General features: G+C 39.5%; 5 protein-coding genes across 6 annotated transcripts in view; 2 read left to right on the forward strand and 3 right to left on the reverse strand.

Annotated features, from left to right (window-relative positions):
* Window positions 1-11,497: 11,497 nt before the first annotated feature.
* LOC144069108 (mothers against decapentaplegic homolog 6-like) lies at window positions 11,498-37,145 on the reverse strand. The gene is made up of 4 exons (XM_077594222.1): window positions 35,920-37,145; window positions 33,604-33,657; window positions 32,256-32,315; window positions 11,498-12,433 (listed from the first exon to the last, which is right to left on the reverse strand). Exons 1-4 carry the CDS (start codon window positions 36,557-36,559, stop codon window positions 11,802-11,804), a joined length of 1,386 nt encoding a protein of 461 aa, XP_077450348.1. The 5' UTR covers window positions 36,560-37,145; the 3' UTR covers window positions 11,498-11,801.
* Window positions 37,146-48,487: 11,342 nt separating this feature from the next.
* tmem208 (transmembrane protein 208) lies at window positions 48,488-51,632 on the reverse strand. 2 transcript variants are annotated; one of them, XM_077595110.1, is made up of 6 exons: window positions 51,465-51,632; window positions 50,956-51,051; window positions 50,762-50,821; window positions 50,550-50,686; window positions 50,383-50,467; window positions 48,488-48,870 (listed from the first exon to the last, which is right to left on the reverse strand). In XM_077595110.1, exons 1-6 carry the CDS (start codon window positions 51,468-51,470, stop codon window positions 48,733-48,735), a joined length of 522 nt encoding a protein of 173 aa, XP_077451236.1. In that variant the 5' UTR covers window positions 51,471-51,632; the 3' UTR covers window positions 48,488-48,732. The 2 variants fall into 2 exon arrangements, with proteins under 2 accessions (XP_077451236.1, XP_077451237.1); XM_077595111.1 differs by lacking the exon at window positions 51,465-51,632 and adding an exon at window positions 51,264-51,406.
* A 980-nt stretch (window positions 51,633-52,612) lies between these two features.
* slc39a1 (solute carrier family 39 member 1) lies at window positions 52,613-58,471 on the forward strand. The gene is made up of 4 exons (XM_077594988.1): window positions 52,613-52,989; window positions 54,145-54,275; window positions 54,459-54,773; window positions 56,892-58,471. The coding sequence occupies exons 1-4, from the start codon at window positions 52,875-52,877 to the stop codon at window positions 57,243-57,245; spliced, it is 915 nt and encodes a 304-aa protein (XP_077451114.1). The 5' UTR covers window positions 52,613-52,874; the 3' UTR covers window positions 57,246-58,471.
* Window positions 58,472-61,795: 3,324 nt separating this feature from the next.
* LOC144066637 (retinaldehyde-binding protein 1-like) lies at window positions 61,796-67,802 on the forward strand. The gene is made up of 8 exons (XM_077589825.1): window positions 61,796-61,895; window positions 62,663-62,697; window positions 62,799-62,927; window positions 62,991-63,195; window positions 65,768-65,946; window positions 66,036-66,194; window positions 66,263-66,373; window positions 66,445-67,802. The coding sequence occupies exons 2-8, from the start codon at window positions 62,689-62,691 to the stop codon at window positions 66,589-66,591; spliced, it is 939 nt and encodes a 312-aa protein (XP_077445951.1). The 5' UTR covers window positions 61,796-61,895; window positions 62,663-62,688; the 3' UTR covers window positions 66,592-67,802.
* LOC144066621 (monoacylglycerol lipase ABHD2) overlaps window positions 67,113-72,089 on the reverse strand; it is a 14,482-nt gene continuing 9,505 nt past the window's right edge. Inside the window, exon 11 of the mRNA XM_077589824.1 lies at window positions 67,113-69,564. Coding sequence (XP_077445950.1) covers window positions 69,356-69,564 — 209 coding nt within the window. The 3' untranslated portion in view covers window positions 67,113-69,355. The remainder of the gene's footprint in view (window positions 69,565-72,089) is intronic.

Raw genomic sequence — 72,089 nt, forward strand, 5'->3', positions numbered from 1 at the left:
GAAGCCGAGTCATACACTGGGTGCCCGTGGGCTCTGTCTGTGTGACTGCTAGTATGAGTATAGCATATACAAACACATGAGTCAAACCTGCAGGTAATCCACAACGCTCCACCTCACTTGAGTTGTGACTCACGTGAAACAACAATTCTCAAAAGGGCCTCTTTTGGGTAATGTGAATTCTTATTTAAAATACAGCTTATCCGACACTGACCTTTGGGACACCACCACAACTAAATATCATGATGAATCACCAAAAAATGACTCTTGGTAATGCCGCGTGGAATTCAATTTCCTGTTGTTAGCATACCTACCTAATCTCAATGATAGCAGACCGGATATTGAGTTGAAGTCATCCCGTTGGAGAAGTAAAAGGAAGTAGCGTGGAGGTCTTTGTCTCATGTGAGACATCATTTTATATCATTTGACACATGCACATGCTCCATTGCAGCATTGACCTCCAGTAGAGGGGTGGGGGTGACGACTCATTTTGGATTTCCACATCCGATGAGCATCACGTAATCATGTGCAGATGGTGTGATCCCCGAGAAAATGCATCACAACAAACACAGGTAATATTTCCAGTCTTGCAAATCCTTGAAGCAGACTAATGAAGGCAAAATACAAAATAATTGCGAAACATATCAGGATTTCTTGCACAATCTAGAAATACAATCAGTCAAGACGTACCAACAACATTCATTAACAGAAATGTTACCGGGCAGCTTTGGTTACTAATGTTAGAGAGAAATGTATTTAGCATGTTTATTATCTAGGAGAGAATGTGCAAACTCCACACAGGAGGACCGACCTGGATTCGAACCCACCACCTGTGAGGCAGACGCACTAACCACTCATCAACCAGGCCGCCCAATTTAAGATTCACTTTTCAAATTTAGAACTACTTTTGGAAACAAATGCTAATTCAAAGCCATACCAGTTTGATACATATTTCTGATATAGCAAATTTGCTCAAGTTTCATTTCTTAATGCTATCGATATAGAATAGACACTAACCATGTACTGCAATATCTCACACAATTATTAAAGGGTACAGATTAATATCAAGATGCATCTTTGATTATCTTTAAATACAATGTTGTGCAAATGCATTGTTTTGCTGTATATTTCAATAACTACATTTAACAATTTAGAATATAAAATAATACTATCATAACACCATAATTGCAAATTACAAATACAGAAAGGCCTTGGGTTTCCAGTGAAAATAATGTGGTGTATTATCCTCTAATGTCAAAATACATCTACTCCAACTCTTATCACAATGCGTATATATGTATAGCCTGCATTGACCTACAAAATAATTAAATAAAATTTACACGTTGCATTCTGAGCAGATGAAAATGGACGTCTAAACTTGTTTCAACAACAATCCCATACATCAGATTGCTAGTTTAATAAGCAAGAACTGGTCCTTTTTGTCAAAAGAGGGCAGCAGAACTCCATCATTGGAAATATAAATATTTTTTCATTTGAGCAAGTGGTTCCCCAACATGGAAAACGTATATACTACCGGTACACATAGGACTATTTACATCAACGTTTAAGTCAATAAAATTCCTGAAAATGTTTAATGTATAAACCCATTTAAATAACTCAAAACCCAATATACAACGTTCCCAATTAAAATTATATACTAACACATAAAAATAACATAAATGAAAACATCCTGGTATGTGAAATATGAAATAAATTAAAATCTCCAACCATATCAATGTGATTTTTATTGAAAGTGTACAAAACTGATATTACACTGTAAATCAACACATTTTAAATGGAAAATTGAATGAGTTAAGGGATACTACCAACAAAATAATTCAGAGAAGCAATATACTATATATATATATATATATATATATATATATATATATATATTTATATATATATGTGTATATATGTATATGTATATATGTATATATATGTATATGTGTGTATATATATATATATATATATATATATATATATATATATATATATATATATAAAATGTCAACACATTATAATTCAATTTCATACATTGATTTCAATTATAATGTGTTGACATTTTACCACCTGAGCTCATACAGAGAAACTGTTTAAGTGACTAGCTTCATCTGGTGGTAAAATTTAGAACTGCAACAAACTGAAGCTAAGCTTCTATGCCGGCTCTATTCAATAATATTTTTGCTGTGGGCCAGTAAAAACTAGGCCTGGGGCCACTGTTGGCCCCCAGGCTGTAGTTTCAGGACTATGATTTACAGCTTTAAATTGTACTAAGTTATGTGTCTGAAAGATTTATTTTCTTAATGTGAAATGTGATTGGCTCTTGATCAGATCTAAACCAAAGACAGCAAGGCAGCAGTAGTTTTCAACATTATGGGAAAGACATAAGCTACATATTCATACACACAATAAACAATTCCAATTCAACTGGAGTATTCATTCATTTTCCATCCCACCTATCCTGACAAGGGTCACAGGGGTGCTGGAGCCTATCCCAGCCAACTATGGGCATCAGAATGGGGACACCCTGAATTTGTGGCCAGCCAATCCCAGCGCACAAGGACACGAACCCTTGATCTCACAACCGTAAGAGCGACGCATTAACCACTGTTTCACTGGGCTGCTATGTGGGATACATGTTTTCGTGGTTCTATAAATTCACATATTATGGGGCTTGTGCATCTTGAACTAGAAAATTAGAATCCATCTCGTATTCAGAACATGTTAAGCACGTTTTTCCATATGAATTCACAACCCATTTACTGTTATGGTGCCACTAGGAAAGTGTACCCACAAGTCTTTGCGTCACCTACATTAATGGGACCAATGGAACTTAACAGCCAAAGACTAAGGCTCCCCCAGAGTGGCTCTGCCAATGAAACCAACAAAATATCAATAGTATAAAAAGAAAAAGTACCCTCTTGGAAATATTAGACCCCAAAAATGCACATTTTTTGTTGTTGATAACAAAATTATCAACACAAAAAAGTTCTCATTTATGTTCCAGGCTGTGAAGGTGCTGGAGTCTATCCCAACCAAGTTTTTAGGCAGAGCAGCAGATTGGTTGCCAGCCAATCCCAGGCCACAATGAGACAAACAACCATTCACGCATACACTCCCTCATACCTAAGGACAATTTGGAATGATCAATCAACCTACCATGCCTTTTTGGGGATGTGGGAATTTCCAGAGAAAACCCACGCAGAACCTCAGAACTGGGAGGCAGACGTTCCAACCACTCGTCCACCGTGCCGATAGAAGTGATCCCATTTGGGTAAAAAATGTTGGTGATTTACATGTGTGTGGACAACGTTTCAACAACTAAAAAATGGGTGCAAGTCAGCAAAGTGAAATGCAGAGTTCATTTTTATTACAATTTAAACAGAGTTAAGTCAGTTCATTTCATCTGAAGAACCAAGCGAGGGTGGAGACTGCTAAAGTCCTTCTACCAACAGGAGGAAACCTGAGCTGGGTCGGCGCTGCGCTGGAATTTACTGCACTGGCATCTGCCGCAGCCAAAACCTCATTCAGAAAGTTTGGAACGTAGAATGGAGTGACAGCATTTCCTGCATCCATTTCGAGTTTCTCAATATGGAAAACATTTAAACTTCCCCAAGAAGAAAAATCAGCCGTCCTCTGGTTGCATTTCCTGCTGAATGCAAGGCTACAAGGGAAACTTTTTATCTTACAACAAAAACAAAGTGGGTTAGTTTTATGCTTGATTTTGTGGTTTACGCTTATTGTAAAGTGATGAACGACATTAGTTTGTTTTCTAAGAAAGTTTTGCCAATGTGTCTTACACAGATGTATTCCAGCCTTTATCATTTGGATGATCTGGTTTCAAGCATAATGCTAACTATAATTACAGTACGGCCTAGACCACATGTGTCAAAGTGGCGGCCCGGGGGCCAAATCTGTCCCGCTGCATCATTTTGTGTGGCCCGGGAAAGTAAATCATGAGTGCCGACTTTCTGTTTTAGGATCAAATTAAAATGAAGAGTATAGATGTATATTAAATTTCCTGATTTTCCCCCTTTTAAATCAATAATTGTATTTTTTTTCTGTGTTTTTAGTTCAAAAATCATTTTGTAAAATCTAAAAATATATTTTAAAAAAAGCTACAATAAACATTGTTTTAGATCTATTAAAAAATGAATATTCAGGGCTTTTAATCCAGTTCTTTTAATCCATTTATTAAAAAAATCTAATTATTATATCTAAAATGGTCCGGCCCACATGAAATCGAGTAGACCTTAACACGGCCCGCAAACTAACCCGAGTCTGACACCCCTGGCCTAGACAAACCCGTAGTTAGGTAAAGTTGTAAGAGTTTTAAAACAGCATCTGCTTTCATTTAAATAAAATAAAACATGCATGCTATTTAAAAATGGCTATTAAGCCTGGAAGTAAACATAACGACAGAACAAGGCTATCCGATTTGTATGCTTCCTCTCTCAAAGAGACCACCGTCATTATTATTATTATTTTTAAACCTAGCCCTGACTGTCTTTACATCATAGTTCTAAATTCTGTTTAAAATCTCAGAACTGGCTTTTGTGTATTATTTTTTACATGTTCCTTCTGATTCTTTCCCCTACATTTCAAAAAGTTATTCATAGGTATGAAGTTCTGTAAAGTCAGATTAAAATGAATACATTGTGGGATGGGCGGCCCGGCGGTTGAGTGGTTAGCGCGTCGGCCTCACAGCTCTGGGGTCCTGGGTTTAAATCCAGGTCGGTCCACCTGTGTGGAGTTTGCATGTTCTCCTCGGGCCTGCGTGGGTTTCCTCTGGGTACTCCGAATTCCTCCCACATTCCAAAAACATGCATGGTAGGCTGATTGGACACTCTAAATTGCCCCTATGTATGAGTGTGTGCACAAACTGTTGTTAGTCCCCTTGTGCTCTGGGATTGGATGGCCCCAAATTCAGCGTGTCCCCTGACTGGTGCCCGTAGTTGGCTTGCATAGGCTCCAGCACCCCCACGACCCTTGTGAGGAAAAGGCGGCTCAGAAAATGAATAAATGAGTGAATGACATTGTGGGAATGGGCGAAAATAATGACTGTTGTTAACAACACTGACAAATTGGAATGGATAAAAAAATAATGAGAACATGAAATAAGGCTTTAAAAACAGCTTCTCCTGTCAGTGCTAGGATTCTGTAGGTGTGGCCCTGCCATCTGTCAATCACACTCCTGTCGTTTGCTGACGTTGATGCTAATACGATAACATGTTTCCTCTATCAACACAATCCTGCATTTTTGAACCATCCGATCCAAAATACAATTCTGATGGAGAAGGCCAAGTGTTTATAAGCGTTTCTCCAAGTCTGCAGCAGAATGGTAGAGTATTTTATTATCTAAAAAATTATCAATACAAATTAGTCTCTGTTTACACATCTCGTATTTTCATCTTTAGTGTTATACATAAAATGCAGGACATTCTAGGGAAATCTTACGTCCTGACTGAAAAATGCTTTTGTGCCAGCATACATGGCGCCCCACTGAAGCAGGGGTGTGAAGTTTACATTTTTGTGTGTTGTAATTCTGCTTCACGACTCTCCGTGCTCTTCAAAAGGCCAGCAACTCCAGGCAGTATACTGGTCATGGCTGAAAGGGAAAAAGGCTGTCTCAAATAACCCCCCTTCTGTGTCTCTGTCTCCATATAATTACACTATGGCTGACAGACATCGTGCTTAAAATGACAAAACAAAGACAGGCTGGAAAATAAACAGCATCACTCATTGGCTAGACGAGCATGCAGCGGCAATGTGGCAGCCTTTGATAGTTGGAAAAGCTAAGGAGAAAATTTACAGTCCAAACCATGTCGATGACAATCATTTATCATAACCTTTTCCCCATTTCGATGCGTTCTTCGACAGCAAGCACAACAAAATGCTGTTAGCCTCCTATTTTCCAGTGAGATGTTTGGTGTGCCTTCGTTCTTCAGGGTGATTTCATGCTTTTAATTGCGTTAATAAAACTCACACTCAGGCGCACACCCCATGTGCTTTGAAATGTGAAGAAATGTTTCACTCTTTCCACTGGCTGGGAAGTCCCTTAAATTTTAAATGGCACTTTTTAATGATAAATGAATCAAATCTGTCACTTAATCGCAGAGAAACCTAAGTGCCTGCTAGGGTTTAAATGACAAAAGACGTAAGACAAAACAAAATAACTGAACCTTGCAATTCACCAGCTGCAGTTTCTCCATTCGTGGGAATATTATGGGGCAATTTGATCTTCCCTTCCAACGTGTAGACCAGGGGTAGGGAACCTATGGCTCGGGAGCCACATGTGGCTCTTTTGATGGGTGCATATGGCTCTGAGTTAAAATATGGAAACCGGTGGTGAGAGAACCGAGCCCCGAACGAACCAATAGGAACGTCATGTCGATACTGTGGCATTGATTTTTTTCATTAGTCTTCTGCATCCATTCTGTCATTGATACTCATTGAACTCAATTCATTGATTAGCAACAGTGTAACAATGTTGTCAAAAGAATTCAGACTTTTTGTACTTCGAGAGTGGTAAAATGACTAAAAAATTCTCACATTTTCATGTATTCTGACTTTTAAATTGTGAGTATGGATCTCAAGGAATAACATTTGAAAATAGGAATTGTTTATGGCTCTCGCTTTCCCGACCCCTGGTGTAGACTTTTACTGGATAAATGTTTTCTTATTTATCTTTTTTTTCAAATTATTCTAACCTGACTCACTCTGAAAAGATGTTGATATTGTTACAAGTGAAAAGCCGTCTAAATTTTACATCTGATAATTCATTTTGATAGATTAGTGTAGAAAGTCCACCGTTTTTTTAAATTACAAAATTGGTATACTTTTATCATTTTAAAAGGGTTCCAGAGATATTATTGGTGATCTTAGAATGGTTTGAAGAACTTAAATCTTATAATTATTATAATACATCTCTAGTTACAAAAACATTGTACTTAGAATTATAATAATACGTCTCTACTTACAAAAACATTCTACTTACAAAACCACTTCTGGAAGAAGTAGTGTATGTAGATTGAGATATTTTTACACAATATTTTGGACACCCCTGGTGTAATTCTACCACAGCTTTCATCTAACTGGAAGCAATATTTTTGGTACTGAGTATTGGAAATGGTAACCAGTTTGATAAATTTGCTCGGGTTTTACTAGAAATTGATATAAAGATATTGATAATGTTATTTCTTTTTTAACATAAGACTACAAAAAGATTAAAAAGTCATATGAATTTAAAAACTCAGTACTTATTTTATAAATCTCTATGAAGAATACCCAATGTCAGGGTAAATGTTCTTGTCAAGTTGGAAATCAATCATCCACCATAGCACACAACGTTTTTTTTTTTTCATTTTTGATTACAAGAAAAAAAACTAAACAATTGTATTATTATAACAAATAGACTTAGGGACAGTTATTTTCCCACAGCCATCAGGACTCTGAACTTGCATTAGCACGACACACAATCCCTTCTGTGCAATAACTTCAGGATGTGCAATAACAATGTGCAATATCTTAGATTGTGTAATATTTTAGAATTTATCTTGCCAGGATGTGACTTTTTATATTTTTATATTACTTATTTATGTTGTTACTGGGAAAACGCACTTTGTGGAGTAGCACCACCATTTTTGTTATATGCAGCTGTGTATGATGACAATAAAGGCTTTTGATTTTGATTGGATTTTGATTGATAATCAATTGTATTATTATGTTTTTGTTTCAAAAGACAAACAAAGGAAATGGTGATGAACTGGCTAGTTATGTTTGAAAAGAAAGACAGAGGTCTTTGCATATTTGGTATTTAAGGCAAAAATAAAGGTGATAAAATAAGGTGTAGCTACCCAATGATGTCGTGGTTCACTCGCCTGAATTCGGCGGTACTTGGACGTTTCGTCGAAAGACGTTTGGTCCCCGGACGTTTGGTCCCCGGAAGTTTGGTCGACTGGACGTTTGGTCGACCGGACGTTTGGTAGAACGGACGTTTGGTAGAACGGACGTTTGGCAGAACGGACGGTTGGTCGCCGGATTGTTACTGTTGAAAAGAGCTCTCAAAATTATAATCATGAGAGAGAGAGTGAGTTTAATATCTAAATTATCAAAATATCAACAGTAAACTCTCTGTCATAATTTGACAGCGAGCGAACCCGGCGAACAAACGTCTGTTCTACCAAACGTCTGTTCTACCAAACGTCCGTTCTACCAAACGTCCGGTCGACCAAACGTCCGGTCGACCAAACATCCGGGGACCAAACATCCGGGGACCAAACGTCTTTCGACGAAACGTCCGGTCACGGAATTGGGCACAGGCAAGTATGGGATCGATTCCTGCTCAGTGGTGGTGTGATTGTTTGTCTGTCTTCATCCTTGCCCTGCGACTAACTAGTGACCAATCTAGGCTGTAGTCGGCCTTTCACCCAAAAGTCAGCAGGGATAGGCTCCAGCACCCCACGATCCTGACTATAATAAGTGGTGCTGAAAGTGAATGAAAATAAGATGTAGGTGAAATATGAAATGTGTTGCAAGGCTTCTCTAAATCCATCCATTGTATCCTAACCACTAATAGTAACCCTTGAGGAGACACTTGCCTGAAATACGCATTGGAATGTTTTGAAAGACGAGTTATATTGGGGTTGTAGGCATTTGCCAAAGGTATTATTACGGTATATACTATGAGATGTAATACATGAATTAGAGTTTAAAATTACCCCCATAATCTAGTTCCTAAAGTCAAGGTTCAATCCTAGTGTAACACAAGTCTATTTTTCTGTGACTCGCTTGTGGAACCTTCCTAACTCTTCAACCAAAAGTTAATCACAGGCTTGGGCAAGAAGCCTGCCAAGAGTCAGGGTCACACAAATACTCCAGAATTATTGTTGATTTTTATTATAATGGCTTGAAATTGCTTACTTGGCTTTTTCTTTTCCTTGCGCTTTTGTTTCTTTTTCTTAGTTTAATGTAAATAATTGTATTGTTGAAAGATTCAAACAGGAAGCCGTAAACACAGAACTCTCTCCCACTAGAGTCAATTTGGGCCCGAGTGCGGTTTGTTGTGCAATCACTCAGTTATGCGCTTTATTGTCTTACCACTGGCACTCTGGCGCCGTTTTCTGATTTCCATTGCTGCGTCTTCCATTTGATGGCACGAACATAGCTTGACTTGGCTTGTGATTCATACAGTTACACTGAAGATTCACAAACGTTAGAACTTGAAATTGGGTCTCTGGATCTAATTAATTGCCTTTTTTCATAAAGCAATCCTATTTACTTGTAGCACCTTAAAAAAGTTACATTCATAAACAATGCTCATCAAGAAACGAAAAGTGGCTGACTGAAAAACACACCGGTTCAAGGTTCAATTTACAACAGGCATGATTTCCTTAAGTCTCAAATACCAAGCATTAAATTGCGTGTTTGCTTGAACAAATTACACCCGCTGTTGGTGGGCGTTCTGCGTGTGATCGACCACGATTGCAATCTTTTCAGACGCCAAATAGTGGGCGCTTATTGCACGTTCACACACACTAACAGATGGCGTACACTGCTGCCAACAATTGATAGAGATCAGACTTTAGGAGCTTCGATGGTTTGGAGAAATGTAAGACTAAAATCAAATGTGAAGTAGTGGAATTGAAAGTGATAAAGAAAGAGGCAATCAAGCATAATCTCATTCCCTAACAATGAGATCTCAACTCTCACGCATTGAGTGTATTTCTCAAGCCGTCCCATATATTTCACACACCCTAAAAAATAAATTTCACCCTTTGTTGTAATGTAAAAATAAAACTAAGTCACCTTATTTTAAAACTGTCCATACATTGGAGTGCAGCTGTCATTTTGACCTGTCACATACGGTTGGCTGGGTATTTTTTCTGTGTGGTCCGCCATATAACATTTCAAAATAAAAGCAAACTAGTATTTAGCAGAGACAGGCCAAAATAGACAACTAAAACAGCTTGAAAATTTAAAAGTTGGCATTTTCAATGGAAATTGTCTTGCCAACCTGAAAAGATGTCATCAAAGGTTATAGAAAAAAAAAACAATAAAGTAAACAATGCAAGGTCACCTTTGATTGAAATAGTTGAAGATCTTATCATCCGCGAATCCTTCTTGAAGAATATTTTTTTTATTCAATCATTAAATTCCCATACCAAGCATCCTGGTAAGGGTTGCCGGAGCCGCTCCCAGCTGACCTCGGGCGAAAGGCAGACTAGACCCAAGACTGGTCGTCAGTCAGCTTTGGGGTACACAGGGAGACAAACAGCCATTCGGAATCACAATCATACCGTCACCAGCAGGAATCAAACCCGCACCAAAAGTCAGCCGTGTGAGTCACTACACCCTAAGGTGGCAGAATGTTTTTAAAAAAAATTAAAAATTGTTGGGGTATTGTTGCATTTTTGTCTATTTGAGGACTTCTATGCAATCTACCAATTGAGCTCAGCAAAACTTCTAATACTTCCAAGGCTCAAGGGCACATTTCACCGCGAGATATAAAGAGACATCGATGTGCATGCAACATATGTTCAACCAGTGATGTGTGTGCGCGTGTCATCACGCAAACCGCTGTCTTTTCTCATGCAGATGGCGGCTCTTACAGGAAATACGTACGCTGATCAACTTTGCCAATTAACTTTAACAACCAAGAAATCATGGAAATGGTTGGATCCAAAAAGAAAATCAATATTGACCATGGATGGGCGGCCCGGTGATGCGAGTTGTTAGCGTGTCGGCCTCACAGCTCTGGGGTCCTGGGTTCAAATCCAGGTCATGTACATCTGCGTGGAGTTTGCATGTTTTCCTGCGTGGGTTTCTTGCGGGTACTCCGGTTTCCTCCCACATTCCAAAATCATGCATGGTAGGCTGAGTGGACATTCTAAATTGCCCCTTGGTATGGGTATGAGTGTCCATGGTTGTCCGTCTCCATGTGCTCTGCGATTGGCTGGGCACTGATTCAGGCTGTCCCCCGCCTCTGGCCCGGAGTCAGCTGTGATAGGCTCCAGCACCCCCCGCGACGCTAATGGGGATGAAGTGGTTCAGAAAATGATATGAGATGAGAATCATGGATCAAAATGAATCAGTATTTTTGATAACATCAATAACCACACTTAGACACGCCTGTTTCTATTGCTTTAGTAGATAAAGATATCAAAAGTGTAGAGTAACTAGTTGTATCATGTTACTGGCTCAGTTTTGATCTTTGTTGTCTGTCGCTTTGTTGTTTTTATATTGTTTTTGACTTGGAATTTTGTTAACATTTTGGTAAATTGTGTAATTATCTTTTCAGATTATCAAAGTTATTGTTTTGGGTGTCAGACAGTGGTTACAACAAAAGGCACGGAGGTCAACCGCCATTACGAAACTGATCATGTTGATCAACTTTTTTAGCCTCTCTAATGATGAGTCTCAAATGGATAAACAGTGCAGAAATTGGATGGCTGCATCAGTGCTAACGATTAGTAACTTTAAGAAGAGAAAACCATGATTTAATTTAATACAAATGCTTTATTGAAACGTGTGTAAGGCGTCCTTTGAAATGATGGAATTATGAAAAGTCAAACTCTCCTTACATTGGCAAAAATGACACTGAGAAACTCTGTACTAATGCATGTATAAAGAATGAAAAGTGCATATCCTCGTTCCATTTTCTTCTGTCCACATACACATACACTATACATAAATAGATGCATTGTAAAATGACAAAGTATTTACATGTATAATATATTTTATAAAATATATAAAATTTATATTAAATCTTAGCAGATTACAATTGGGATCCAAGCCGTGTGCTATTTATGGGTGTTAAGAAGCACCTCCAGCCAGCACGGACATGAAGTGATGAATTGTCTAGAATAGCAGGGGCCCCACCCTTTACCAAAACTAATTCGAACACTGTGGGGGTCCCAGGGCCCCTCCTGGCTTTCGGGCTTCACGCTATGCTCTGACATCCAATTGGAGCTCTCAAAGTCAAACATTTTGAGGGAGAAGCCTGGCATCACCCGCTTCACGCTCAGGCCTCGAGCGCTAAGAAGGTCCAGAGTGGGGGAGTGGACAAACACGGGGTGCTGGCAACGGTTGTACACCCACACGCCGTCCGGCTCGCGGCTCAACACGATGCCGTGGCCGATTTTACTGCGAATCTGTTGGACGCTGCCGCTGTTACCCCCGTGACTGCCGGGGTAGACAGGAAGTAAGGATGTGCAGTGGCCGCCCGGGTCACCACGACGACGATGGTTGGCGTTGTCGTGGAGCTGGCTGAGGCAGAGGCCCGTGCCCTGAGGTAGGTCATAGAAGATGTTGAGCGAGGGTTCGTAGGCCGGGTAGAGGCGTCCAACGCGCCTGCGCTGTTCCCAGTAGGCGACGCTGCACCAATGGGAGCGATTTCCACCGGACGTTGAGGAGCCGATGGAGCTACCGGTGTCTGTAGGTAGGGTAAAAATAAGCAGAGGAAATATTTATAATATCTCAGTGGGAAAAAACTAATGTTATTAACATGGCGGGAACAAAGGGCAATATTTCCAGGAATTAGGCAAAATAGCCATTGTCAGACAATTTTACATGCCAGGACTTAGCTGATCAAATGTGATATATTAAATAGTTCTGCATAGAGGTACGTGATGCTGTATTTTTGATTTTGCGCTTTTTATCAAGCTATGTTTTACCCTTTTGACGCCACTCCGATCTTTGAGCAGTATATATAATGTGAAAAATAGTGTAACCAGTAAGTGACAAATACCTACCGTATGCATGCATGTACATTTATGTGTATGTATGTTTATATGTGCTAAGCAACACGCTTATTTATTTATATATTTATTCATGTATTTATTTATTAACTTACTTATTACCTATCTATTTATGTCTAAAATGCCTTTCCTATTCCTGCATCCTCACCCTCTTGCAACTGTGACAACGAAATTTCCCGAATACGGGATGAATAAAGTTATCAAGTTATCCAATATTTTTTGTATTTAAATAAGGTTGGCTGGTACCGACCGCCTCAAGAAATGCTTTGTATATAAATATCAAATGATATTTTGTTACTATCATTAGTTTCTAAAGAGACGCCGACCCACTAAGTGGACATGTTTACCTAGTGGTTTGGCTTACATTTGCAAAATGATGGAACTGGCATGATGCAACTGAAAACACACGCAACTTCTCGATCGTATCCAATCTTGTGACCGAATCCGATACTCCAAAAATAGCCATATCGGGCGCCAATACCATTACTGAGTATCAGATAAGGACACCACTACTCCTACCTACTCGTAAAGCACTGACTACACACTGTAGTATACATGTCTTTTCGAGAAATAAGCTTTAATGGATCCAGGCACAGCGTTGCCAAATTTGGGATGTTTTTTTTCTTTTTCGTTTGGGCTGGCTTGGTCTTTCAAGGCTGGCAACCCTGTCCGGGAAGTACAGTATCACGCACAGATAAAAGAAAACGGGCTCAGCAAGTGTAATTAGTGTGAACTACTTTTTACCTGTTTTGAGTATATGAGCTTTTATGTGCTGTACGCTCACGGCTTGTTGGCATCACTTGCAACATAACAGCATTAAAACATCATTATCATAGTTCTAAGAAATTTGTGATTTGCAAATTCCGATGTTTTTTTTTACCTAAAGTTCGTTATCTACTATCTTATACTAACTAGCTCTTGTCTTGACATCAAGATATGGGATGTCTGGATTTTAATTGGCTCCTTTGGACATATGGGGAAAAGTTTTTGTCAGATCTTTCTGCAAAGATCTGTCACTATTTTCAATTTCTCTTCATTTGTAATATTATTAATGAGTGTAAATAGCTTCCCATGTCTACATGAGTGGCAACATGCCTTAAGGCTGTTTTTAGACACTTTTCTTTATGACCTCCTTTAAGCTTTGCTTTAAAGCTTTATCAGGAATGTACTATCTTAATCTAGGGGCAGACACGATCTGCTAGTCGGGCTCAAGGAATATATGTTTCAGAAGTTGAAAAAAAGAAAAGGGTCATGATGATAGATTAGTTTGGACGTGGTCATACATTACAGAGTGGTTCTCAGTTTACAATTTGAAATTTGAAGATTGCAAACATTGTGGATAGTTGGTATTTTTTGGCCTCAGAGGGGTTTAATGCAAATATGTATTGCAATTATGACTAACGCTGGAATATGTTGACATGTTCCAACGGATTTTAAATCACGTCGCTGTGCAAGAAACGTACATAACTCCACAAAAACCATAATCGTCTTATGCATTTTCATTTACTGTGTTTTACTGTTTATTTCAAACGATATAAAAGATTGATTGAGGTGTGAAGACCTCATCTTTTGTATAAAACTATTTTCTACGCTTGGCTACATCTTGCGATGCGCACTTCACTCGAGTTTGTGATTAATTTCATGTTCTGCCACCATTCTCAACCAATCAGAAGTCGGGAGGTATGTTACATTTTGGGTGCTTAATGTCCAATAACATTCTACACAAGTACAAAACTTTAATGTCCGATACCTCATGAGTCGCTTCCAGGCTTTCGAATATGGACAAATAGAAAATATCAGGGCACAGCATCCACATCTAAATATATGTACCTATATGTATATATATTTTTTCACAAAAGGAAATATAATGGAAAATGATCCCACCTCTTGTTATTATTTTACAGTAAGCACTCAATCAAAATTTGCCCTGCATCCTGAGTCCTAATTGGTTGAGAATAGTCACAGACTTGTAACTTGAAATAAATCAGTGGAGTGTGACTGTGAGTGGAGTAGTATCAAAAGCAGGGGAAACCCTCATTGTACATGTTAGGAAGGGATAGCAAGTACAGAAAATGGTTTTACACAAAAGATAACGACAAATTCATGATCTTGTTCGCTTCCAACAGGTTCTCCGTACGCAGAATTTCACATTGCGTGTATGGAAATTCTGGCATGAATCTAACGCCATAAAACCATACATTTTATTTGCTACATTTGTGTGTATTGAAAGCCTATAGTCAACCGTCCACTTCCTCCAGGGACACCTCCAACACCCCCTTTCTCATCACATCTTCACATTCTGGATTGAAGTAAAGGTGCAGGGCAGCATAGAGGAGAAGGGTTGGAAGCATTCAGCTCTGTGTCAACCTTGTGCAAGCCTGTGAACCCTTGAACCCCGCCCCCAGGCCCTCATGCTATCAGCTCACATTAACTCCCTCACAGAGTGATGCCATTATTTTTCTCCGGAGACTCTACTGACATAGAGGATTTAAACTCCCATGTGCCCATGTCCCCATTCCTGTCATAGTCCACTGGTGCTCCCCCCTCCTCTTTTACCAGAGCGGCTACCCCCTTTTTAAATTAACAAGCTGCGTATGGGATCAAGATCAGGCTAGGTGGGTTATGTTTCTGCTTTACGTTTCAATTGGGACTGACCAGGATGAAATACAAGTGTGTCTGTCTGTATGTAGCCTACACAACTTCAAGCACAAACTTAGTGATGAGATAGCGCTCACATATGCTCTCAAAAATGGGGCCTAATTCTTACAAACATAACTATTATCACACACGCATACACACAAACACAACATTGCACTTCTAATTTTGAGGCCCACGAGTGTCATTAGTGAATTCCAGGCTGGTAACTCCCGCGGTCTGGAGTTTTTACAGCTCTCTAATCACATACATACACTCACCTGTAATAAGGTAATACAAACATGTCTGCGGAAACATGGCTAGACTTTATGAGCTCACAATTTTCTTCATTAAGTAGACATGAAACAAACTTACACCATAAGAAAGGCTTAACAAATACAAGGGAGAGAACCAGGAAGAAGTTTCCAAAACCAGAAGCTAAAGATCTTCATCAAAAGCAGATGTGGCTCTTGCCGTTAGCTCCTAAGACGTTGCTTTGTTTGGAATGCCATAAGTTAGGCCGGGTCAAGTCCAGTTCTCTGACAAAGTACATTCTCTAAACCAGGGGTACCCAAACCGGTCCTTGAGGCCCGTTGTGGGTGCAGGCTTTTGTTCCAACCGATCCAGCACAGAGAGTTTAACCAATGAGATTTCTGCAGAAAACAAAAAGCACCTGACTGCAAATCCACTGATTGCACTTGTAGGACACCAGATTGGTGAAAAGGTGTCCTCTTTCTGGGTTGGAATGAAAACCCGCATCCACTGCGGCCCTTTGTCCAATAGTTTGGAGACCACTGCTCTAAACCAATGTGCTGGGGCACAATGGTGTGCCATTGTCATGTTCTGTAGTCTACATTGACTCTTTCTTTTCAGCAGTTAATTAAGCCAGCGCGTTGGGGCGTTGCAACAAACTTGGTCCACCCGGTATTTAAGAACACCTGCAACAATCAGCAGATTGTCGGTGTATTGCTTGTTTTGCCCTGGTTTGCCGCTGTGTTTACCCAAAACTCCGCTGAGACCTCCTACAAGTTTGGCATTTGTATTTTGTGTTATTTTGTACTTTGCATCCTTAGTTGTACTCGCCGACTCCTTCGTGCTGTTTTGTTATACTTTTGATTTTTACGTTTATTCGCTGACTCGGTCGTGCTGTTTTGTTTATACTTTTGATTCTTAGGTTTATTTGCCGACTCGGTCGTGCTTTTTATTTCTTTTGATAGTCGTGATTTTTGGCGTGCTCCCTTTGTTAATAAACACTAGTTTCGTAAATCTCGATTCCTTTTCCTGAGTTGTGAGTGGATCCATCTTTCAACAGCTTGCAATACACAACAGCCGTGCGCGATAGTCAGGTGGGCTTATTTTTCTGTAACAGGAACCGGAAGTTGTTAGGTTTCACAGGATTCAACTTTTGTTGACATTAAGTCTGTGCGAGCACAATACTGCTCTTCGTCTAATGTTAGGTGATTGAAGTAATATTGAGAGTAGAAAAGTCATAATTTTACAAGATTTTAGTAGTTTTCTTGTTTTTACGTTACATGAACATGAAATTGTTTGGTTTCAAGGGCATGAACTTTTGGCTATGTAAAGTCTATGTGGGAACAACATTGCTTTTTGCTTAATATTAGAATATTTATTTAAGATTGGAAGAAAAAGGCATACAATAATCGCAATAAAAAAGTTACATTACTTATTTTTACATCACTCAGACCACAGACGTCAACTTTTGGTGATTTTAGGTTGGTGTGAAAATTTTGATTTCGGAATCATTTTTTGGAAAACGGGGTTACTTGATTCCTGTTGATAAAACGTTGATGATAATGACTTTCTCTGCATTGTTAATAAAGGCGACATTGTTTTAAATTAGAAAGTCTTCAGCTTGTGCCATGACATTTTTTTCAATGAAAAAAGTGTGCCGCAGCTTTAAAAAAGCTTGGGAAACATACATTATTGCGTACCTAAGGTTTACATTGGCTTGACTTTGTTGCTGATAGTCTCAATAATGCCTTCCATTGATTTCAACCACACAATCACCTGCACCTATATGACATTATGGTCCATAATTCTTTGTCAGATTTTATTGAAATACCTAAAAATGGTCATTTGTGAAAGTACAGGACAAGTATAGGCATGCTGGAGTTCGCTCCAGCCAAAACAACAAATTCCGGACTACACTGCTTAGGATGTTAGTAAAGAGAGGATTAGATTACTGTGGCAATCAGCCAAGATGTATTACTCAAAATTTGAAAACATATATAGGTTGAAAAAAAGGCCTAGGATAAGAACCCAAAAGACAAACAGTTGATGTAGTGACATTGCCAAACACTGGCCTGGCATGCGAGGTACATCAGTTTTTACACCAAGTGTATGTTTTCCATAAAGCAGTGGTTCTCAAAAAATGGTACGAGTACCCCCAGTTTATTATTCAATTAGACTTTACTTATATTCAACTCAAACTACAAAAGAGTCAAATGCTAAGCTTTGGAACGGTTACTTTTCGAAACATTAGCAACAACTTCTAGATGCAATAAAATTTAACTCAATGCTTAAGCATATTACGATTTATTTATTTTCCTAAAATCTAAGCGCAGAGTTGATAGTGAAGCAGTGGCTTTAAAAACAAACAAAAAACACTGTCTTTTTTTCCTGAACATCTTTAATATTAGCTAGGATGGTAGTAATTTCTGACTACTTTTATTGACAGACTGATCAGGTTTTTGTTATTCTCCTGTCTTATAACATGTAATCATATCCACAAACACTTACAAATGTGCCATTGTAGAATCAAGTCAAGACGAGGAATGTTTAGAAACAACACATGCGCAATTATGTTTCAAATTAACCAATGTCTCCGCTTATTTTGGTGACATCAACAGCAAATCACAAACAAGATCAATCTGACAATGTGGCGCGACATGTCGTTTTGAGTGTTTCTGGCACGGTTCTTAGGGCCGTCGCATTCAGTTTGGCCACCATCCATATCAAAGTATGAGCTCGTGTGAGAGTGCGGCAGTAGGGAGGAGCTTGCAGGAAACCAAGTTCTTCAATGGAATTTTTCAAGACGGGTCAAAATGAGAGGTTATCAGTGTGTTTATGTTCAGGCCGAGGAAATGTGCGTCTGTGAGATTGTGCGTGCCTGTGCGTACTCATCTGGATGCAGGGCTGTAACCAATTACAGCATCCTGCAAGCGTTTAAGCCAGCCAACCTTTAACTCCACTATTTACCAATTACATAAGTCACCTTTGTTGTTTCATTTCAAAATCACGGTCTCTTAGTGCCAATCTTGTTGGAAAACTTTTATATTTATTCCTCACTTGACCTGGAGCTTTTCACATATTACCTGTTACGTCGCCAATTTCATGTCAATCCGATATAATATTGATGCTTTGTGCAAATATGTAATATTTGCTGATGTTATCTGCATATTTTAGGCTTTTGACAATTTATTTCCTGAAACATTAAAGACATTTGAATAAAACACATTATTTTTAACAAAACTGCAAATTATAGATAAATATATATATATATATATATATATATATATATATATATTTTTTTTTTTTTTTTTTTTTCAGCAAGATGCTTATTTATTTATTTATTGACTTATTTATTACCTATTTATTTATTGACTTATTTATCACCTATTTATTTATGTCTAAAATGTCTTTTCCTGTGTATGTATTCTCACCCTCTTGCTACTGTGACAATGAAATTTCCCGAATACGAGATTAATAAAGTTATCTAATCTAATCTAAATCTAAAAATTGAAGTCAATCCCTGTTTTTGATTGAATGGTTGCCAATTGAGATATCAATTCAGATCAATTTATCTTTACACCCTAAGCTTGTATGTACAAGCATGGAATACAATACAAAGATGACACTATAGCTAACAATGCATTAGATGTCCTGACTTGTCCACCTTACCGGCCAATGCAGGAGGCGTTGGCAATGATGCTACTCCTTCAAGTCATTGGCCGCCAATGACTGTCATTCACATCCAACCCATTCTTACTGGGACAGTGCAAAATGAATTACTAGTTGTCTATCACCACCAATGGCAGTACAATTCAAATTCAAATGGATTAGATGTCTATTGCTGCCAATGACACTTTCAAACTGATAAGATTCAAGTTCAGGGCAATATTCCCAAACTGCTGGTGAATAGAGGGAATACAATTGCGAGAGAATGGGGAAGCCAAAGGTTGAATAAAGTGACAGAAAGAGAAAAAGGGGAAATGAAAGCGAGTGAGAGAGAACCTGCCAAGCATAACCAGCAGCATCGATGGAAAAAAGAAGAGAGAAAAACTGTGAGAAAGAGCGGGAGAGAGGCAGACCCTTTTCTTTCATCGGCTGCCAAGGATTAGATTCCCCTCCAGTTATTAGACTCTTCCACCGTGCTGAAAGAAGTGGGTGGTTTTAGTAAGGGTTGGGGACATTGCATAGGGGGAAAGCGATGAGAATTCAGCAAATGGGTATTGTCTGTCCGCTCCAGCATGCTTAGTTTTTTTCCGCAAAAATCGGTGATTAAAAGAACGTTCGAGTAAGAAGAGAAACTCTGCCTCTATTTCTGTCAATAAACGCTATTTACTTTTTGGGGACAACAACAATCAAGCAGTGACTTCAAAACAATCCCGCCAGAAATCAAGCTGGCGTCTTCATTATCTCTGCCATCAGAGGACTGTTTTATCACCAGACATTGGCTTCACAGTCGACCACATTGGGGCTGTTGCTCACGAACACGCACACGGCTCCCCTCTCAGTTTTCCGCAATGGGCTATTGTAAAAACTCTATGCTTCTTATTCATTCATTTTGCGTCACATTTATCCTCACAAGGGTTGCGGAAGTCCTGGTGTCTATGAGACGAACAACCAGTTCTCAAAACTGATGGACAATCACAGAGCACAAGGAGATGAACTACCATTCACACTCATACCAAGCGGCAATATAGAGCAGCATTTCCCAACCTTTTTTGAGCTGTGGCACACTTTTTGCATTGAAAACCCATCTGAAAATCTTTTAATTTAAAACTATGTCACCTATATTAACAATAGTCATTCTCATCAAAGTTTTATCAGCAGAAATCAAATAAACCTCCAAAATTATTCCAAAATCTAATCTTTCACACTGACCTAATGTCACCAAAAGTTAATGTCTGTGGACCCTGAACAACTTACGGTTCGAGTGATTCAAAAATAAGTACATTTGGACTTTTTTCCAAATATTTCTTAAATCTCCTAATATTCCGCCAAAAAAAAATGCGCTCACACAGACATTATGCCGCCAAAAGTTGATGCCCTAGAAACCAAACAACTTCCAATTCATGTTAGAGAAAACTAAGCAACAAAATGACTGTTCCACAATTTGAATCTTGTGATAGTATAATCTATAATTTAACGTTCATCATGTGTTGATTTTAGCCTTGTAATAGTTCACATTTAATCTCTTTATATTCATATTCATTTTCTTTCTGAATATTACATTGGATGATTTCTTGCAATTTCCCACGGCACAGTGGTTGGGAAACACTGATATAGTGTTCAACAAGCCTACCATGCATGTTTTTTGGAATGAGGGAGAAAACTGGAGTACCCAGAGAAAACCCACACAGGTAAGAACATGCAAGGAAGAAAATGCAAACTCCACAAATGAAGCTCGGAACCCTCCATTTCAGAACTGACTTGCTAATCACTCATACACCAGGCCACCACCCTGCTTTTTAGTTCACAACAAAAAAAGTATATTTCCATTCATGCAAAGCTGATCCATTTCTTAGAATCTGAGAATGCCGGCAGAATTCCACCAATGTGTTTCTTAACAAAAATTATTCCAGAGGAAAGTGACCCATTTCCTGCATTTATGCAAGTTGAGCCAAGGAATTCTTCAGGTTTTACATACTTCAGTCAGCCTCATTGACTGGACTTTCAAACATTAGACTACTCAACTAGAGGCATTGCCTTTGCCAAAGCCATATAAGCGTAATATTGGACCAAATATCTGACTCTTGCTAATGTACTCATTGAAGCACTGCAATTTGCTTACTCCAAGCCACTCAATGTATCATCTCCATCTTAAAATAATTGCCTAGATTTGTTTTTTTTCTCCATTAAAATTGTTTGAGGGGGTGGAATTTTGGCATATACGTATAAAAAAAACATTAAACAGTTTAGTGTGAAATTTTGAATATTCATCGAAGACATCAATATTTATTTGCCATATTTACCTAAGGTGTTACATGTCTACTTTCCATTTCTGAGATCAAAGGTTCAATCACAGGCTCCGGGCTTCCTGTCTGGATGTTGAATGTTCTCCCCATGCCTACGTATTTGTGGGTTTTCTCCGACAACTCCAGTTTCCTCCCACATCCCAAAAACATGTATGGGAGGCTGATTGAACACTCCAAATTGTCCCTAGGTATCAGTGTGTGCGTGAATGGTTGTTTGTTTCCTTGAACCCTGAGATTGGCTCGCAACCAATTCTTCGTGTGGGATAGGCAACCGCACAACCCTTGTGAGGATAAGCGGCACGGAAGATGAATGTATGAAGAAATCAAAGATGACATGCAATTATTGTACTTGAGCAAGAAGACCATGGGCTTTGTCTTTTTCGGATCATGTGCAGGAAACATGTTTGGAGGCAACAACACTTTGAGTGATTCAGACTTTGAAAGTTAACACAGCTACTGGCCATAAATTAGTTAATCGCTTAATCATATAAAAAAAATGACAGTTAGACTGCAATGGGTTGAAGGACGAAAATTAAGCGAGTTGACAACTAATTGGGCACCCGATGGTGTAGAGCACAGGTGTCAAAGTGGCGGCCCGGGGGCCAAATCTGGCCCGCCGCATCATTTTGTGTGGCCCGGGAAAGTAAATCATGAGTGCCGACTTTCTGTTTTAGGATCAAATTAAAATGAAGAGTATAGATGTATATTAAATTTCCTGATTTTCCCCCTTTTAAATCAATAATTTTAATGTTTTAATCAATTTTTTTCTGTGTTTTTAGTTAAAAAAATCATTTTGTAAAATCTAAAAATATATTTAAAAAGCTAAAATAAACATTGTTTCAAATCTATAAAAAACTGAATATTCAGGGCTTTAAATCCAGTTATTTTAATCCATTTATTAAAAAAAATCTAAATATTATATCTAAAATGGTTCGGCCCACATGAAATCGAGTTGACGTTAACGTGGCCGGTGAACCAACCCGAGTCTGACACCCTTGGTATAGAGGTTCACTCTCCTGATCCACAAAAATGTCACAATACCCCACAATTTTTTAAACTTTTCAAAACTTTTGTACCGCCTGATGGTATTGTGGTTCACCCGCCTGACTTCAGTGCGGGCACGTGTGGGCTCGATTCTTGCTGGTGGCACTATGAATTTGAGTGCAAATGGTTGTCTGTCTCTCCGTGTGCCATACAGCTGTCTGGCGACCAGTCTAGGTTGTAGTCTGCCTTTGCCTGAAGTCAGCTGGGATGGTCTTCAGCAACCCCACTTACGCGGCGGATACGTGGTATGGAAGATGAATGAATGAAAACTAATTCTTGTAGACCAATGTAAAAGCGAATGAGTGGACTATGTACACCCTAGACTGGGCACCAGCCAATTGTAGGGCACAAACAGAGCCAGACAACCATTCACACTTACAATCATACCGCCACCGAGTGGGAATCGAGCTCCTGCAGCCTGTACTGAAGTCAGGCCAATGAACCACCAAACAATCGGGTGTCTTATTATTTCGTAAATAATTCAGATTAAATGCATTTTTTTAGTGTTAACAAATTGTGCGCCTATGTCAGTCATTCACTATGATCTTTAAAATGTATTAAAATGACATTTGTGACAAATATTTTTGTGCCATTAAAATGCAATTAATCAACATTAAATAATTAGAAAGTTGTTAACTGATTAGATTACTTTTGAAATTGAGTCCCACCCCTAGAATGTGTCTAATTGTTTGATTCTTTCATTAGGAATACAATCAGGCAAAAAAGGGGGAGGTGGGCAGTCTGATAGTTGACAGGCCCCCCCACCCTTTTCACCACATTCCTGGTCAGGCCCTCTTCCTCAACACTTCCTCCACCGTTCAGCCAGTCACAGAGGTCACGTTGACAAGTGTCTCATTGAGCCTCACGTGGGCCGACTATATGGCCTTCACCCCTCTCAACGTAATTACACACATTAGAGATGGAACACATCCACATTCGACTATGAGGAAGACATTCCAACTAATGGGTAATTAGGGGGAATTATCTGAAATTCCTGCAGTGTACATACAGAATATACTGTATGCACAGTAATGTTGTTATGTAGATGGACTGGGTGCTTAGCATGACTGGTGAAATAGCAACTATGTCACCACTTTCTAAAAACCTTGGGCTTGGGCTATGGGTTGTCTCCAATGTAATGGTATTCCCGTCCAAATAAAAGCATGCCGTCATCCCCTGGTGGGACAAATTTGAATTTACTCAACGTTGTGTCTCTGGTGTGCCCTCCATGAAAATAGGATGAACCTGTCATCCTTAAGTAAATGTTGCTAACATACAAAAAAATCCGGCACGGCTTATGAAAAAAAAGTGTGTTGGTGCTCCAAGATAAATACATTTGAAGTCACTCCGTATTGCATCCAGTTCCAGCACTTGGTACGCTGTCCTACATTTCATCGAGTCAGTGCCTTTCAACATCTGCAAAGAATCTTTAAGTTCAGCAGCGTGGCAGGACTCCATTAAAAGCCAAATTGCAAGTTGGAAGAAACTCTGAAGGAACAAAGGAAAGCCACAGCCAGTCCTGTAATTTAAACCTTATTTTAAATTGTGAACGCCTGACAACATGGAATAAGGGATTGGAATGACGCCGAAAAAGGGCAGGACATGCGAAGCTCAATGGAATTGCGCATTTGTTCAATAAACACCAGAGACAAGAAATCAAATTTGTAAGAAGAGCTCAGAAAAAGCCTAACGAGGGGTAACAGGACATCTTGTTAGACAGGCAAAGACGAACTATCAAATGTTCAAAATCTCATCTCCAGAATTGGCAATTGACATAAGTGTAGTTGTTACCATTAAAATCACAAATGATCACACCAGCGATACATCGAAGTCAAGGAATATGCAAAACGAGACAATCTTTTCTCATTTGCAATAGAGTCCGTCCATGTGTGAACGGCCCTTTAACCGATGCCTACTCATACATTAATGAGCAAGTGGAAAGCAGGTGCAGGTGCAGCTGCAGAGACGTTAACTTTTAGCTTAACAGGACAAATCATCATTTGTCTTGAAGTCCTAGGAATGAATGTATAATATATATTGATGCACTGATGGGTCAATGTGAGATGAAATTTTAAGCACACGTAGCATACGATTGTCTATAGCTGTGGTCTCCAAACTATTCCACGTAGGGCCACAGCGGGTGCAGGATTTCATTCCAACCAAGCGACAGGACACCTTTTCATCAATTGGGTGTCTTAATAGGGTAATCATTTGATGTTTGCTGAAACATCATTCGTTAAACTGTTTGTCCTGAATCGGTTAGAACAAAAACCAAGACCCACAGCGCCCCATGGGGACTGGTCTGGAGACATCTGATCTATAGTATTGTTCGATTTAGGACTTGTTTAATGACCCCACTGCCTAAAAACTTCAAAGAACTTGTTTTTGTTAATATGACATGGTTTTATTGCGGCCTCAGGTCAATTCATTGTAAAATAAGAAAAAGCTGCAAAAGTAATGCTACTTTGACAAAACAATAGTCTCCCAAATGCTTGAATCAGTGTCCTTAGTGGCTTGTCGTGAAAAAGGGCTGTGATGGAAAATATTTGAGGAAATGGCATTCGGTTAATGGGCCGACCCTTGATGTAGAATTCCATAGCCTAATGTGTCCCAGCCAGGCATAAGAGACCGTGCTGTACACGTGCCAGCAAACAAGCTACTCAGAGGACCTGTCCAGGCTTAGGCACACACATTTGAGCTCTTCACAGCACAGTATGGATGTCTACTGATTGTACTATTTTTACATCTGCCCTATTTATATCTCAGGAATTGATTCTTCCTGGATTCTGCACTAGAATCGAATTTAATGTTCACGTTCAATATCTGATGTAGACTGGAAAACAGCAGCGAGAAGGTTGACCAAAGCTTGTCAACAGTGCCGACTTCCGTGGTACACTTGATCCCGCTAGCCCACATCAACAGCATTCTCTTAAAACCGTCTTCCAAAATTTCAAGAATGTCGGCGCCAGTGTCTGTGTCTTAACTATTAACGGTGATATGTTCAAACATGTATCAGATGTCACTCTCCAGTCAGTTAGACCCCACCGGCCCCATTTCCCGCCTCTTTTGCTAGACCCGACTCCCCCTCACCTTCCCAACATTCCTAGGCTGTGCCCCATCAGTCAAATAGCCAATTCATGGGGTTAGTACTGCAGCGAGTGTAGACAGGGCTTAGAGAAGCAGTTGTTTGCCTGATACCTTGCTCAGCCTTCAAAAAGAAACTACAAAAATATGAGCGGGTGGGGGAGTATACCTCCTCCAGAGTTGCCAAGCATCAAAAATCATATTTCGTAGTGGGTAAAGAGAAATTTCAGATTTTGTGACCCATTTTGCAAGTGGCACTTATCAGCGACACGTACAAAAATAAAGCTCAAGATTATCTAACTTTCGAATGCTTTTCAAATAGTTTTAATTTTAATTCTTATCTCATCTCATTTTCTGAACCACTTGATCCTCATTAGGGTCGCGGGGGTGCTGAAGCCTATCCCAGCTGACTCCGGGCCAGAGGCGGGGGACACCCTGAATTAGTGGCCAACCAATCGCAGGCTATAAGCAGAGAAACAACCATTCACGCTCCCACTCATACCTAGAGGCAATTTAGAGTGTCCAATCAGGCTACCATGCATGTTTTTGGAGTGGGAGGAAACCAGAGTACCCGGAGGAGACCCACGCAAACCCAGGGAGAACATGCAAACACCACACAATGGACATGACCTGGATTTGAACCCAGGACCCCAAACCTGTGAGGCCGACGCACTAACCACTCTTACACCGGGCCGCCTTCAATAGTTAATTCTTGCAAAGAAATTAAAAACAAACATCAATGCATTCCTCAAAAACAACTGATGAGAATGGACACGTACCGTTGAAAAGGATGTCTGGGCCGCCTTCAATAGTTAATTCTTGCAAATAAATTAAAAACAAACATCAATGAATTGCTCGAAAACAACTGATGAGAATGGACACGTACCGTTGAAAAGGATGTCAGCACGCTACTCAACTTTCAGAACAATTAAACATTTTGACAGTGGCCGAAATGCAAAACTCATTTAGAACATGCAGTAGCAATTTGAAATTAATCATCATGGTAAGTTAAAATGACAAGCCAAAAACAGAAACTTTTTGAAGTAGAATTTTTTTTCAAGTAAATTGCTTTTTTAAAAATGTTTTATACAAAATGGTTATTTAGTAGTTTGGTAAAGATTGGCGTAGTAAACGTGGTATTTGGCAGCTCTGCCTACCATAATGCCACATCAAAAATGCTCTGCAAACCTAATTATAGCCCCCAAACTATTATTCTTTCACTTTGTATTTGGTTTGGTTAGCATGTGTACCCCAACACATGGTCAACTAATGTCAATTTCACAATTTTTGTAGAAAATGTGTTATTTTCTATAAAGTAGCTGCATTTGTTACTTTGGTGTCCATTTTTATATTTGTTATCTGAAAGCTCATTTCAAGTGGCTTGTGCTTGTCACTGTAATAGCTTGAAGCACTTTGTGTGACCGAGGTTATAGCTTTTATTAGGCTCACTTTAACAAAGACAAAGGAAGTCGCAACAAAGGTTGTCAAAAGTAGCGTAAAGCATAAAAATTATAATACAGTACCCATAGGCCCCTGTAATTACTGAAACGCTCTTTCCGAATGACACTGTAAAACAAGACGAGTCAATTAACTATGCAAATGTTGTCAACCTAATACTTTCTTTGATTTGTATATGTAATCAGCCTTATTATTGGTATTTACCATGTGATAAATTAGCATATGCTAGGACTTTCAAGTCTGTATTTTCATTATTTTTCTTTCCCACATAGACACATACTGGAAAGGAATTTGATTGTATAAAAAAAACAAAAACAGCACGAGTACAAGCATATATATATATATATGTATATATATATATGTATATATATATATATATATGTATATATATATATATGTATATATATATATGTATATATATATATATATATGTATATATATATATGTGTGTGTATATATAGGTATATATATCAGATATTGTGCGCACAGGTAAATGTGTTATATATGCAATCAAATAATAGAATCTGCCACAGATCACCAGCAACAGTGAATGCTGTTTAAAATAAAGCTACAGCTTAAAATACTTATAATTGATTCATATGTTAGAAACTCTTTTCTATTCTTTTTTATATGTTCGATTATTTTGTTTAAGATTTGAAAGCCCTGCAAAATAGCTCTGGACATATTACCCTAAAGGACTATGTCCAGTTATTGGCGCCAGATTGACAATTCTTGATCATGTGTTCCTTAAATGATCCCCCACCATTTTTGAATTCGAAAAACGTTATCCCCAAACTTCAGAACATGCCGCTAACCGGCCACATTCTTTTACACTAGGATGTCCAGCAGTGTTAATGAGGCTTTTAAATATAAAAATAAATGTATTCAAACAAAAGTAAATGTTAAAGATTTTAAGATAAGGGGTTACTCTCAGTCTGCAGATGGTCCCCACCTTGTGGACTTCCTGTGTGTGGCTTCAGTTTCTTAACTAGCTCTACAATGTCCTTTGTGTCTTGTGTCTTTCTTGCTACTGCCACCAAGAAATTTCCCGAATACGGGATGAAATAAAGTTCTAATCTAATCTAACCTATTTTTCAATAACCCATCAATCCATACAACATTCGCTAATGTAGGAGAAAGAAGGCAGCAAACAACTTCCATTGAACTCATGCATGCATATGCGTGTGTGCATATGCGTTTGTCCTGATAGAACCCCTATTTGAACAGACTGAAACGATCTTATCACTGAGTCGTTGCAGAAATTCCTCTCTGTCTCTCCTTGTTTCACACGCAAGCACGCACACCTACACGAACGCACACACACATACACACACACGCATACCAATATGAGCTGAATGATAAAAGTTTCGGGTGTCACAGGAGGAATGAATCTACCAACGTTTTCTTTTTAAAGTGGTGCTGTGTGCTATGCTTTAAAGTGAACATTAACTGATTGAGTGATAAAAGAGGCCAGGGCAGAGGTATGTATGGGCCACACCCTGGTGCTGCATTTTTAGTTCTAAACCTCAAGTGGACCGCTACTTTTACCAAGAAGCCAGAGCACATTTGTTGTGTAGACATTAGAAAGCATCATATGCTATCAGTAAAAGGCTTACAACAGATTCAATGATGACAGATAATGTTTGCAAAGCATCTATCTTGATTGACAGCACACTAGAGTAAGATGTTCACCATCCAGTGTCACCACTTAAGCTTCAGTGTAAACAAAATCTGAAATGATAATCATGTGCAGATCTCTCCATTTCTCGTGAGGACTGCATTTGGATTCCAGTTCTGGCTCAACTCGGAGTGTTGGTGTGGAGTTTGTGGGGGGCAGGGAAGCTGAGACCACACACATGCGTGCTCTCACACAAACACGACACGCAACATGTCTGTAATAAAACTGAATTAGAGCTGCTCATGTTGCCGGGCACACAATTGGTGGTGCTTGGTGCTTCCTGTTACCGATCGCCTTGAAAACAAAGACCAAATGGCCATCAAAAAGTCGCAAATGTTTCATTGAACTTCCCTCAAAAGCACCACTTTGCATTGTGTGTTATTCAGCTCCTAATTTCTTAAATTTCACATCTTAATTCTAAAATAGTGTAGGATAAAAGTTTGGATTTGGAGTTTGAAATGTGTATGTTGGCTTTTTAGACTAATAATAGCAAGAGCAATTTTTGGTTATAGCGTCTCAGTCGCCCGGCGGTCGAGTGGATAGCGCGTCAGCCGAGTGGATAGTGCGTTGGCCTCACAGTTCTGTGGTCAAGGGATCAATGCCAGGTCGGTTTCTATTTGTGTGAAGCTAGTCTGTTGTACCCGGGCTTGCATGGGTTCTCTCCAGGTACTTTGGTTTCCTCCAACATTGCAAAAACATGCAGGATAGGCTGGTCGGACACTTTAAGTTGCCCCTAGCGTGAGCGTGAATGGTTGTTCTCAGCGACAGTAGTCATTACAGTCGACAGGGATTCAAAAGTTGACACTTAAAACACTGGTATGGCCAAGGTAGGTCAAATGACCCGCATAGAGTACAAGAGAAGTAATTTTTTTTCTGGGTGTTGGGCCATTTGACCTAGCCCCCTGCCGTAAAACTGCTATGACCTTTAACCCTTTAAAGCCAAATGGCTATTTTTGATATATATATTTTTTACTCTTAGGACCTTTAACCCTCAACAGGGCAAGTCACTAGACATTTAAAAAAACTTAAATATATGCAGTTGTTATTGTATTATTTTTACGCATTACTGAATATTGCTATATATTGTATTTTTTTATTCATTTTATATGAATATTTTTGGAAAAATAATATAATGTTAATAAAAACTAAATTAAATTGAATAAAAACAGGTGGCCCAGTGGACGAAAGGTTAGCGCAACGCTAACTTTGTGCTCCAATCCAATGTCTGTAAATGTCATGTAAAAATATTGTTTGTTAGGTTGTTTCCTGTGCAAATGTACAGTTAAAAAAAGGTTTGTAAAGTTAAAACGCTTCAGTTAAAGGGAGTTTAATGTCTCCGTCCAAAAGGCATGTTCCTTCAATGGATCAGGCCTCAAAAGGGTGCCTGCAAAATATGTGAGTGACTCGGTGGCGATTCCTGACAGACAAATGCTGAAATTAACTTCATACGGTTTGGTACATGCTAATAGTATGTGCTTCTCATTGTTTGCATAAACTAATAATAATCAAGGTAAGCCTCCTTCATAGAAAATGCTTCTGCACCACATTTTCCCTGTGATACCATTTAGTGAAAATGAATACTTCCTATTGATTACCTCCTACACTGATTCACATACCTGTCAACCTCTGCCGATAACTGCCCTTATAAATGATTATGATTCCCCTTACAAACCCCCAAAAAACCTTACAAACACCGTACGACTCGTACGGTGTTTGTAAGGTTTTTGGGGGGTTTGTAAGGGGAATCATAATCATTTATAAGGGCAGTTATCGGCAGAGGTTGACAGGTATGGATTCATGGCATTGTTAAAATTCCCCCCTTTTTTAGGATTTGCAACACAATCATCAGTAAATGCGAGTAATAATTTACCGTGGACAAAAATAACTGTTGTTATCCGTAACGCATTGGACCAAAAATATACGATAATATTATATATATATATGTATATATATATATATATATATATATATATATATATATATATATATATATATATATATATATATATATATATATATATATATATATATGCATGTTTGAGATCAAATTGCACTAAGTGTTGGCCATGGAGCAGAATGAGTTTGACACCCCTGGTGCTGAAAATATTAATCTTATGCCAACAGATTATATATTTTTGTTTTATTCGAGCTTCTGTCGCATGGCCAGATTTCTATTTGGCACGAATACATTTGGGGAAAACCATGCTTTAAACTTAAAGCATTTAGCAGATCCTATGCTTGTACTTGAGCGCGACGGATCTTGTCCAAGTCATCATAAAAGCAAAGAGTTATGCCTGGGCGGTCTCAATGACTCGATGAGCTTTCAGCGCCCAGCTACAGGCGGCCTCCCATCTTTGTGGCAACGAGGCAAGACAGTGACGAGTACATCGGCCACGTCTGGGACGCCGTGATGACGGCACACGTAGTTGGTCGCTGCCCATTCATCTTTCAGCACCTACGACGACTGTGTCCAGATAGGCGTGATCCAGCGGGTTAATGTTTTTTTTTTTTTTTAACACTACACAGACCTCCCCAGCCGACCTCAGCACTTAAACAAATAAAGCTCCAGTTTCATCACCTAGAGGGGGCTGTTTCCTGGCCAAGCGCAACCCAAAGCTGCCCTTTTCCGTATATACGCACACAAATTCTACACCTAAGACCGATTGCAACCGCCAAACTCCCCCGCCCCCCAAAATACAAGTCTCTTTCCACTGCTCAATTGCCGAAAGGAATGGAGGGATTTGAGGGAAGAAAGAGGGGGATGGGTGCTCGGAGAGGCTAAGGGGATTGGGTGTATGCGTGGGGATCTTATTGCAACTTCATCCCAGTGAAATATTTGGCTGTGGTGAAGAGAGGAAAAGAGAGATGGGGAAAGGGGGAGTGTGAGGCTACATTTGCAGCATCGAGCCAGTAAGAGACCCCAGACCCCCTCAATGTCCCCCATGCTTTGCTGACAATAGACACTTTATGCTGCAGACTTTGGGGTTAGCCTCAGAGAATTGAAAGGAAGGCGCAATAGTGCGACACTGCCATAACTTTTCACTTATTTACCCTCGATGTTCTAATCGATCGCAACCGGACTTTACTGGCTGTTTAGGAAGATGTTTTTCCTCTTGCTCCTTCATATCTACTGCGTACTACAACATGTTGGATGTACTGATTAATGATAATATGCACAGGCATGCAGTTTTTGTGTGAATGCTTTTCTCAACAAATGCTCATCAATTACCATCTAAAAATAGTAGGTTGCGCTTCAAGTAGCGGCATACTGGCCAACAATAAAATAGTACAATCCAACAATAAAATTCAGTCCGGTAAACGGCTGAAATGAACACAAAATGAACAATATTTGCATTTAAACACGGCAATTGATTTTACCTGTGTTGTCGCTTGGTGTGATGAGTGGGGGCGGAGTTTCAGTGTAAGACAGTGTAGAGTCTGTAAAAGATTGTAAAATGCAAAAGCATATTACAAAGGTGTAATACTGTTCGTCTTATTAGAATCGCTACCACCACTTGGAAAATTGAGCAATTATCGCACTGTTTGACATGCACTTGATCAAAAGTTAATTGAGAAATGGACCAAAAGATTCAATGAAGTTCTAAATCTCAAGTTACACAAATAAATGACTGTGTAAAATTCCATTGAACACAAAAGGTTAAATGTTGCAGTTGTGACATTTATCCCCCCAAAAATTAACTCGACATCGATACATAAAGATATACTTGATATTTGATACATTTTTTTATGATAGACAATTTACTAATAAAAACTGTTGTTATTTTTATTAACATGGAATATGCACAAATATCGTTGATTACAATTACTATCAAGAGTAGTCCAAAATTAAATCGGCCAGAGGACAAGAAATTTCTGGTGATTTGTGGTTGGGATTGTGGTAGAGGAAAAACAATAATACATTAACATTTCTAACAATATCTTGGCTTAATACTGTGCAATACAGTCAAATCGTAGCTGGATAGAAAAAAATAACAACAGTTCCTAATGGCTCAGTATTGACACTTTTTCCATTCAAATATTGATACATTTCATTATTGATACTTCAATACTTTAGACAATTAAAATAAGATTCAGTCCATTAACGGCAGAATGTTTTACTTACAACATTTTTTACAAGGGTTTATTGTAAACATTAACAATGACCGAATTTTCACGACTATAAGGCGCACTGCATTATAAGGTGCACCCTCAATGAATGACACATTTTAATTTTTTTCCATATATAAAGCACACTTGATTATAAGGCGCCCTGTATATTTTGGAGAAATTTTAAGAATTTTAAATGTGCCTTATTCGTGAAAATACAGTAGATGCACATTATCATCTCCATATTTTTACGCTGTACTGAATTGAATTGAATGCTTTTAAATAGCAAAGATGAACAAAACCTTGGCATTTTTTTACTGAAAGCCTATTTAAACTTCAGCGATCAATGCTTTCACCTCTAGATTTTTTATTCTGTTTTCCATCCAAATTCTAAACTATTTTTACAAGTTAGTACCTGGTTAGTAGTTTTTATAAACACTCAATGGAAATTTATGATTAAGCTTCAGATTCATCTTAGGTCCTGCTTTAGTTTTCAACCTGTAATTTAAATTCTAAGCCATGATGTCAACCACACGAGAGAATGTGTCAGGTCGTTCAAGCTGAAAGATGTCGACGCCTGTCATTTACTGCTATGTCGTGTGTCTGCTGCCAAACTCACCCAGTGGCTTGTGTTCATCCGAATGGGACGCCGAGTACGGGGGAGGAGGTGACTCTGCGACATAGCAAACAGATATGTAGAACGTTAAAACACCCGAATGACTTCTTAGTTTAGGTCTGTCCATCATACACTTAAGTGAAACAATGTGAGCAGTAATGCTGGGCACACTGCAGAACTAACTCTTGCATTTGCAAACTCGGTCCCTCCAGTGCACAGCTGGCATGGAGTGCGCGGCCCCTTTAAGAGCACAGCCAGTAATTGCCGAGTGTTCTGTCAGATACCCAGCGAGTCAGTCTGGCGCCAGCTCTATGCAAACTGTATATTATCGGCACTCCTTCACCTAAATAACAAGAAGAGGACCTCCTTGTCAGAAGGAGAGAGAATGGGGGTAGGGGGGATCACAACTGCTTTGCAATTTGAGAACGGCCTTCAATCCCATCATGTTTGCATGATTAAAAAAGGTATAAAATTGTTTTGTTTTTTAACTTGGCTGCTTGTTTGTCGTCACTTTTATGCTTGATAGTAAATTTTCCTCTTTAGGAAAGGAAAGAAACAACAGACTCCCTATGTTAAAAAAGTCTTGTTTTATTTTAATTTCAACCACGGGGTGTCCAAACAATGGGTGGAGGGCCAACTGTGGTCTTCTGCCCAGTTTTTATTGGCCTGCATAAAAAAAATATGAATGAAACTTTTGTTCATCCTACATTCTATTACACTTCTCAACTTTAACAGTAAATGGAGCTGGTCGCCTAAACAGTGCTTCTTCATTAGCTTAGTGGTCAAAACTCGAGAACTTGATGAAATCAGTGTAGGAAACTATAGAATTTCAGTCATTTGTTTTTCATAAATAAAATTGTATGAAAAAATTGAAATCATCTTGGTTGTGATTGTCTTGACTTTTTTGCTGTTGTCTCATTTTATTTTTTATTTTTTGTTCTGCAAATATTTATACATCTATATCTAAATTGACACTATTATATAAATGCATCTTTGTCTGTGTGTGTCTGTGTGTGTGTGTGTGTGTGTGTCTGTGTGTGTATCTGTTCGAGCTCTATGGACTCTGATACCAATTTTCATGAAAATTGACAGTTATACTATAGGTTACTACTATAGGTTTTGTGTCAAAACACCCCCGATAAATATCGAAAATCCATTATCAAAAAAATCGGGTTTCCGAAAAAATTGTACGATACACACTAAATTTGACACACATTTGCAAGCTAACGTCATAAGTGTTAATTCGGAGTTTCAAGATCATTGGTGTCTCAACAGCAAAGAAAATCGATAAAATATTAAAGCCAATTCGCTCCGATTGCGACCAAAACGTCTGCTCAATTTCAATGAAACTTGGCAGGGTTTAGAGACCTTATACTTTAAGGTTTGGGCTTTTCAAACAGAGCTAAAAATCGTCAGTCAATAAACCATCAAAATTTGCCCACCCCACAAAGCTTTTAGGTCAGGGGTCGGGAACCTTTTTGACGAAGAGAGCCACAAACAATTCATATGTTATTCCTTGGGAGCCATACTACGAATTTAAAAGTCAAAATACATACATGTAAACGAGTGCCTTTTCAATTTTTTTTGTAATTTCACCACTATTAAAGTGGAAAAAACTGAATATTTTTTTAAAGATTCTTATGCTGTTGCTAATCAATGAGAGGATGCATTCCATAAGAGTCTACTGCAAAAAAATGAATATTAAAGCAGTTCTAGATGTAATATCTCAGTTCTGTCACCAGCAATTTCCATATTTTAGCTCACAGGTTAGCAAAGAGCCAGATGCACCCATCAAAAGAGCCACATGTGGCTCCCGAGCAATAGGTTCCCTACCCCAGTTTTAGGTTATCGTGAAACAAATAATGTCAGTGTGCAGTGAAGCGGTGGAAACGCGGGGCTCTTCTGCTTGTATACATATATAGTCATCACAGTGCCTGATTGGTTAGCACATCCGCCTCATAGTTCTAAGCTCGGGGATTCAAACCCTGATGGGTTTTGACCTGCCTGTGTGGAGTTTGAACGTTCTTCCCGTAGCTGTGTGGGTTTTCTTCAGGTACTCCAGTGTCCTCCAACATTCATAAAACATGCACAGTAGACTGCTTTGAACACTAAATTGTCCCTAGGTATGAGTTTGAGTGTGAATGGTTGGTTGTTCGTCTCCGTGTGCCCCGCGATTGGCTGGCCACCAATTCATCGTGTCTCCTAGTTAGCTAGGATAGGCTCCAGCACCCCCCGCGACCCTTCTAAGGATAAGTGTTTCAAAAAATGAATGAATGAACGCTGACATCAGGATGGATTGTAGGATGGACGGATTCTCACCTGGCCCGCACAAGCGGCTGTAGTGGTAAGGGTTGCAGCACACTTTTCCGCCGCCCCCCTGGTCAATACTTTGGCAGTGATGCAGGACTTTGAGCGGGGCCGTGGGCGGTAGGTCGCCCCATCGGTATATTCGAGCCAGGAGGAACTGAGGCGTGACGCGGTGAGTCCCGAACCTGAGCTCCGTCGCCGGCACCATGACGCACTCGGTCAACGCACCTCCTTTGGACTCCACGGCTTTCAGCAAGGCATCTAAACTGGGCTCCGACAGTTTTTGGAGGAAAGGGTAGGCGATATTCCCGAGGTCACACTCACAGGGGCCCCTGTTGTCTTTTGGGGGGGCCACGCGTGGGCTCCGAGGTCTGAGATCCCACTCCCCGAACAAACAACACGTCACCGTCCTGTCCGTCTCCTGTCCACGGTGATGTCCAGTGGGGTCGTCCTCAGCCTGCTCGCCCTCTTGCCTCTCCACGACCTCACCTGCGGAGTCCCCCCCGGCGCGGGTCGCCCTCCCCGGTTCCTTTCTGCGCAGCCCGGAGCCACACGGACATCCTCCCTCAGCTCGGCCGCTTCCATCGCTCTGGTTGAGGGCACGACTTCTCCAAAGTCGCCGTACGAGCCCGGAGCGTCTCGGCCGGAACATACGACCAACCTAGAGCGTCCCGGATGCGTCGCGTCGGTCCCGTCCGGCTCTCGGAGGATGCCGCATGGGTTTATTGTTGTTTGTTTGTTTTTTTAAACAAGGCGCCCGAGACGTGCGGGTGGTACACGATGCCCCCAACAAGCGCAGCCGGGGCCGGCCGCGGTTCCTGGGCTCGCACGCCGCATTGAGGAGAATGGATGTTTCAATTCGACATCACAGCGTTCAAGCGCACGTCGGACGTTCGGCGACAACACTCAATTAAAACACTGCTCATTCACCTCCACGTCCCGGGGGCAGTCATCGAGCCATAGTGACGGGGGTCTACCAATTGACATGTGCAGGAGAACATCCGAGAGGCTGCCAGAATTTTGACTCCCGCTTTGGGAACCATCCATCCATGTCAAAGAAAACTTCCACTCCGAAAGAAAAATCACCTCATAATCCTGCTAAAACATGTTTTTTTTTTAAATCCAAACATGAAGCATCGCCCTGAAGCCCGACTTGTTGTAAGCTTTCGTTCTTTAAAGTAAAGTTGAAAGAAAGTTGGAATCTTTGCCGTGCAAGCGAGCCCTCCTCCGTCACAAGTACACTCCAAACACATGCAAACACTGGTGACATGCTGAGTTAACCAGACAAAGGAACGACAGTCTTGTTCCGGGTGTCCTTTCAAAATAAAACACACTCATCTATGGGCAAGTTTGAGTGTTCAACCAGCCTACCCTACATGTTTTGAGGATGCGGGACCAAACCGGAGTACCCAGAGAAAACCCACACAAGCCCAGGGAGAACATGCAAAGGCCACATAGTGATGATCGCCCTGGGATGGAACCCACAACCCCAGATCTACGAAGCCAACGCGCTAACCACTCATTCACCATGCAACCTAAGGTCTTTCCAGTAAGGGACATTCAGTTACCATGTTTACATATTTATTTCACCTTTTTTTTGTTTTCAGAAAATAATTCTGTGGGCGGCGGCCTGCCAGCTCGAGTGGTTGGCACGTCGGCCTCACAGCTCTGGGGTCCTGGGTTCAAATCCAGGTCGCTCCACCTGTGTGGCGTTTGCATGTCAAGAAAAAAGTATCAGTCAAAAGAGTATAAATAATATGCTCTGTGACCGCTAGTGAACTTACATTTATTTTGTGATGATGGATGCTGTAAATTTTAATAAACCATTGCATTGTGCAGAGGTATGTGGAAAGGTCATAATGTCGAGACCGGGGACACAGTTCATAGTGTTAAGTCATTTGTGAGCTTCCTTTTACATGATCTCCCTGTAGCTTTTATTTTGAAATATCTTGGACCAACTCTCTCTCTCTCTCTCTCTCTCTCTCTCTCTCTCTCTCTCTCGCTGTCTCTCTTGCTCTCTCTTTCTCACTTTCTTTAGCTCTCAACCTCTCTTTCTCTCTTACTCTCATTCTCTACCTTTCTCTCTCTCTCTCTCTCTCTCTCTCTCTCTCTCTCTCTCTCTCTCTCTCTCTCTCTGTCTTTCTCTCTCTCTCTTTTTCTCTCCCTCTTTCTCTCTTACTCTCTCTCTTTCTCTTATTCTCTCTCTTGCTCTCTCTTTCTGTCTTTCTCTAGCTCTCCACCTCTCTCCCTCTTTCTCATATTTTCTCTCCCTCTTTCTCATATTTTCTCTCTCCCTCTTTCTCATATTTTCTCTCTCCCTCTCTCTTTCTCTTATTCTCTCTCCCCTTTCTCTCTTATTCTCTCTCCCTCTCTGTCTTTCTGTGTTATTCTCTCTCTCTCTCTGTTGCTCTCTCTCTCTTTCTCTTTCTCTAGCTCGCCACCTTTCTCTTTCTTTCTCTCTGTCTCCCTCTTTCTCTCTGTTTCTCTTTTTCTTGCTCTCTCTTTTTTTCTCTTATTCTCTTTCTCTCGCTCTATCTTTCTGTCTTTCTCAAGCTCTCTGCCTCTCTCTCGCTCTCTTTCTCTCTTATTCTCTCTCTCCCTCTCTCTCGTTCTCTCTTATTCTCTCTCTCTTGCTCTCTTTCTCTTTTTCTCTAGCTCTCCACTTCGCTCCCTCTCTCTCTCTCTCTCTCGCTCTCTTTCTCTTTAGCTCTCCACTTCGCTCCCTCTCTCTCTCTTATTCTCTCTCTCTCTCTCTCCCTCTCTCTCTCTTTCTCTCTCTCCCTCTCTCTTCCTCTCTCTCTCCCGCTCTCTCTCTCTCTCTCTCTCTCTCTCTTTGGGTTCGTAGAGAAAGATGTGCAGCTTTGGATGAGTCCCGGCATCATGGGCCAGTCTAGACACTTTGGCGGCGTGGAGACACACTGATTGGTGGTGCAAACGGTTTCAAGTTTCTCAACTCTTAAAAAGTCTTAAGATCCTGCTTTGCTTCAATGGGAAATGGCAGGGACCCTTTCAACAGAAACTGAACAGAGAAAGTGTTACTAAAATATGGCCATATCTATTGCAATTAGGTGAGCAAAAATAAAGAAGACAGCTTACAGTATAGAAAGATGTACTAAAGCAACTCACCTACTGAAATGATGGTAGTGTTGTATGTATATTATGTTAGGTGCTTATGCATTTTTTTTTAATCTTGAATTTTTTTTCACAGTTGTTAATGGGAGTTCTTAAACTTTTTACATTGAGATGTACTTCCAAATACTTAGAAATAATTCATATTACAATTCAGCAGTGTCTTATGTATAAATGTAGAGGAAAATAATGCACAGCTACGATTTTAAGCCAAAGTATTATTCGTTATCTTTTGAAAATTAACAAAGAATCTATATACGTATATAGCTAAAAGAAAAAAATGGGATTTAATAATGACTAAAAATGAATGAAATAAAAAATGTGCTAAATTTTTACTTTTGTTTTAAATAAAAAATGATGATACAATTTACATCCTGCAGGAAATACTTATATATATTTTTTGTGGGTTTCCTGAGTATTGAAGGCTGATTTCATTAACATTTTTATCAGCAAAAAGGAAACTTGTATTTACATTTACAGTGCATGAGGCATTGTTTTGAAAGCCCTATTATTTTAAATATTGCCAGTCAAATTTAGGCATATGACCTATGCCTGGGATCATCAGTAGCATCAGGCTAGTCGTCCCTCTTGGGGTCACCATAACTGATTGATTGATGTGCCTTTAACTCATTGTTTATTTTTAGCTGAAGGAAACACTCTTAATATTACTGGTCAACAGCTTTGGCGGATCGTATAGTGGCATGCGGGCTAGTGTGAGTGGCCTGTCGCCAGCAGACTTCAACTCCGTGTGAAGACGGTGGAGTCATGTTGCACTGACTGAAAGACCGTATCATTGAAGGAGCAGGCGTGGGGAGTAGTGGGCTTTACTGGGCACCCGTCCAAAATGGGTTTCCTTCTGTAACTTAATCATACGCAGGGGTAGACAGTGGTAAAGAAGAGCTGGCTGACAGAGTACACTTCACTTTATATGTACTACTATATTGCTTTAAACTATACATTTTGTGTATTTCATTTATATTTGCATTTACACACCTATCTAGCGGGCAGGCCGTTGGTTGAGTGGTTAGCACGTCGAGCTCACAGCGGGAGACCTTTGTTCAAATCCAGGTCGGTCCACCTGGGTGGAGTTTGCATGTTCTCCTCAGGCCTGCGTGGGTTTTCTCCGGGTACTACGGTTTCCTACCACAATCCAAAGATATGCATGGTAGGCTGATTGGACACTCTAAATTGCCCCTAGGCATGAGTGGGAGCGTGAATGGTTGTTTGTCTCCTTGTAGCCTGGGATTGGCTGGCCACCAACTCAGGGTGTCCCCCGCCTCTGGCCCGAAGTCAGCCGGGATAGTCTCCAGCACCCCACCCCACCCCCGACCTTCGTGTGAAAAAATTTGTGAATGAATAACACAAAAAATAATAACAAAAATATACTGTGTCATGGCCCCAATAACCACAAACAACAAAATTTCCAAGTATTGAACACATTGCCTGGCATTGGCAATGATGGACGTCCAATTCATTAAAACTGGGAAGGATGGCTTTGAATTGTCATGTTTCAGTGCTACTGACAATTCTAAAGGTCCAGTCCATTTGGATTGGGAGAGGCAGATGGCGAATAATCAGTTGCCAATCCGCCGAGTCAAAATGGTCTGGACATTTCGCACGGCCAAATAGTAATAAAGAGTGTGAAGTACTTTTGGTAGTATATTTTACCAAGTTACTTCTCCGTATGTTGTGGCTGATTTGCGTGTTTCATGTCAACATTTGTGAAGCTTTGTCATTTCGTCGTCCAACAAAAACATTGTTGCGTGCATCGTAGTGATAAGGTGTGTTTGTGTGTTTTTTTGGGGTGTGTGGGAAGAGACGGGTGGGGTTTTTAGAAACTAGTGGGAGAGTAGACAGCGTGTCCAGCGGCAAACCGCCTCCCAAAATAAACGCCGTCCGCGCGTCTCCATGTCTGTTGGGGGGTAGACCTGAAGGCTCCCCAGCGGCAGCAGCGCAAGTGAGGAGTCTGGGGCCTCAGGAACAGCATGTCATCACCTTCATCACTCGCCTAATGGCCCTCCTTAAGACCAGAGACATGGCAGACTGCGTTGCTCCACCAAGGCGGCAGTTGACCTACACACACATGCGTACATAAACATGCTCACACAAGTACTTCAAGCCTCTTATGGCCTGACTGGAAAGACTCTAAGGCTCTCTTAGGAAAACATGTAGATAATGCTTTGCTAGTCTTCTGGACTTATGCCAGTCTGCTCTCTGCAAAGGTTTAGAACAACTAAACCTAATTAAGGTTTGCCAAAATGTGTGCATTGAAGGGGTAACATTAGACAACATCAATTATTCACTAACCCTCGAAACAGAGCCACCCAGTCCAAAGCTTAAAGGTCATCATACGTGGCTATGCGGTATGTTTACTTTCACATTATTGTTTTTTGTTTTGACTTCCACGTGGGGGAATGGTATCGGAGAAAACCAGGAAGGAAACAGGATAAAAACAAAGGAAGAGGAAGGGAACCCAGTGTGATGGAGCCAGTCCCGCTCACTGATCTCTGGGCAGGCCGCATTCACGGGGACATGGGCGCCACCGCCACGATAAATGGCCGCACTCGCTGATGGGTGACCTTTATTTTAATTTTAATTTTTGAGTAAAATGCGAACATACAAGGAGCACCAAATCATTAACAGTCAGGAGGCTGATCTGTTGTCACTGAGTTGCTATGGCAACTTAACATCAGTCACTCACACTGGCGGATGTCAGCATTCCAACATCTTGAAAAGCTCATCTATTTCGTGTGTTAGTTTGTAGTCGAAGGGTCTCAGTTTACTGAAATCATTGACCTTAGTCATGTGGTACTTTATCGTACTGTATCATCAGCGCTGGTATTTTTCATATGAATGACTTTTATTGATTTAAAATGACCTACACAAACCAATGTAGCATTAGTTGTTCATGTCTTCCTTATAAGGATATGAGCCAGATGCCCATCTTGCAAATTCAGACCCTGTGATGCTAGGCCAAGGAAATATTTTCGAGTCAGAAGCAAGATTATGACACTAAACTGAGATGTAAACTGTCATGTTGCTACACTTGTTTTTTCCTGCTTTTTAAAGAGCATTTTTATATTAAGATTTGCACTGATTATACCGCGAACAACTTTTAGGTCAGTGTGTTCCAGCGTCAAAACAAGGTTAAATGGAGTAGGCCTTGATGAACCTGAAGGAGCCAACACCCACACATTTGCCAAACATACTCTCAGCTCTGATTCTGTTTACTTAGTGGGGGCGAAATGTTGAAGGGAGAACACTCTGCGGAGCTTGTAATTGCTTGTGATTCCCTCCCCTGACTTCAAAGACCAGGATCACCGCAGTTCAAAGGTCAAAGGCTCCAGTCGTGCCCAAATGTCCCCCAATTTCCTGTTATGTCTGGTGAGCCAGGTCTAAAGGGATCTCAAATGTGAAGGTCGCTTACTTTAAAGTTCAATTTACAAGAGTTTGACTTAATTTTACTTTACACCAAACAACTAACACCAAGCAAAGCCACAAGCACAATAATGGAATATATATTTCAATTTGTTGACCTTGTCAGTCAAAAGTAAATCAAACCTCCGAAAGTCATCTAGTTTTTGTTTTCTTCCTCCTGAATCGACTAAAACACTGGAGGCCATTTTTAGGAAGTTGCATGCAAAGAATCTGCGGCAAGCCTTGTAAATGGCATGCATGCTCAACTCCCTTATTTCATCTTGTCAGGACAAACCCCTTTTTACTGCCATCCACGGCACACAAGACGCTCTTCCTTTGCTCTTCGCTCCAAATTTAAGCGGCAGCCAAGAAGGACTCTCTCATGCTGTAAATTATCCCAGGATGATGTCCAACAGCCCAAAATGGAAAGTGAGTTAAAGAGCGGAAAATTGTGTGGATGTTTTACTGAAGGTTTTACTTAAGGTAACCATTGGAAGGGTATCTGCAGAAGAGTTAAAATTAAGAGTCATAACAAATCTAAGACGTGTGCCGTATTTTCTGCACTACAAGGCGCACCGGATTATTTGTCATACCTTCAATGAATGGCCTATTTTAAAATTTGTTTACATAAAATGCTGCACTATTAGTAGTGGTGGTGGTAGTGGTAGTAGTAATAGTGGTAGTGTTGGGTTAGTGGTGGTAGTAGTAGTAGTAGTAGTAGTAGTAGTAGTAGTAATAGTAGTAGTAGTAGTAATAGTAGTAGCAGTAGTAGTAGTAGTAGTAATAGTAGTAGCAGTAGTAGTAGTAGTAGTAGTAGTAGTAATAGTAGTAGTAGTAGTAGGAGTAGTAGTAGTAGTAGTAGTAGTAATAGTAGTAGTAGTAGTAGTAGTAGTAGTAGTAGTAATAGTAGTAGTAGTAGTAGTAGCAGTGGCGGCGGTCGGTGCATTTTCTGGTAGCGCCTTCAACGTATCAATCCAACCCTCAAAAACTATTTTCTGGCTATAAAACCGCTACTGCAGCTACAGCTGCGACACAAAAAATAATCAATAAATTAATGCACAAAAATGGGGTAAAATCCACTTCCTAGCAGCATTTCATGATTAAATACAAATACTGGAGCTTTTCAGACATTAAAACCAGGCCGGGGGGTGATTTTCCCGGGAAAAGACAGCGATGAACGTCAATGGCGTACAGGCAAACTTTGCCCGAGAATAGGGTAAAATCCAGTCGGAAACAGCATTTATTGATTAAATACAAATACTGGAGCTTTTTAGAAATCAGAACCGGGCCCGGAGTATCATTTCCCTGGTAAAAAGACAGCGATGAACGTCAATACGTCCATACGTGAAATGACAAAAATGCACTAAAATTAGGTAAAATCCACTTCCTAGCATCATTTATTGATTGAATACAAATACTGGAGCTTTTGAGACATTACAACCAGGCCAGGGGGGTTATTTTTCTCGGGAAAAGACAGCGATGGACGTCAATGGCGAAACGCCAAAAATTAAACTGGGGTAAAATGGGGTAAAATCCACTTCCTAGCAGCATTTTGTGATTAAATACAAACACTGGAGCTTTTCAAATATCAGAACTGGGCCCACAATTGAAATATTATTTAGGAATAAAGCCATATTATGCTCACCAAAAATTCTTTTTAACTGTACACAATATCCATCCTCCTTTCTTCCTACTTTCCTATCGCCATCGAAGCTAATGATAAAAGTCGAGCCTGTCCTGTCATATTTCCGGCATAGTCCGTTTTGAAAATGGCTTTAAATCAACACAACAATATATTTGATGGTGCAGCTAAGTTAGCATACTGAAAGTGGCGCGCACACACCATTTTCCCGGCTGTAACAGGCTTGCTAGCTTCGGAGTTGACCGCCCTTTCTTAATGAATGATGTCCATTTTTTTCTGGAAAAGTCTGTCTGGAAAATAGCTTTGTGAGAGAAATCTGCAACAGAATCCATTTGTTTTTGCCACTGTCGGCCATTGTGGGTGGAGTTTGCGATCTCTGTCTGCGGCCCGCCTACTAGCCAATCATAGTTGCTGAAAGCAATGGCATATCCCAGCCAGCAAAATGCTAATGCGTATGAAAAAGCATTGTGGGGTTGCCAACTCGAAATCTGATTGGTTAAAAGCAACAGTCTAGTTTAATGCAGCAGAGCCCGCAGAACTGATTGTGAAGGCTTTGAGGCAGATCTGATCTGGCAACAAATAATGGCTGAAATGTGATTGGTTAAATGCTTCAATATGAAAACACATCTGGAAGCAGTGCAACCAGGGGGAAAAGCAATGAAAGGAAGCTAACAGACAATTTGGAATAATAGAACGTATTGATGGACAAAATATAATATGATTCAGATATTTCTTAGGCCAGCAAAGAAGGCCTTGAAGGCCCTGACGGCCCGCCACTGATATATATATATATATATATATATATACATACATATATATACATATATATGTATATATATATATATATATATATATATATATATATATATATATATATATATATATATATGTGTATATACACACACGCATCATTCTTTTCCATACCATACAAGGAGCCTTGTGAGGCACAGAAAATGAGTGAATTATTCTGCTAAACTCACCAATACTCCACTTTATGGTGATACTATAAACCAAGTAAGGCCTTCATTTTGGACAATCCAATGAAAGCAAAGATCTTTTAATGTGGCTTGGACATCCTGGGTTGGAATATTAAATAAGACTCAATGTTAGATATCTTCCGATGAAAACTACTGTATATGTTGATTTCAGATGCAGTTGGGGAAAATGTGTGTGAGCAGCCCCAGTGCTAAATTACCCTGAAACCTGTTCCCTCTCAAAGGCCACATGTGGAATTGGCCCTGACAAGTGGATGCCGTACTGCTCTCATTTTGGTGACTTTGTTTACGACCCTATAATAGAGACAGCATAGGGCCTCAGGGCAGGACAGAGCCGAAGCAAAAGCAGTCATTCTGGAAAGGTTTACTGATGTTTCCGGAGAAGAATAACCATAGCTAAAAGTAACCCGTTGGAGTGACTGCATGAAATGAATTAACTCCAATTGGGTTGCTTGTTGGTATTTTTATTTTCTTCCGCTGATTGACTTTGCAACCAATGGAAGAAATGCATCAGTAGGTAGTAGTTTGTCGAGTTATGCGACTTACATATGTAATTACATGAGAAATCTGTAATTATATGGCGGACGGACCGACAAGTTGCACTAGCCAACTCTCTCATTTTACATTAAGAGCACAATCATAGAGACACTTTGTTTATAAAAAGATACCTCTATTTACCTCTCATTTTACCAGTATATAGGGGGGGCGGCGGTTGAGTGGCTAGCACGTTGGCCTCACAGCTCTGGGGTTCTGGGTTCAAATCCACCTGTGTGGAGTTTCCATGTTCTCCCCAGGCCTGCATGGGTGTCATCCGGGTACTCCGGTTTCCTCCCACATTCCAAAAAACATTCATTCATGGTTGGCTGATTGGACACTTTAAATTGCCCATTGGTATGGGTGTGAGTGTGCATGGTTGTCTGTCTCCTTGTGCCCTGCGATCGATATGCTCCAGCACCCCCTGCGACCCTAATGAGGATAAGCAGTTCAGAAAATGAATGAATATACTTGTATAATGACAATAAAAGCATTCAATTTAATAACACTGAAGAAATGACACTTTGATACAATGTATTACGTTGCTTAATACGTCGATCGACGACGTACTATTTATTGGTAGGTCGCATGACAATATGATGTGATCAACAGATTGAATGATGTAGTAAAAAATGTTATGTGGAACTTGAGCTGGGAAACATCGCCATCGTGCGTCCAAGCAGGATTACTACCTGCCTAGACTATCTTGGCTCATGTTGACATCAGGTAAATCAGCATGCATAACTCCTTGAAAAGTAGATCTTTCATGAAAAAACATTTTAGCACCCACGATGTATAGTATTTACTGTAGAGCTTGGATAATAACAGAAATGTATTGCACTTGCAAAATAACTGAAAACATAGAAATGAATGTGTCAAATCTTGCATTCAACAAAAGTACACTCCAAGTGAAAATCTGAAAATTCCTACCTCCCTGTGTAATGTAACCAGTTAGTGTAACTAATTAAGTGTTGTGTTAGTCATTAGGGCAAAACATCTCCACTTTAGTGTCATCAAAGCACAGGAAATGTCTCCATCAAATCGGAACTTTCAACTAAACACAGAATAAAGAACGAAACAACAACAAACTGCTGTAATTTTGCAGTTTTTAAAAGAGCGTGATGCCATCAGCAAGTCATTTGATCCAATTTCATTCATTTTTTTTAACTGTGATGTCATCAGTAAGATAAAGAAAGTCTTTAGTGTTTATCAAAGGCATCATCTTTTGACATATGACACTTTATGTCCTCATCCCTATAAAAACTCAGTTTTTTTTTCCATACGTTTATTATTTATTCAACAAATGCCAAGGAAATAGACCACTTTTACTCAGTGTGCATAGAGTTAAGCAGGTAAGGAACTTTTTTTATTCAACTACAATATAGTGGTGTTGTGTATTTGTATATAAGTTTGCTGTCCTTTGTTTTACACATGAAATGAAAAAAATAAATTCTGAAATCTTGTTCTTTTTTTTCATTTGATAGTACTTTAAACATTGGTGACTGATGACTTTTACACTTGCAATAATGCAAAATACACATTTAATGTCATTGTTCTTGTGCTATCCATTATTCCTGTTTTGTACACATTGACATTTTTTTAAATGCTAATGTTAAGCCTATGCTTTTATTTGCTGGTGTATGAATTACTCATTGATTTACTCCTTTAATAAGGCAAAATTTACCGTTACTGGGCTCAGTGTACTCTTGTTTATTCTGGCCAGGATTTACACGACAACGATGCGCCGCCTCCTTTGGCCTTTTGTCCTCCTGGGAGTGCTTTGCAGCATTTCTCCAGCATGTCCACTGAAAATCAGCATGGGAAGGAGCCCTTACTACGCCGCCAGGGGGTCCGTTGCCCATCTGACCTGTACATTCTCTGGCACCGTGAAATCTCAGCAGGCCTACGAGGTCTTGTGGACGATCGTGTCTGGGGACGGAGAAGAGCAGCCCATCATTTGGCTCACTGACGGCCAATTGTATACTGATATGTACAAGCCGTTGGAGAGGAGGGTCCGCTTCACATCGGCAGAACCCCAAAAGGGCGACGCATCCATCAACATCAAAGATGTTCGTCTCTCGGATACATATATTTATCACTGTTTTGTGAAGATTTTACCAGAAATGGGCCAAGACAACGTCAACCTGGTGGTGATTGAGCCACCCAGTAATCCTCTGTGCAGTGTGTACGAAGAAGACCGTGACATGAGGCTCGAGTGTAGATCGCCACAGCCCAGCATTGAAGGTTTGAAATACATCTGGAGCAAGACCAACGAAAAGCAGGTCTTGTCTAATCAAGGCATTGTGGGCCCAACTGGGAGCACCTTACACTTGACCAACGTCACCCTCGAGGAGTGTGGAAGCTATCGCTGCACGGTCGAAAGCATAGTGGCTACCAAACACTGTGTCCTCGCCCTCAGCTGTCCATTGCTCCAAGATCCGAATTGTCCTAATCCACAGATGCTGACAACCAGTGCAATGGTCACTATCACAACCACTGTTACCACCATGGTCGTTGTCCCAATTGTCGTCGCTGTAGTCATCTACTGCCGACGAAAATTGAAATCTCAGGACATTGCTAATTCGTTACATAATTTTGCGTGAGACAACAGACAAATTGCGATTATCTCACGTCGACAATGTTCATTTTGTCTTGAACTACGTTATATATTTTTTATTTACTCCTGTTTCATCTAATAAACGTAAGAGCCCGACATTAAAAACACTATCTCACTGTTTCACCATGAAATCGTAGGAAAAATCACATAAAACTATGATTTTTATAAACTCTTTGTAACTCACAAACAATCAACATTGTTGAGCAGTATGACATGATTAAAAGAAAAAAACTATAGACCAAAACATCCCATGACTTGCAGCATTTAATTAAAATTCACAAGAGACCGACAATTTTACACGAGTTCAAAGCAATTGTCATTTAGGACGCGAACTTGGATTAAGTGCAGGAAGAAAAACAAACATGGAAATAACAGCAAATCTAGTCAGATTTGCATTGAATTGACAAACAAAACGCATTCTAGGTAATAATTTAGGATGATATCATTGATCCTGTGCGTATAAAAAAAACGGCTTCGTTTGCTCTGCAGAATCAGAATCTCTTCATCTGTCGACGCTCTTGTCGCCTCTGCTTTTTCTCGTTCACTTCCTCTGGTGCTGAAGGGCTCTCTGCGCAAAACCAGGGGCCGAGAATGTTCACCCACAGCAGGTGAGCGGCACGTGCTGGCGCCTGGGAATAGATACATACATTTTATATCAAAGGAGCCTTCGGGACACTTGAGAACACTTTACAACCGAATTTACAGATATAAAATAACAGTCAACAAAGCACAGATTAAAAGCAAAAGCAAGATAAAAAGGAGAAGCAATACAAAAAAAACAAGAGAGGATCATGTTCGATATGATCATTGAATCGGATATGTTTGGAGTCTGGATTTAAAAAGAGAAAAAGCAGTTACAGTCACCTCGATATACGAGTGCCCCGACATACGAGCAATTTGAGATACGAGTAAATGTTTGGGCAAATAGTTATCTTGAGATACGAGACAAATTTTGATATACGAGCATCCAGCGGATGCGAGAGGCTGCTCATAAGAACATCATGGGCACTGTCTTTCTGGTCGCAACTCCCTCATGTAATGTCTCTACGAGCACTGGGCAGAGCCTTGCATTTTTTCTGTGTTTTTTTTCCCGTTAGTCAGTGTGACTGGCGGAGCGATCGCTAATACAAGGAGTATATACTACTTCTGGTTGGCAAGTGGTCGTGCGTTATCCTATTGTGAGGACATTTGTGTGCATCATTTTGGGAATATTTTGAAGGGAAGACAAATGCAAACAACCCTCAATAGGTTGCATCTGAAAGTCAGGGTGGAGGCGGGGAAAATAGAGCAAACCCGGCAGAAGAAAGGTATCAAAATTTAAAACAAGAGTAGAATTAAGTTTAGTGTAAAGTTAGATTAAACTTATTTGTGAGTGTCTGCATCATAATCCAAGTTCATTGAAATTTGTTTATGTTATGTTACGAGCGTGTTGCCGTGCAAAAATAATAAAAATGTTTTTCCAATCCAATATCCTGTTTTTGGTGTTTTTTTCAGGTCTAATTTTAGTACTATTAAACACATTTCAGTACTATTAAACCACTAGTTATTTGTTACTTTGTTAATAGATGGCAAATTAGAACAAATAATGTTTTTCCAATCCAATATCCTGTTTTTGGTGTTTTTTTCAGATGGTTGGAACGAATTAATTTGTTTTTAGCTCATTCCTATGGGAAACGTTCATTTGAGTTACGAGTAAATCCATATACGAGCTCAGTCCCGGAACGAACTAAGCTCGTATCTCGAGGTACCACTGTATACTGTAAAGACTGTAAAATGGGAGCAGGTCGTGAATAGCTACTACCGTATGTGTTCGAGTATAACATGCACCCGTGTATAACGCGCACCCATAATTTGTGACTAAAAATTGGGGTAATTTTTTCTCTCTCCAGTTTTTCTCAGCTGACACCAAAATATTGCACCGGCAAGAGACAAAGCGATCGGTAACCGGATTTAATGAATAGTGAGCGGCGAAATAGATAAGAGGTGAAACGGGTGGGCAATAACAATGGAAAAATGATTTTGTGAGCGATTGAGGACTCCTGCAAGGTCGACAAAAACTAGGATGACACTAAAGCGGAATCAGAAACTATAAGGAGGTTAAGCAAATTATTGATAAATACATTTTAGTATTCATCGCTTACCAGCAACCAGAGATACCAAAAATATGAGGAGATGCAGCTGAGCACTTGCACAAACACTGTGAGTAGGATGATGTCCTTAAGGTGTCTGGAGGCAAAAAAAATATTTTGAAAAGTCATACTACAGTAGTCAAATAAAACCTGATTATTAATGTTGTATGATGACTCACTCTGCCATTCCCTGCTCCATGTTTAAGTCTATTCCTCCATCAAGGAGACTACCATCGTCAGCAAACACTGGTTTGGCCATTGTGGACATGGAGCGGTAACTCCCAACATACACAGCTAGCGCAAATGCAAACAACAGCTAAAAAGGGACGAGAAAACAAAATTTTGAGAGAATAGTTTGCCCACAAAAGCAGATTATGACTGCAATACTCACCCATGTCCAAAATGAAGATGAATTGTAAAAGATCAAAAAGTTTACAGCAACATAGATGGCCTGCGCAAAATCAGTGACAAAAGTTAGCAATTGACGTTACGCAAAGGCTGAATATTGTCTTGCCATTTAAATCCGGGTGACATTTTTGTGAAAATAGCTTTTCGGGGAAAAACTAATGCAGGATTTGTGCTTACATTGGCTCCCAGAATGACTCTTGTGTAGAACTTGAGGGTTGCCTCATTCTCCTCCAAAATCTGCTTTTTGCCCTTTGTACCAACTTTTCCTTTGGGCTGCAAAAAAAAGAGGGGGAAATTAGCCAAAGCTGTTATAATTACAATTTCCTGTGAATGAATGATTTAAAATCAAATACTTTTGATTCTTCATTTATTGCAAATTTGTTTTGAAAGTATTTACGACTTTACAATGTTGTATACAACACACTATCATATCTTTAAGTTTATCCGTAAAAAACATTTGCTTCCCATAAAAATAAGAAAGACACCTGAATGATTATGCAATAGTATTGTAGAATTGTGGAATATTATTTAGGGGCAAAAAAAGAAAAAAAAAGAGAAGGTGCTCCATGTAAACGGAGCGACATTTCACTCTCTGGTCTCAAACGTGGCCAACCGACGCTACAATACGTACTAGAGTCAGTGCAAAAAATATATATATTTATATATATACACGTGTGAAACCTTACCGCCATGAGAAATACTTGTGGTCGCTTCCACTATTTTTTTTACACGGCGTCCAGTAACCCCCCCTTTTATTACCTTTACGCTACTGCATTGAAAACTTAAGACAAAATTGTTACAGTAAGAAATCTTGTAACACATCAGCGCTCTACACATGGATATGACATAAAATGTTAGATATCAATACATGGTGTCGGCGGCGAAGGCGATTGGCAGCCATTTTGGATCAGAAAACAGCTCCAGATGGCTTTAAAATGCCACGTTTAATTTTACTGACCCTTGAGTGTATGACAAAACAATCATTTTGAAAAAGGTTTAAAATAGATTATATAACTTTCAAAGTTGACTAGCGTATATGTTTATGGATTTGCTCCGAAGCAAAATGGCAGTTAGGCAACCACGGCCGTCCATGTTGGGTTACAGAAAGCAAGACTCTAGTCTTTTAAAGGTGATGTCTACCGTCTGATGCGCCTGGGAGCAGCATGTCCGGTGCGTGAATTAAACGTCATCACTGTCACATGACTCATGCAAAGCCTGTAAAAAATGAAATATAGTGGAAGTTTACTCTCTAGTCTAGTGGATTCTTATTTTACACCCATTATAAATTGTGCAAAAAAATATCATTTAACACAAACCATGATTGTCCATGTTATTGTGTATTGCATTATTTTTATGTATTTATTTTTAATTATTGTATATTATGTATTGCTTTGCACTCGTGTAATTTTACATATACAAAACAAGTTTTCAAATTCATTCTTTTTTTAGTTACCCCATCCAAAACTATGCACCAGGGAAAGCCCACTTGTTTTATGGAAGTTTTATTTCCGGCAATTCTGTATGGAAGCATATTGCATTCATTTAGGGGGGAAATTAAAAGCCCTGACCATTTTTGAATTTCTTTTTTTTTTTAGTTTTGAGGGATTTTTTTAAAACTCTGTTTTTCCAAAATAATTTATTTTCTGGGGTTGTTTTTAGATATTTTTTTTCAACCTCCGTTTTTCATATTAATTTATTTTGAATGTTTTTTAATTAATCCTGAGTGTGACATCATTTTTATAATTAATTACTCAGTATATTTATGTAAAACATCATACTGACATTCCACTCCCTTTTCTACATTTATAGATGTACTAGTTTAAAATGGCTCTGAAGGAAGTTTGCAACGGAAGCCACATCCAAGATGGCGGAGGTGTGAACGCATACTAGCACAAAAGCCAACCCCTCACGAGGCGTCCACGGCCTGTTTACATGGTCACCAGCATTGTTTCTTCTACCGTAGAAGGAGGGGCGATTGATTCTCCGACACGACACTATGGTTTATCATCTGTTTGTTTTGCCAAATTAGTTTTATGTAGCCTCCCAAGTAACTTCATACGTGGTCGGTTAGGCAGCAAGCCTTCCTCTGACACACGATGGATTATTTGCTTCAAGTGAAAATAGGCGCTCTGGTCGGTTTGTTGCTACTAACGCTTCTTTTCGGATTTATTCCCGCAAGAGTCAAATGGTTCCGAGATACAAACGGGACAGGTGAGTGGAATGATTTATTTCTATTAAATCTCACCTTTACTTTAGTATGAACATGTATACGCATAGCGGAAAGAAATAACGTTTTTCTCGTTAAGTTTTCCAAGTGAAGAGTCACGTGGTTAGAGTAATGGCCAGTGATTTTATCAATTTTGAAAATGAAAACGTGAGTATTTCGATGGGATTACTATGACTTAATTGTCGATAAGCAGTTTATGGAAACATATAGTACATATTTATTATTTCTTCATAATATAAACCGAAGGTGGTTTTCATCGTGACCATGTCCAAAAAGTCGATCTAGTCTATTGTGGAAGTGAAAGTATTACTTCTCTAGAACTTTTGATGGGGTCAACAAGAATCAGTTCTCCAGACCTTGTATTTATTGATGAAGTAAATATTTGCTGGTGTTGCACCGATACCAATACTAGTACTGGTAGGGTGTTCTGTTGGGTTTAAGTCCTCGTTACATTTTGCCGAGCATGCGCATGACCCCAACAAGTCTAATGTCTTTAGGAATTGTATTTTATTGTTTTATTTATTTATTAATTTTATTTAATTTAAAAAATGTATGTCATAACAAAGTATTATGTCTGTTTTGAGTGTGCCCAGTTTTTTAATTAATATTCTTTTTAAAACACTGATATGAACTTCCATTTTTGACTCCAACGTCATTGCTGTAAGTGTGTAAAATTTTGAAAGTGTAGTTATTTTATAGAGCCTTCACAATCTATTATCTATGCACAAAAACAGCAAATAGGAATATTATTAATATTGCAAGATAAGGGCTGGGCTCCAGTTTTGCTGCTGTCAACAGTGGGGAGCTTAGTACTTTGACAGGGAGCCCAAATCGACAGAACAGTGGCACTAAAATGACGTGATTAATATTAGCGCTGTGACATATATATAGGTATATCATTCATATCTGCATATATATATACACACACATATACATACACAACATGCTATCGGAATCACCATTGGGGATGCCAAATAACGGTATCGATGCAACCCTAATATATTTACTTATTAACTATTTTTATGTGAGAATGGAATATGATTAGTTTTTGTTAGATTTCTTTCATCAAATTGGATGAACAAATAAGCTTGTGTGATACATTTCAGTTTGCAAATGACATTTCTGTCTTGCATTTTCAGAGACCCATCGCACAGTTCTGAGTCTGATCAGCTGCTTCGCCGGTGGAGTTTTTTTGGCAGCATGTTTGCTCGATATCATTCCAGATTATCTGGAAGACATCAATGCTGTGCTGGAATCCAACATGATAGAGGTGAACTTTAACATACTCTGTTCCCGCATCCAGTAGCATTACAATCATTTAAATATAATTTCTTTTTTAATGAGGAGGTTTCATAGCCATTAACTGCAATAATAATACGTCGGTGATACCAAGAATTGTGCCTCAACAAAACATTGTGACCAACTAATGTTATTGTTTGTGTCACATATGTAGACCAGTTTCCCCCTCCCTGAGTTCATCATGGCTGCAGGCTTCTTCACTGTCCTCATCTTGGAGAGGATTGTCCTCAACTGTCGTGAGAGGGATGGGACTCTGGGCGAGCGGGAACCCCTTGTCCAGGAAAACAGGAATGGCCACGGCCACACGCACGTTACCTCCTTGACTTCAGATCTAGAAAGCAGCGGCCACCACGTCCACGTTGACTTTCAGGCCCACTCGCCTTTTCGCTCCTTGATGCTCTTTCTCTCGCTGTCGCTGCACTCGGTTTTTGAGGGGCTCGCTATTGGCCTGCAGAGCACTGACTCAAAGGTAAGAAAACAGAATCGACCTATGCTGGTCGCTGGTGCTGTCCATTAATCAAAAAATAATCGAAAAATCGGCGACTCTTGATAATCTATCAGTTCTTTAAAACATTGTCTAATGTTTGCATTGTGAAGATCTTCAAAAGTAATTAATTTTTTACAGTTTTTTTAACAATTAAAGAAATGTGAGATTGGAGGTAAAAAATGATCCTGTAACAAAGATTAAAAAAAATATTGACGAGCGCAACCTTTGAGCTGCCGATCGAGCTACGTTTATTGTTGCAATCCAAGCAAACAAGACAGAGGCTAACAAATGACACACTAGCGTTAGCAATGTTGTCATAAACATGGAGTATGTGTTGTTTCCAACCTATGCGTATTGCAAAAGTGATACGAGGAAAAGGCACACTCTTTAAATGTGAGACTTTTGAATTGCCCTGCAATTCAGATGGTGCACAAATAATTATTTTCAGGGAGGTAGGAAGAATATAACTGTGTTCTGTGCCCTAGTTTTGTTTTTACTGCCATGACCGGAGGGAAGGAGGAGTACTTTCTGAACAATTTTTCCCAACATTTAAACACACTTGCAAATATCTCATTTAGTAATCCATTGTCGGTATCAACATACAAAGGTGATTTTATTCCCTCATCCATTTTAATCTCAATTACTGACGACATATGTAGGCCTATAATGACCAATTTTTGCCTATGTCAATCAACCTCCATTCTAAACAACGCGGTACGAGCAGGCAAACTTTGTTTCTTAGTCCAAATTTAAATTTACCGTGCATGAAAGTAATACAGGAAAACTCAAAAGCATAACAATAGTTGAGGATAAATTGTGCAACTTTGACGTCTGTCACAATCTAAAGTTTTACGGGCTTGAGTTTTAAAATGGCTTAACTGTTGAGAACCGTCTTAATGAAAAATATATCAAATTATTGATAGAATAATCAATTCTACAAACTGCTGATAGTTACAGCCCAATATAGATTCTATTTTTTTTTACCGCATTCTGTTTTTTTTGCTTTTTCATACATTCGTTGGTGTAGTGTTTATACAATATGCTATATGCGACAAACCACAAAAAATGCTAACTGGTAAAAAGAGACGACTTTTATCTCCATGTCAGAAAAGTATTAGATATACATTTTAAAAGGACTTTCCAGTTTCTGCTCAAGTGCAAGACAAGAAAGGAATCTTGTGGTCATGAGACTTAGGTATGGCCATCACAAGACCCTCAGGACCTCTTGGCTATATATTATCCTTCATTCCGGGCTCATAAGCAAGAGTAAATGTTTATAGAAGGGTTCTCACAATGTTATAGTAACAGTGGTAATATTGTTGCAAGTAGTGTAGCAACAGGGATCACAGTTTGTCCACAATTCGGTCTGCGTTTTAGTCACCATTAGTGCATTCATGTCAATCATTGCAGTATGACATCGATTATTATACTTACTTTATCACGCTGTCTTTGTGTGATGTTGTAATTATGGTAAATCCCACTTGTCAAGTTGAAACTTGCCAGTGAACGCCTCAAGTCATATTTTCTTCTGGAGAACTGGGAATTTATTATGATACCCGAGTTTCCGAGATGAGACAACCTTTTACCTTTCAAATTGGAAAAGGTGTGGTTTAGAGTGCGTGAAATGCGGTAATAGCCCTTAAACTGATTTCCCCCGTCAACAAACCAAAATGAAATCTGTTTTTTATTATTATTTTTGCGGCATCTACGAAAGCACACGGACAGGACGTGATTTGTAAATAGCAATTAGCTAGTGCCTAGTAGTAAGGATAATTTTTCCCAGAGCACGTTGTAACACGCGTTGAGTGTCCGATCCCATATGACTAGGTGCACCAATATTGCCACATGTGTGGGTTCAATGCCTGCAATTTGACTGCCAGGAAAAATGTTGAGGAATGGATAAACAGAGGCTATATTCCTTTCAGACCTGAAGGACATGAGTAATTAATTGCTTTGTGCTGTTTTGTCACGTTACAAAAGAAGAGTCAGTGACGACAGAGGAATTTATCAACTTCTGTCCTCGGGCCACATGGAGTATTAAAATGAATTACCGAGAGTGTTGAAGAAATCACCCGTTTAAATGAATAATTGTCCACGCAGGTGTTGGAGATCTGCATCGCCATTTTAGTCCACAAGACCATCATCGTGTTCAGCCTGTCAGTCAAGCTAATCCAGAGTGCAATACGCCCCAAGTGGGTGGCCGCTTACATCGGCGTGTTCGCCGTCATGACCCCTCTGGGCATCGCCATTGGCATCAGCGTGATTGAGGCCCAGTTGGCGGCCGGCACGCTCATCCAATCCATCCTGGAGGGCATGGCTGCGGGGACCTTCATCTACATCACCTTCCTGGAGATTCTCCCACATGAGCTCAACTCTCCTGGGAAGCAGCTGCTCAAGGTGCTCTTCATTCTGCTGGGCTTCAGTGTCATGGGGTCACTCACATTTTTGGGCTGAGAGCACCAGATCCTCAAGTCAAGCAAGACGTTGGCTTTGTGTAACTAATGTGACTTTTTTTTCCTCCACGCGAAGAAAGCGTTTTGGATGCAGGACCTGACTTTTCAATCCATTCTCAACCGGAAGATTTTTTTAAATGAACACAGTAATAATGCTTGATTGTTTTAGACACTTTATTATACTTTTAAAAAGATTTTTTGTGAACTTTGACTATTTTAGTTTGTTAATTCTATGTGAAAATGGCTTGTTTATTCATCAAGTAAGGTACGGGTAAAACGCAGTATGGCCGAACCTAAACATGACTAGCATTCAATTTCAACTCGAGTGTAAACCCTGATGAACATAATTTCATCCAGTTATGTTACATTATCAACAATTTCATTTTGTGTGTTTATATGTGCTGTATTGAAATCAAATGAAAAGTTTTTGCTCTAAAGGTGCCTTCATTGTTGCTTTAAGTACCATATTTACTTGCATATAAGCTGCCCCCGTGTAAAAACTGCACCCTTAAAATGGCCGTAAAATTGTTGAATTTTAAATTTATTCTCATAAGCTACCCCTGATTTGCAAATTTCCCATCTGTATATGGTTTTAATAGGGAGTACAAATGTGTTACTTTGAAGGGAAAATCTTAAGAAAAATCATAACACGTGGTATTTCTGAAATACTGTATGAGCAAAAGCACATTTTTAGGCTCAATATCATGAGTTCAGTCATCCAGTAATGGTCGTTTTCTCACTGCAAAACAGGAAATAACCAACAAATAGTAAATGTTACTTTGGCGACATCTACTGGTGAAAAATAATATAGCAAGTTTTTTGCACATACAAGCCATACCCGTGATTCAGTCATCATTTTTTTAGTTAGAAATATGGCTTAAATGTGAGAAAATATGGTAATTCCAGTTTTTTGTCTTTGCTGCTGCTAGTCTATCACTGACCTCATGAAATCTTTTTTATGCTGTTTTTTTAATACAATGACTTTTTAGTCAACTGATATTTTGTTGCGCACATGATTCATAAAAAAAACCTAAGTTTGATTTATTATGAGCGCTAGCATTGTTGTAGCTGTCTTCCTGATGCCTTAAATATTGTGACCAAAAGAAAACAGAATGCAATGAAGAGAAATCATGATTGTTATTTGCACTTTTTAAAAAGAACAAGGACAACTAATGCAATGTACTTATTTGTTATAGTCTCAATAAATACAGAGAACTGTCATAATAACATGTTTTCTAATTTGTGTTCAACATACATAGTACATCACTTTCATTTGATGACAGACACTTATTTTTAGGTCCTGGTCGAATAAATCGTTTTCATTCATTTTCTGAACAAGGGTTGTGGGGGGTGCTGGAGCCCTTGGTGGGCAGCCAATCACAGGGCACGAGGAGACACAACCATTCACGCTGACAACTCATACCTTGGGGCATTTTAGAGTATTCAACCTGCCTACGATGCTTGTTTTTGGAATGTGGGAGGAAACCGGTGTACCCGGAGAAAACCCACGCAGGCCCGGGGGGAACATGCAAACACGTAACATACAACACTTTATTTTTTTTACCTTGATTTGTGATCGAAAAGTACTGCATGCTAGTATTCAACTAGAGGGAAGGCTTATGCCTTTCGGTCAACTGTGTTGATGAGGAACTTGAACTAACCACCCTTTGTTCACCCACTATGGAGTCATATGACCAAGAACTGCATGCCTGTTTAAAGTTGTGGAATATACTGTCCAACAAAGCCTTACACCGCCAGTGATTATTTGGCCTGAAGTGGGGGATAGGCTCCAGCACCCTGCCACCCTGACAATGATCAATTCTGTTGAAAATGAATGAAACGAATACATTTTACATTAAGAAAAAATTATACAGAAATTTAGGCCTATTATTTAATCCACGTCATGCACTATATATTCAAAACGAGTTTATTGTTACTGTATTTAGTTTGAACTTTAGAAATTGTGACAGAGTGACCACGACACGCTCTACTTTGAGTCGCTTATTATGATGGTATCACATTTATGGGAAAATACATAATTGGCTGTACGAGTATCATTCTGTCTTCACTGACATCATTTATTTTCTGATCCATTGCATGTGTTCAAATTGCAACTTTATTGTGATTGAGAGTTTAAAAATACATAAAGCTAGTCAACCACTATATGCCTTTATTTTCTGAATGGCCTCCTGCATTGGAATCTGTATGACTGAAAACCATTATGATGCAGTTTGTTTTTGTGACACTTTTTTAAATGCTGCAACATAATTCTTATTTTAATCATCGTTATTAGGCCAAAAGTGTGATATTGAGCATCAGCATCAGAAAGACACTACATTACACTGTTAAATCAATGTCATATATTCCATCCAACTAAGATTCACAACTGACATTATACATTCTCTATTCAAGAGTGCTTTTTCACTCATTCCTTGCCATTAACGAGACAAGAGATCCAATCCATTTAGACTATTCAGCCCAAATGGACCGGATGTCAATGGCAGCCAAAGTGTCAATGGGTTGAGAGATGTCATAACATCAACACTCTTCTTCCCTGATGTACTAAAGACATCGTTAACCCATTTTTCCTATGAGGGGAAGAGAGGCTTATGCATGATGAGATCCGCTAATGAGAGGTTCTGTTCAAGAACAATAGCAGTTACAGTTAGTCGGCAAGCATAGAGGCCTCAGTGTGTGTGGAGGAGCCAGTAGAGCACAGTGCTCCGGTGTGAGATGAATTCTTCAAACATAGCTCATTAAACTACGTGCTCACATCTCAGGACAGTTACACTGTTGAAATATAAGCAACACTCACATGCCTGGTGCATCAGTGATCATCACTCATTCTGTTTTCCTTTTCTGACGTGTCTGTGGCCAATGAAAAGTGCACTTTAAAAAAAAAATGCATCTTTTCTTTTGTTTTTATACATATAAAAGCATGCTGGAGATGTTTCAAAAACCATTATAAGATTTTTGTGGTATGTGTGCATGTTTCTTATGGGCTGAAAAGTGTATTTCAAAGGGGGAAACATTATTAACAATAACGTGTTGTGCATAGACTAAGTTGTAAATAAATATTCTGGAGCCTACTGTTGACCCTTTCATGCACGAATGGATTTTCTTTTTTACTCAGGTTTTTTTTATTACATTCATACAGACAGCCAATTGCAGCCTGTGAGACAATATTTTGTGGGCGCGATATATACATTTGATTAATATATGTTTATATATACACATACATATATGAATCAAATTAATTTATCAAAGGATAAATAAAAAAAAAAAAGAACAGCAATAACTGACTGGTGACTAAAAAATTATAGATAAAATACATTTAAAAAATTATACTAAATGAAACAAAGAAAAAGAGTGAAGACAAGTTCAAATGTGTGTATTTTTCTTTGGGATTATTATTATTTTTTATAATAAATCTCTTGCTGGGAATAGCATCCAATCCATTTTAACTCAGAGTTATCGTCAGTTAGTAAAGTTAAAATGGACTGGACATATATTACAGGCTTAAGTTAATGACAACCTTTGCATAGATATCCTTTGTCGGGACCACTCTCCCTGAAAGGGTTAAAAGCTTATTTGCAGCCTGAAAACAAATAAAAAATAAATCTTGCCCTTTTATATGCACAAAGCATACTTTGCAAAATGGTTCTAGCCAGATCCTCTTAGTTCAGTAACTGGGTAGCTGCTGTCTATTGGTCCATGTGTGTCGTTTACATTTGAGCATCTGCCTCTCTTGATTGAGGTCTTTGCATGTGATGGGTCAAAAACAAGTGTTCACCTCCAAAGGAATGTGAGGAGAGGAATTTCCACTATGAAGCCGACTGGGTCTTTAGGTGTTTCTCCCATGACTAGTTAATAGTCACAAATATCTGATCAAAGTCAACGTTTCGTGTCACAAGGTGTCCCACACAATGAGAACACTTTTTCTTTCTTCCTTTAACTTGAACAGGACCACGAGTCAGCAAATCTATTCTTGTTCGTGAAATTTTCTGTCATATTATATTAATATGCAACTTTTACTGTTTCCCATTGGAGAATATTGTTCACAAGGCACATTTCTAATATTTTTATAGTGTAGTGTGGTTTATATATATTTTATATTACATTTTATATATTGAATCACACATCCAAAATTTAGCTAAAAAAAGTCAGACCTAAAACTAAAAATATTTTTTCTTCCCAAGTGGAGTGATTTTTTTTAGTATTGTTGACAGGGACTCGTTGCTATTTTAATGTCAAGGATTTATTATTGACAACAAAAACGCAAGTTTAAACTAGTAACCCTACAACAAGAACCCGCATATCGGTCAAATTATATAATCAGCATAAAAATTATCTGTCTAAAATATCAAAATCCTCAAAGACACATGAAATCTGCTACTGCAAAGTCATTATAATAATAGTTTAATGAGTAACAGTATGCTGAAAATCATAACCTTATGCTGCCTTATAGAATACAAAATGGTTCAAATTTTCATTCACTTGTTTTTGTCCCCCCAACCGTGACACTTGTTGTCAAAACTCCGCCTTCATTTCCAATGATCATTGGTTGGTGCCACCCTCCGTTGTGGTCCCCTTTCCTCCTGTGGTCTTTGGTTCTTCCTCCCACTTTCCACTGATACTCACCACACTTAAGGTAAGACTGTCATTGCTCCATACTTGCCAGCTATTAGATTGCAGTGTGCGGTGTTGACACTGAGATTGTTTGGGTGGTAGGAATGAGACTGGAATGCTTGTAGAAAGTAGCAATTGCTCTTCTAATTGGATGGTGAAAGAACAATATTTAAATTCAGCTTAACTCACATGTGTCAAAGTGGCGGCCCGGGGGGCAAATCTGGCCCGCTGCATCATTTTGTGTGGCCCAGGAAAGTAAATCATGAGTGCCGACTTTCTGTTTTAGGATCAAATTAAAATGAAGAGTATAGATGTATATTAAATTTCCTGATTTTCCCCCTTTGAAATCAATAATTGTAATTTTTTAATCCATTTTTTCTGTGTTTTTAGTTCAAACATCATTTTGTAAAATCCAAAAATATACTAAAATATAAATTGTTTTAGAACTATAAAAAACTGAATATTCAGGGATTTTAATCCAGTTCTTTTAATCCATTTATAAAAAGTCTATCTAAATTTATCTGAAATGGTCCGGCCCACGTGAAATCGAGTTGACGTTAACGCGGCCCGCGAACCAACCCGAGTCTGACACCCCTGGCTTAATTTATGTGAGTCTTTTTGACACCCGTCGCTAAAATGCCAACATATTGTTAAATTATAACCATTTTAACCGTGTACGTTCTGAGGATTCCAGCCTCTGACTTTTTCATTAAACTAATTCAAACAGTCATCTTTTATGAAAACGTTCCAAATGTCATCTCATTTATCAAATGTCATGTTTCTCCACAGTGACAGGGTCCTAAAATATTGCGAACATGGCTGCTGTAAGTTCAATCAAACACGATGAGACATTTAAAACATTGTTATTGTGACAGTAGACACTTATCGTTGGATGGACCTTTATTTTGTCGGGTCTCTCATCTAGACTGGGTCTTTCCGTGTGGTTTCGGAGGAGGAGCAGGCCATGAGATCCAAGCTGGAGCACCTGACGGTGAAGGATCACGGGTCCGTGTTCGGTCCATGCCATAAAATGCCAGGCCACACGGCACAAAAGGTCAGTCGCTACGGCAATTGACGTGGACATTGTGACACTAATTATTGTCCCGCCATTTTCCAGGCCAAAGATGAGCTCAATGAGACCGAGGAGAGGAGGGCGATGTCCCTCAAGGACCTGCGGACCATGATGAAGGAGAGGGCGGCCGAGGGGGATGACCTAGCCAAGCTGGTGCTGGATCGTTTCGGAGACAAGCCCGACTCTCTTCTCCTGCGTTTCCTCAGGGCCCGCAAGTTCGATGTTGTCAGGGCTCACGAACTCCTGAAGGGTAACCATCTCCAACCTCATTACATGTCACTAACCGTATTATTTTAGCATTTGCTCCCATTCCGTATACATCTACGGATAGCTTTGGTAATTGCGGGTGAGGCCTCTCTTTTGTGCTCGCGTTTAGCACTAACTCTGTCCATCACAGAGAAAGAGGGTAATGTGTTTGTTAATTGGAGGCCATGATGAGCCCTTGACAAAGGCTTCCTTTGTTTCCAACTGGGACACAAGATTGGTCTCTTGATGAACTCAAAATGTACCAGTGGGAACTTCAGAGGAGGTTCCTAAATTACACTGGTTGTACTGGTGTCATGTTTGTCATTGATTGGTGCTAAAGATTGTTTGCAAAAGCTAAATTGAGTGAATGATTCATTGCTTATGAGTGGATTGAAAATGCTGATGTGGTTGAATTGGTACTCGATAAGCCAAGGGTGTCAGACTCGGATTGGTTCGCGGGCCGCATTAACGTCAACTCAGTTTCATGTGGGCCGGACCATTTTAGGTATAATATTTAGATATTTTTTTAAATAAATGGATTAAAAGAACTGGATTAAAAGCCCTGAATATTCAGTTTTTTATAGATCTAAAACAATGTTTATTTTAGCTTTTTTAAATATATTTTTTAGATTTTACAAAATGATTTTTGAACTAAAAACAGAAAAAATGGATTAAAAAATTACAATTATTGATTTAAAAGGGGGAAAATCAGGAAATTTAATATACATCCATACTCTTCATTTTAATTTGATCCTAAAACAGAAAGTCGGCACTCATGATTGACTTTCTTGGGCCGCACAAAATGATGCGGCGGGCCAGATTTGGCCCCTGGGCCGCCACTTTGATACCTGTGCGATAAGCAAATCTGCATTCACTTACTCCGAGATAAAAACGAGGCCGAAATATTACATCTCTAGCACTACTTGCACCCTAATCTTTCCTATCTTCCCTTTCCTAAATCTATGGTTTATTAGGTGTATTCACTCCCCACAAGCTGTACCACTTGTCAAAGGTAGTTATAATGAAGCTTGAATTAAATTGAACTGAATTGAATTGAATTGCTTTTTATTGTCATTATACAAGTGTAATGACATTTAAAGCTTCACCACAAAATGCACAAATAACAACAACAAACAGAGAAATTAATAAATAATAACAATAAATAATACATAAATAATCTATAAATTATAAATAAATCATAAATAAATAAGTAGCATTTCTGAGTGTTATGTACAGCTGGGTAGCATATGTGGTGTTTTTTTTGTATTGCCATCTCTTTCATTCTTTCTCTGTCCGTTTAAATCATCTGAAAAACAATAAAAACAATCAAAGTGGGAGTATACCAAGCTCCTCCATGCTATATTAAAACTGATTCAGCATTTTGTGTGCACCCCCTTAAAAAGAAACAAACAAGAAAATACAAAATATTCATTCATTCAGTTTCTGAACCGCTTATCCTCACAATTGTCATGAGTGTGTGCGGTCGATTGGTCGCCGGTCTTTTGGTCGCCCGGACCGCGACAACGGGCGACCAGAAGACCGGCAACCAAAAGACCGACGACCAAAAGACCGGCGACAAAACAAGGTAAAACAACACCGTCTACGCATCAATAAAAGCCAACAATGGCCATGAGCAGTTTCACTGAGCCGACGTGTGAGTGTATAAGAGTTTGTATGTACATGCGTTGTCCCTTTAAGAAGGTACGTCAGTCAGGGTCTTAACAAGTTCTCCAACAAAAAACAATAAAAGTCCGGGAAATTTGGAGCTTTTCTTTAGCCTAATAATGAATAGGGCATTAAGTATGACTAAATAGTAATTTGCAGTTTGTATTTAGGGAATTTGAGCAACAATTTAAATGGTAATTATCAATAACCTTCCGGGCGACCAAAAGACAGGCGACCAAAAGATCGGCGACCAAAAGACCGGCGACCAATCGACCGTGTACCGTCATGAGGGGGGTGCAGATGCCTATCACAGCTAACTACGGGCACCAGGCAGGGGACCCCCTGAATTGGTGGCCAGCCAATCCCAGGGTACAAGGAGACGGACAACCATTCACGCTCACACTCATACCTAGGGGCAATTTAGGGGGTGTCAATCAGCCTACCACGCATGTCTTTGAAATGTGGGAGGAAAATGGAGTACCCAGAGAAAACCCACGCAAGCCCAGGGTGAGCATGCAAACTCCACACACATCCCATAACTCTAAGGCCGATGCACTAACCACTCACCAAAAACAAAACAGTTGTGACTTTTTTTTTTTAAAGCTGAATTAAAGTTGTTGGCTGATATTTGGCAGCTCCGTCTGAAAATAAACCTCTTGGACCTGGACTATGACACAATGTATACTTAGGAGGAAGTTGACCAATGCTTGATGCGTTCATAATTGAGAGCTGAGAGTGGAAAAACAAACATGTGCGCATGCAAATGGACTTTTAATTGAGGTCTCGGTTATGCCGGGGTTAACCGTGGTGTCATTGCGTGTGTCCCACCAATAACCTCCACACACACCCTGCATTACATAACATTGCAAAGACTCACTGATGAGAACGCAATGCAATTGGTGTGCTTTTAGGTTACGTGCGCTTCAGGAAGGAGTACCCAGAGTTGTTTGAGAACCTGACACCCGAAGCGGTTCGCAGCACCATTGAGGCAGGGTACCCTGTGGTTCTCCCCAGCAGGGACAAGTATGGGCACGTGGTTCTGCTCTTCAACATTGAGAACTGGGATCTGGAGGAGATCACCTTTGATGAGGTTGGGAAAGAAAAATAAAACATTCTTGATGTTAAGAAGTCACACGTTCCTTCACCAAGGTCTTGACTCACCCTGTGTTCGTGTCTCAGATTTTAAGAGCCTACTGTGTCATTCTGGAGAAATTGCTTGAGAATGAAGAGACCCAGATCAATGGCTTCGTCCTGATCGAGAACTTTAAGGGCTTCACCATGCAGCACGCTTCAGGGATTAAGCCGGCCGAGCTCAAGAAGATGGTTGACATGCTGCAGGTCGCTCAGATAAGTAAACACGCTCAAAGGTGAGCATTTTTTTGATGGTGGTTTTGTCGACTACGCAGGATTCGTTCCCGGCCCGCTTCAAGGCGGTCCACGTCACCCACCAGCCCTGGTACTTCACCACCACATACAATGTGGTCAAGCCTTTCATGAAAAGCAAGCTGCTGGAAAGGGTGAGGGGTAGGGGACACTTGTCCTTTCATGCTACTCAAAGTCTGAATGGCTCCGGTACCTCTCGCTTCAGGTTTTTGTTCACGGGGACGAGCTGGACAACTACTTGAAAGAATTTGATGCCGACATCCTGCCCATAGATTTTGACGGGAAAGCATGCGTGGCGGACTGCCAGGCCATCGCTACAAGGCTTTTCGGCTCCGAGGACACGGCTCTTTGAACCGTCAATCGCCATGATTAGATCGTATTTGAAGCTAGAAGTTCAACTTCCATTTTTTTTAATCGAATGGCAGATGTAAAACATGATGCTATTTAGAATTAGAAAGTAGTGTAAGGTGGCACTTCATAAGGATGTTTACTGTAGATATTGCAGGGAGATGTTTGGAGATATTTCATAAGAAAGTGGTGCGTTTGGGGTTTACTTTATGAAGTCGAAGGATTTGTGATAGACCGTTAAAGTGCTTTGTTAAGCAGGAGAAATTGAGTGAGGTGAGAAGGATTATAAAGTCATTAAACACAAACCTGCTTGGTATTCGACAAAATCGGCGTGCGCTCCCTAGCCTTTTTACTCTAAAGATGTAATGTGACAATTAATTAGAAAGAACTTGAAGTTACCTCAATGTAATTTGCAGTGGATTTGAAACCATTCAATAAAATCTATATTTTTGAGGATGTGATAAATTTTGTCTGGAAACTGCAAAAACTGTATTTTAATCACACACACACACAAGATCCAACATGTTTCTTCTTTGGACAAAATTTATTTGGGAATGTAATCATGACTCCTTAACTAATCTCTTTAGAAAATGAAAACATGAAAATAAAAAATGTGTCCAAATGGGAAATATACAGTGCACTATTCTTGCCATCTTTGCATCCCTTTATGGCATCTGAGAATTAACAAATACTAACAAAATTAAAGCAGCATATGTATTGTGAGCTAGCAAGCAAGGATGACCCCAACCTAATAAGTATTTTGGATTTTAGTATTTGAATTACTCAGTTAACCTCAGAAAACGCAACCCTGAAATCCTAAAATGGAGCGGGAAAATGATTGGAATACACTGGCTTATTCATCGGATAAATAAATGTTCTCTTAAAGATAAAAACATTTGAGTTCCCCTTTGTTGGTGTCATATTTACATGACATTGATGTTCATAAATCTCTTCTGATTGCTTATTGCCTTCATTTTGTTTTCATCCCTGGCCTTTTAAATATTTCAAAATAAATACAGAATTTTATTTCCCTTAAACTCTCATTTGAAGTCGATTGTTTGATTGGTTGTTGCCAGATCAGATGAGATGCTAAAGTTCATCTCACTCACTGACGCACAAAGATATACAGATATTTCAAACACAGCACATACACAATTACAAAAAATAAAATAACTCTCATACATGAAGTATTGGCAGAAATAGTAAAAAAACAAAAACAAACTGAGGGCTGGGTGAATTGATGATTGGTTCCTCTTACAGTAGGTGGTAGCAGTGATTTTTGTATAAAGGCTATGTCGGCAGTAATAAATACAGTAAATGGTTGTTGGGCATGTTTATATTTGATGTTTTTTTTGTCAAACCTGACCACCTAATTTAACTCATGGGAAAGAACCACTTTGTACCATGCCAAAAACTATCACATTTAGTTTTTTTTCTTAATCAACATTATAACAGAAAAAAACACTAAACAAAAACTGCTTTAAATTATGTAGGAATTGTGGAAGTTGTTCAATGAAGTTGTTGTATTCACAAAGTGCTCCTTTTTCTTTACTGTATCCATTGCATAACAATTTTGAAATGAACTCATCTGTCACTTCAACTAGATAATTTCTTTCTTTCTTTCAAATTCGCAGTTGCATTAACAATAATAAATGTGAATTTGTTTTGGTTCAAACAGTTGCATTTCAGCACTGAAAAAAACGTTATACACTCAGTCAAGATGGTGGAGAACACCCTTTAACGTACAGTAAAGCATCTGACACTCACACATGTACTGTTCACTGGGTGAAAGGATCATTTGACCATCACCGGTGTTGTTCAAACAGTCCACTAAAGTTATTTGGTTTTATCATTTTGTAAGTTGGACAATCATACCTCGAGTACGCGAGCCTCTCTGCGCTTCACTCTCCCTTTAAAAGGTACAGTACACACTAACGCATCCTTGAAATGCATTTTTTCCACTGAACAATGTTTTCTCTGGGCTCAGAGCATTGGCGGTGGCTTAACCTCTCCACTGATGCTTCATCGGGTTAAAGGCAAACACAAGAGGAAAAAGGTTGTGACGACACCAATGAGAGACAATTGGAGCAGCTTTGGAATTTTCCAACACATTGTTGTCCTCTGACCTCAAATCCAGAGAAAACAACACCAACAAAAACATGATTGGATCGGCGTAGCATTAAAGTGCAAAGAATAAGAGTAAAAAAAATGCGACTTTGGGAATGTGCATGGATCCCATTTGGGGTTGCTCACAAGCAACTATGCTTTCTTCCTCTTTAAGTGCCTACAAAGATATTTTGAACTGCTATATATCTACCAACTGTAGCAGGGAACTTGGGTGGGGGCTATCAAAACAGTTTCTAGTCTTAATCTCTCCACACAAAATGCCACTACATTTTTGAATGGCAGATAATGCTAAAATGGCGGTGAGCGCTGCACGACTCTACTGCACCTGACGGGATCAGTTTTATGGTCCGCATCTCATTATTTTTTGTTGCGGACTTTACGATCGAAGGTAACCGTTGAGCACGCGTGGTCCAATATTGTGTCTCCTCCGCTTTGGACGTCACAGAGGCCGATTGTCGTTCCTGCGACTGCGCTGAAGGCATGGGGGCGTGTGGCGGTCGCGGAGGTCTGCAGCTGTGAGCAGAACCCGAAAACGAAGGCAGAGAAGAGAGGGGGCACTTCAAAGTGACTCCCAGGTGCTGAGATAGTGGGGTCTTGTGTGAGTTACGATCAGGGCATGGGAAAAGGAGATGAGACAAATTTTAGCATTTTTCCTTTGTGCAGGAACTCTCACTCAGGGGGTCGCTTTGGCATGGTGGTTTCTGCTTCTGCCACTGGCAAATGGCATTGGCGTATCCCACAATCACTTTGTCCATCCAGGTGAGGGGCTTGGGGAAGAGTACGGCCCCCTTAAAGAAGCCGAGGTGGCCCCCGTGTAGCGTCAAGGCAAAGATGACGTTTGGCTTTTTCTCTGTAGAGGGACAAAGGAGAGAGGTTTTAGAACCTCTGGACTTTGAAGCTGTCAAATTGTGCCAGTCATAGGACACAAGTCCACATATATGCTTGCCAGGAAAATGGCGCTGAGCATGTGGTTCAATACACAGATAACAGCCTCAGTTTCCTCAGATAGTAGATTGGCATGACAGTACAGGATAATAAAGTGTGTGTGTGTGTGTGTTAGGGTTGACAAAAATGATAATGGTTCAGTTTAGTATCAATCTTGTTAATAGTCATGTATACGTATGTATTGGTCCAGCCAAAATGATGAGATAAATTGTAACATGGCTTACAGAGTCTATAACCCAGTGTTTCCGAACCTTTTTTTGAGCTGCGCCACACTTTTTGCATTGAAAAAATCTCAAGGGACACCACGATCAGAAAATATTTTAATTTGAATCTATGTCGCCTCTATAAACAATAGTCATTCTCGTCAAAGCTTTATCAGGACGAATCACATAAACCTCCAAAATTATTCCAAAATCTCCTTTTTCATACTGACCTAATGTCACCAAAAGTTAATGTCTGCAGACCCTGAACAACTTCCGGTTCGAGTGATGCAAAAATAAGTAATGTAATGTTTTTAATCGCATAATGTTACGACTTTTGTCCAAATATTAGAACTTAAATCTCCTAATATTACGCCAAACATTTTTGTGCTCACACAGACTTTACGTTGCCAAAAGTTGAAACAAAACAACTTCTGGTTCATGTTAGATAAAGATAAGCAACAAAATGGCCGTTTCAGAATTTGAATCTTGTAATAGTATAATCTATAATTTAACGTTCATCCTATTTAGATTTTAACCTTGTAAAAGTAAAATTTTGATCTCGTTATATTCATATTAATTTTTCTCTGAATATTACATTGCACACGGCACAGTTGTTGGGAAACTGCTTCCAATGCAAAAGTTAAATCATAGTTAAAGTATATATTAGTAGTATACATGTATGGTATGTATAAACTTGAGTCTGGTTGACATCATTTCTTTGATGCGTTTGCAAAAATAACAATTAAAGGGATTTTTTTTCTGCCCACATGGTAATCAATAATTAAACTCAGACATGCCTGATTCTCTTGCTTGAGTGAAAAATAAAATAATTCTATTAAAACCAATAATAAAATACATGTAAAATATCAGGGCATGAGAAGAATATTTTTTTGTGTGCAAACAAAATAACCTGTGTACAATATTTTATTATTTGTTGGAACACTCTTTAATTTAAGTCAAGAGTAAAGAGGTAATGGAGCGTTCCTTCATGATAACCAGATAACAAAGGTGCTAAGCAAATTATTTTATGCTGCACCAATCTGTAACATCGTATAATAGAACAGAAACTGAGGTGATTCCTGTAGACCTCATAAATCATCCTAAAAACATTATTACGCCACCTGGGATCCATTTTATAGTGTAGTACAGAATGATGTCAATCTAGGTGAGACGGCCCGTAGATCTGAAATATTTCACTTTTATTGATAGCGGTAAACTAGGATGGATCCATTGAATGATCATGCTTCAGTCCCAATGAAATCAATAAAGATTCAATCCGTTTTGACTGGGAAGGCAGGCAGCGATCATTCAATAAATTGGGAAGACATATTAAAAAAAGTATTTTAGTAGCATGGGGCATCACAATCCTCTATCAGTCAAATATTGGGTAGCTACATCAGTATAACCGTGTCTAAATCCTATATCAGGTGATTTGGATTAAAGTGGACATGGTCAGTCGATCTGACCTAATAAAACAAGATAAGGGGCAAAACTAGGACACCTCCCTGAAGCCGATAAATGATTCATCTGGATCTGGCGGCCACGTAAACTTGCACAGGATTCTACAGCTGTGCTCGGTCGGGCGGGCAGCGTGGTCGGCTATAGAGGATTGGCCTGGATCTCGTTATTTTGTCTCTTATCTAGGTTAGTGGGAGACACTGATGCAGTTCAGTAGTGATTAAGATCCCACAGGGCTTTCGACTGTGTGGAAGCAGCCTTAAGTGCTTGTCCATACTCTACAACACCAGCTGTAAAATGATGGCCTGGCAACATCGCTTGGGATAGAAAATGATCAGTTGTTACTATAGTGGCAGTAGGGGTGTACTCTGAAATGTTTAGAACACGAGCGGATGGCAGTCATGCCTTTTGCTGCTAGCATGTCTGTGTCACAGCATTGTAATTTAGAACCAACAGCTGCACATGGTGTGTCTATGTGTGTGCATTCATGGACACCGTGACTCGCACATGATGGACTTTTTCTTTCCCAAATAGCATGTGACTTTGTATTTAGGGCAGTATTTACAGGCCGAGAGCCAAAGTGTCCGAGGCTGGATTTACAAAGGATAATTCAAGTGACACAATTCAGGTTTTTTTGCTCTCAAATGACATAACTGTTGTGATTTGAATTGACGTTATGAAGGCATTATAAGGCAATGCACAACACACATGGGTGGCTATAATCAAATTGAATACAAAATGTCTCCTCAAAATAGAAACATTTGATACG

The sequence above is a fragment of the Stigmatopora argus genome, chromosome 2 (genome assembly GCF_051989625.1).
Source record: "Stigmatopora argus isolate UIUO_Sarg chromosome 2, RoL_Sarg_1.0, whole genome shotgun sequence".
Taxonomy (NCBI): domain Eukaryota; kingdom Metazoa; phylum Chordata; class Actinopteri; order Syngnathiformes; family Syngnathidae; genus Stigmatopora; species Stigmatopora argus.

Bases quoted from the DNA above. Each gene is read 5' to 3' on its own strand.
- slc39a1 (XM_077594988.1), top strand. From the start codon at position 52,875: ATGGATTATTTGCTTCAAGTGAAAATAGGCGCTCTGGTCGGTTTGTTG. The intron at 54,276-54,458 runs GTGAACTTTAAC...TCACATATGTAG, and splicing joins TGGAATCCAACATGATAGAG to ACCAGTTTCCCCCTCCCTGA. The intron at 54,774-56,891 runs GTAAGAAAACAG...TTGTCCACGCAG, and splicing joins TGCAGAGCACTGACTCAAAG to GTGTTGGAGATCTGCATCGC.
- LOC144066637 (XM_077589825.1), top strand. The intron at 62,928-62,990 runs GTCAGTCGCTAC...GCCATTTTCCAG, and splicing joins CAGGCCACACGGCACAAAAG to GCCAAAGATGAGCTCAATGA. The intron at 66,195-66,262 runs GTCGCTCAGATA...TCGACTACGCAG, and splicing joins AGATGGTTGACATGCTGCAG to GATTCGTTCCCGGCCCGCTT.
- LOC144069108 (XM_077594222.1), bottom strand. From the start codon at position 36,559: ATGTTCCGGCCGAGACGCTCCGGGCTCGTACGGCGACTTTGGAGAAGT. The intron at 32,316-33,603 runs GTGAGTTTGGCA...AATCTTTTACAG, and splicing joins GGATGAACACAAGCCACTGG to ACTCTACACTGTCTTACACT. The intron at 12,434-32,255 runs GTAAAATCAATT...CCCTACCTACAG, and splicing joins CACACCAAGCGACAACACAG to ACACCGGTAGCTCCATCGGC.
- tmem208 (XM_077595110.1), bottom strand. The intron at 50,822-50,955 runs GTAAGCACAAAT...GATTTTGCGCAG, and splicing joins GAGTCATTCTGGGAGCCAAT to GCCATCTATGTTGCTGTAAA. The intron at 50,687-50,761 runs GTGAGTATTGCA...GTCCCTTTTTAG, and splicing joins CATCTTCATTTTGGACATGG to CTGTTGTTTGCATTTGCGCT.